Below are 72089 nucleotides of genomic sequence, written 5' to 3' on the forward strand. Positions count from 1 at the left end.
CGTCTACAATCTGTTGGAAAATGAGATGAAGCAGTGGTGAATCCTAGGCCGCTGTTCCACTCGATTGGCACGATTTACAAGTAGAATGACTGCTTTTGGTTAGTAGTGACCCCTGGTGGCTAATAGTTATAAGCTGCAAATGGTAAAGTGAGCTGATTATATATATATATATTTATATAAATATATAGATTGATGAATAGAAAGATAGCTAGATAGACAGATCGATAGATATTTATTTCAATGAAATAATTTCTTCATAAAACTAATTGTTTTTGGCTAGGAATTTCTGTATTGTAATAATTTAGGAAAAAAGATTACTTGTCCTAACCAAAAGCAGCAATTCTGCCTATTACAATACTGAGAATTGATCGAGGGCATGCCTTAACCCCAGGGAGGTGAGCACTGTTTAACTGAAGCCAATAAGTCCTCGTTAGTATAGTGGTCAGTATCCCCGCCTGTCACGCGGGAGACCGGGGTTCAATTCCCCGACGGGGAGGAGATTCCTTTTATTCACACAATTAAATAAAATGATGTACTTTCTAACATTGTAAAATATATCTGTCATTATCCTTGCCTATTCCGATTGAGAAAAAAGGTTGATGTCACTGATGGCCAAAATGCTTACTGATGTGTTAACTGAAATTCAGAATATGCTCTGAATATTTCAGCATGCACAGGCGTACCATCAAAATCAATTTACGTCTACAATCTGTTAGAAAATGAGATGAAGCAGTGGTGAATCCTAGGCCGCTGTTCCACTCGATTGGCACGATTTACAAGTAGAATGACTGCTTTTGGTTAGTAGTGACCCCTGGTGGCTAATAGTTATAAGCTGCAAATGGTAAAGTGAGCTCATTATATATATATATATATATATATATAAATATATATATTGATGAATAGAAAGATAGCTAGATAGACAGATCGATAGATATTTATTTCAATGAAATAATTTCTTCATAAAACTAATTGTTTTTGGCTAGGAATTTCTGTATTGTAATAATTTAGGAAAAAAGATTACTTGTCCTAACCAAAAGCAGCAATTCTGCCTATTACAATACTGAGAATTGATCGAGGGCATGCCTTAACCCCAGGGAGGTGAGCACTGTTTAACTGAAGCCAATAAGTCCTCGTTAGTATAGTGGTCAGTATCCCCGCCTGTCACGCGGGAGACCAGGGTTCAATTCCCCGACGGGGAGGCGATTCCTTTTATTCACACAATTAAATAAAATGATGTACTTTCTAACATTGTAAAATATATCTGTCATTATCCTTGCCTATTCCGATTGAGAAAAAAGGTTGAATTCACTGATGGCCAAAATGCTTACTGATGTGTTAACTGAAATTCAGAATATGCTCTGAATATTTCAGCATGCACAGGCGTACCATCAAAACCAATTTACGTCTACAATCTGTTAGAAAATGAGATGAAGCAGTGGTGAATCCTAGGCCGCTGTTCCACTCGATTGGCACGATTTACAAGTAGAATGACTGCTTTTGGTTAGTAGTGACCCCTGGTGGCTAATAGTTATAAGCTGCAAATGGTAAAGTGAGCTCATTATATATATATATATATATATATATAAATATATATATTGATGAATAGAAAGATAGCTAGATAGACAGATCGATAGATATTTATTTCAATGAAATAATTTCTTCATAAAACTAATTGTTTTTGGCTAGGAATTTCTGTATTGTAATAATTTAGGAAAAAAGATTACTTGTCCTAACCAAAAGCAGCAATTCTGCCTATTACAATACTGAGAATTGATCGAGGGCATGCCTTAACCCCAGGGAGGTGAGCACTGTTTAACTGAAGCCAATAAGTCCTCGTTAGTATAGTGGTCAGTATCCCCGCCTGTCACGCGGGAGACCGGGGTTCAATTCCCCGACGGGGAGGCGATTCCTTTTATTCACACAATTAAATAAAATGATGTACTTTCTAACATTGTAAAATATATCTGTCATTATCCTTGCCTATTCCGATTGAGAAAAAAGGTTGAATTCACTGATGGCCAAAATGCTTACTGATGTGTTAACTGAAATTCAGAATATGCTCTGAATATTTCAGCATGCACAGGCGTACCATCAAAACCAATTTATGTCTACAATCTGTTGGAAAATGAGATGAAGCAGTGGTGAATCCTAGGCCGCTGTTCCACTCGATTGGCACGATTTACAAGTAGAATGACTGCTTTTGGTTAGTAGTGACCCCTGGTGGCTAATAGTTATAAGCTGCAAATGGTAAAGTGAGCTGATTATATATATATATATTTATATAAATATATAGATTGATGAATAGAAAGATAGCTAGATAGACAGATCGATAGATATTTATTTCAATGAAATAATTTCTTCATAAAACTAATTGTTTTTGGCTAGGAATTTCTGTATTGTAATAATTTAGGAAAAAAGATTACTTGTCCTAACCAAAAGCAGCAATTCTGCCTATTACAATACTGAGAATTGATCGAGGGCATGCCTTAACCCCAGGGAGGTGAGCACTGTTTAACTGAAGCCAATAAGTCCTCGTTAGTATAGTGGTCAGTATCCCCGCCTGTCACGCGGGAGACCGGGGTTCAATTCCCCGACGGGGAGGAGATTCCTTTTATTCACACAATTAAATAAAATGATGTACTTTCTAACATTGTAAAATATATCTGTCATTATCCTTGCCTATTCCGATTGAGAAAAAAGGTTGATGTCACTGATGGCCAAAATGCTTACTGATGTGTTAACTGAAATTCAGAATATGCTCTGAATATTTCAGCATGCACAGGCGTACCATCAAAATCAATTTACGTCTACAATCTGTTAGAAAATGAGATGAAGCAGTGGTGAATCCTAGGCCGCTGTTCCACTCGATTGGCACGATTTACAAGTAGAATGACTGCTTTTGGTTAGTAGTGACCCCTGGTGGCTAATAGTTATAAGCTGCAAATGGTAAAGTGAGCTCATTATATATATATATATATATATATATATATATATAAATATATATATTGATGAATAGAAAGATAGCTAGATAGACAGATCGATAGATATTTATTTCAATGAAATAATTTCTTCATAAAACTAATTGTTTTTGGCTAGGAATTTCTGTATTGTAATAATTTAGGAAAAAAGATTACTTGTCCTAACCAAAAGCAGCAATTCTGCCTATTACAATACTGAGAATTGATCGAGGGCATGCCTTAACCCCAGGGAGGTGAGCACTGTTTAACTGAAGCCAATAAGTCCTCGTTAGTATAGTGGTCAGTATCCCCGCCTGTCACGCGGGAGACCAGGGTTCAATTCCCCGACGGGGAGGCGATTCCTTTTATTCACACAATTAAATAAAATGATGTACTTTCTAACATTGTAAAATATATCTGTCATTATCCTTGCCTATTCCGATTGAGAAAAAAGGTTGAATTCACTGATGGCCAAAATGCTTACTGATGTGTTAACTGAAATTCAGAATATGCTCTGAATATTTCAGCATGCACAGGCGTACCATCAAAACCAATTTACGTCTACAATCTGTTAGAAAATGAGATGAAGTAGTGGTGAATCCTAGGCCGCTGTTCCACTCGATTGGCACGATTTACAAGTAGAATGACTGCTTTTGGTTAGTAGTGACCCCTGGTGGCTAATAGTTATAAGCTGCAAATGGTAAAGTGAGCTCATTATATATATATATATATATATATATATAAATATATATTTTGATGAATAGAAAGATAGCTAGATAGACAGATCGATAGATATTTATTTCAATGAAATAATTTCTTCATAAAACTAATTGTTTTTGGCTAGGAATTTCTGTATTGTAATAATTTAGGAAAAAAGATTACTTGTCCTAACCAAAAGCAGCAATTCTGCCTATTACAATACTGAGAATTGATCGAGGGCATGCCTTAACCCCAGGGAGATGAGCACTGTTTAACTGAAGCCAATAAGTCCTCGTTAGTATAGTGGTCAGTATCCCCGCCTGTCACGCGGGAGACCGGGGTTCAATTCCCCGACGGGGAGGAGATTCCTTTTATTCACACAATTAAATAAAATGATGTACGTTCTAACATTGTAAAATATATCTATCATTATCCTTGCCTATTCCGATTGAGAAAAAAGGTTGAATTCACTGATGGCCAAAATGCTTACTGATGTGTTAACTGAAATTCAGAATATGCTCTGAATATTTCAGCATGCACAGGCGTACCATCAAAACCAATTTACGTCTACAATCTGTTGGAAAATGAGATGAAGCAGTGGTGAATCCTAGGCCGCTGTTCCACTCGATTGGCACGATTTACAAGTAGAATGACTGCTTTTGGTTAGTAGTGACCCCTGGTGGCTAATAGTTATAAGCTGCAAATGGTAAAGTGAGCTGATTATATATATATATATATATATATAAATATATATATTGATGAATAGAAAGATAGCTAGATAGACAGATCGATAGATATTTATTTCAATGAAATAATTTCTTCATAAAACTAATTGTTTTTGGCTAGGAATTTCTGTATTGTAATAATTTAGGAAAAAAGATTACTTGTCCTAACCAAAAGCAGCAATTCTGCCTATTACAATACTGAGAATTGATCGAGGGCATGCCTTAACCCCAGGGAGATGAGCACTGTTTAACTGAAGCCAATAAGTCCTCGTTAGTATAGTGGTCAGTATCCCCGCCTGTCACGCGGGAGACCGGGGTTCAATTCCCCGACGGGGAGGAGATTCCTTTTATTCACACAATTAAATAAAATGATGTACTTTCTAACATTGTAAAATATATCTGTCATTATCCTTGCCTATTCCGATTGAGAAAAAAGGTTGATGTCACTGATGGCCAAAATGCTTACTGATGTGTTAACTGAAATTCAGAATATGCTCTGAATATTTCAGCATGCACAGGCGTACCATCAAAACCAATTTACGTCTACAATCTGTTGGAAAATGAGATGAAGCAGTGGTGAATCCTAGGCCGCTGTTCCACTCGATTGGCACGATTTACAAGTAGAATGACTGCTTTTGGTTAGTAGTGACCCCTGGTGGCTAATAGTTATAAGCTGCAAATGGTAAAGTGAGCTGATTATATATATATATATTTATATAAATATATAGATTGATGAATAGAAAGATAGCTAGATAGACAGATCGATAGATATTTATTTCAATGAAATAATTTCTTCATAAAACTAATTGTTTTTGGCTAGGAATTTCTGTATTGTAATAATTTAGGAAAAAAGATTACTTGTCCTAACCAAAAGCAGCAATTCTGCCTATTACAATACTGAGAATTGATCGAGGGCATGCCTTAACCCCAGGGAGGTGAGCACTGTTTAACTGAAGCCAATAAGTCCTCGTTAGTATAGTGGTCAGTATCCCCGCCTGTCACGCGGGAGACCGGGGTTCAATTCCCCGACGGGGAGGAGATTCCTTTTATTCACACAATTAAATAAAATGATGTACTTTCTAACATTGTAAAATATATCTGTCATTATCCTTGCCTATTCCGATTGAGAAAAAAGGTTGATGTCACTGATGGCCAAAATGCTTACTGATGTGTTAACTGAAATTCAGAATATGCTCTGAATATTTCAGCATGCACAGGCGTACCATCAAAATCAATTTACGTCTACAATCTGTTAGAAAATGAGATGAAGCAGTGGTGAATCCTAGGCCGCTGTTCCACTCGATTGGCACGATTTACAAGTAGAATGACTGCTTTTGGTTAGTAGTGACCCCTGGTGGCTAATAGTTATAAGCTGCAAATGGTAAAGTGAGCTCATTATATATATATATATATATATATATAAATATATATATTGATGAATAGAAAGATAGCTAGATAGACAGATCGATAGATATTTATTTCAATGAAATAATTTCTTCATAAAACTAATTGTTTTTGGCTAGGAATTTCTGTATTGTAATAATTTAGGAAAAAAGATTACTTGTCCTAACCAAAAGCAGCAATTCTGCCTATTACAATACTGAGAATTGATCGAGGGCATGCCTTAACCCCAGGGAGGTGAGCACTGTTTAACTGAAGCCAATAAGTCCTCGTTAGTATAGTGGTCAGTATCCCCGCCTGTCACGCGGGAGACCAGGGTTCAATTCCCCGACGGGGAGGCGATTCCTTTTATTCACACAATTAAATAAAATGATGTACTTTCTAACATTGTAAAATATATCTGTCATTATCCTTGCCTATTCCGATTGAGAAAAAAGGTTGAATTCACTGATGGCCAAAATGCTTACTGATGTGTTAACTGAAATTCAGAATATGCTCTGAATATTTCAGCATGCACAGGCGTACCATCAAAACCAATTTACGTCTACAATCTGTTAGAAAATGAGATGAAGCAGTGGTGAATCCTAGGCCGCTGTTCCACTCGATTGGCACGATTTACAAGTAGAATGACTGCTTTTGGTTAGTAGTGACCCCTGGTGGCTAATAGTTATAAGCTGCAAATGGTAAAGTGAGCTCATTATATATATATATATATATATATATAAATATATATATTGATGAATAGAAAGATAGCTAGATAGACAGATCGATAGATATTTATTTCAATGAAATAATTTCTTCATAAAACTAATTGTTTTTGGCTAGGAATTTCTGTATTGTAATAATTTAGGAAAAAAGATTACTTGTCCTAACCAAAAGCAGCAATTCTGCCTATTACAATACTGAGAATTGATCGAGGGCATGCCTTAACCCCAGGGAGGTGAGCACTGTTTAACTGAAGCCAATAAGTCCTCGTTAGTATAGTGGTCAGTATCCCCGCCTGTCACGCGGGAGACCAGGGTTCAATTCCCCGACGGGGAGGAGATTCCTTTTATTCACACAATTAAATAAAATGATGTACTTTCTAACATTGTAAAATATATCTGTCATTATCCTTGCCTATTCCGATTGAGAAAAAAGGTTGATGTCACTGATGGCCAAAATGCTTACTGATGTGTTAACTGAAATTCAGAATATGCTCTGAATATTTCAGCATGCACAGGCGTACCATCAAAACCAATTTACGTCTACAATCTGTTGGAAAATGAGATGAAGCAGTGGTGAATCCTAGGCCGCTGTTCCACTCGATTGGCACGATTTACAAGTAGAATGACTGCTTTTGGTTAGTAGTGACCCCTGGTGGCTAATAGTTATAAGCTGCAAATGGTAAAGTGAGCTGATTATATATATATATATATATATAAATATATATATTGATGAATAGAAAGATAGCTAGATAGACAGATCGATAGATATTTATTTCAATGAAATAATTTCTTCATAAAACTAATTGTTTTTGGCTAGGAATTTCTGTATTGTAATAATTTAGGAAAAAAGATTACTTGTCCTAACCAAAAGCAGCAATTCTGCCTATTACAATACTGAGAATTGATCGAGGGCATGCCTTAACCCCAGGGAGATGAGCACTGTTTAACTGAAGCCAATAAGTCCTCGTTAGTATAGTGGTCAGTATCCCCGCCTGTCACGCGGGAGACCGGGGTTCAATTCCCCGACGGGGAGGAGATTCCTTTTATTCACACAATTAAATAAAATGATGTACGTTCTAACATTGTAAAATATATCTATCATTATCCTTGCCTATTCCGATTGAGAAAAAAGGTTGAATTCACTGATGGCCAAAATGCTTACTGATGTGTTAACTGAAATTCAGAATATGCTCTGAATATTTCAGCATGCACAGGCGTACCATCAAAACCAATTTACGTCTACAATCTGTTGGAAAATGAGATGAAGCAGTGGTGAATCCTAGGCCGCTGTTCCACTCGATTGGCACGATTTACAAGTAGAATGACTGCTTTTGGTTAGTAGTGACCCCTGGTGGCTAATAGTTATAAGCTGCAAATGGTAAAGTGAGCTGATTATATATATATATATATATATAAATATATATATTGATGAATAGAAAGATAGCTAGATAGACAGATCGATAGATATTTATTTCAATGAAATAATTTCTTCATAAAACTAATTGTTTTTGGCTAGGAATTTCTGTATTGTAATAATTTAGGAAAAAAGATTACTTGTCCTAACCAAAAGCAGCAATTCTGCCTATTACAATACTGAGAATTGATCGAGGGCATGCCTTAACCCCAGGGAGATGAGCACTGTTTAACTGAAGCCAATAAGTCCTCGTTAGTATAGTGGTCAGTATCCCCGCCTGTCACGCGGGAGACCGGGGTTCAATTCCCCGACGGGGAGGAGATTCCTTTTATTCACACAATTAAATAAAATGATGTACTTTCTAACATTGTAAAATATATCTGTCATTATCCTTGCCTATTCCGATTGAGAAAAAAGGTTGATGTCACTGATGGCCAAAATGCTTACTGATGTGTTAACTGAAATTCAGAATATGCTCTGAATATTTCAGCATGCACAGGCGTACCATCAAAACCAATTTACGTCTACAATCTGTTGGAAAATGAGATGAAGCAGTGGTGAATCCTAGGCCGCTGTTCCACTCGATTGGCACGATTTACAAGTAGAATGACTGCTTTTGGTTAGTAGTGACCCCTGGTGGCTAATAGTTATAAGCTGCAAATGGTAAAGTGAGCTGATTATATATATATATATTTATATAAATATATAGATTGATGAATAGAAAGATAGCTAGATAGACAGATCGATAGATATTTATTTCAATGAAATAATTTCTTCATAAAACTAATTGTTTTTGGCTAGGAATTTCTGTATTGTAATAATTTAGGAAAAAAGATTACTTGTCCTAACCAAAAGCAGCAATTCTGCCTATTACAATACTGAGAATTGATCGAGGGCATGCCTTAACCCCAGGGAGGTGAGCACTGTTTAACTGAAGCCAATAAGTCCTCGTTAGTATAGTGGTCAGTATCCCCGCCTGTCACGCGGGAGACCGGGGTTCAATTCCCCGACGGGGAGGAGATTCCTTTTATTCACACAATTAAATAAAATGATGTACTTTCTAACATTGTAAAATATATCTGTCATTATCCTTGCCTATTCCGATTGAGAAAAAAGGTTGATGTCACTGATGGCCAAAATGCTTACTGATGTGTTAACTGAAATTCAGAATATGCTCTGAATATTTCAGCATGCACAGGCGTACCATCAAAATCAATTTACGTCTACAATCTGTTAGAAAATGAGATGAAGCAGTGGTGAATCCTAGGCCGCTGTTCCACTCGATTGGCACGATTTACAAGTAGAATGACTGCTTTTGGTTAGTAGTGACCCCTGGTGGCTAATAGTTATAAGCTGCAAATGGTAAAGTGAGCTCATTATATATATATATATATATATATATATATAAATATATATATTGATGAATAGAAAGATAGCTAGATAGACAGATCGATAGATATTTATTTCAATGAAATAATTTCTTCATAAAACTAATTGTTTTTGGCTAGGAATTTCTGTATTGTAATAATTTAGGAAAAAAGATTACTTGTCCTAACCAAAAGCAGCAATTCTGCCTATTACAATACTGATAATTGATCGAGGGCATGCCTTAACCCCAGGGAGGTGAGCACTGTTTAACTGAAGCCAATAAGTCCTCGTTAGTATAGTGGTCAGTATCCCCGCCTGTCACGCGGGAGACCAGGGTTCAATTCCCCGACGGGGAGGCGATTCCTTTTATTCACACAATTAAATAAAATGATGTACTTTCTAACATTGTAAAATATATCTGTCATTATCCTTGCCTATTCCGATTGAGAAAAAAGGTTGAATTCACTGATGGCCAAAATGCTTACTGATGTGTTAACTGAAATTCAGAATATGCTCTGAATATTTCAGCATGCACAGGCGTACCATCAAAACCAATTTACGTCTACAATCTGTTAGAAAATGAGATGAAGCAGTGGTGAATCCTAGGCCGCTGTTCCACTCGATTGGCACGATTTACAAGTAGAATGACTGCTTTTGGTTAGTAGTGACCCCTGGTGGCTAATAGTTATAAGCTGCAAATGGTAAAGTGAGCTCATTATATATATATATATATATATATATATAAATATATATATTGATGAATAGAAAGATAGCTAGATAGACAGATCGATAGATATTTATTTCAATGAAATAATTTCTTCATAAAACTAATTGTTTTTGGCTAGGAATTTCTGTATTGTAATAATTTAGGAAAAAAGATTACTTGTCCTAACCAAAAGCAGCAATTCTGCCTATTACAATACTGAGAATTGATCGAGGGCATGCCTTAACCCCAGGGAGGTGAGCACTGTTTAACTGAAGCCAATAAGTCCTCGTTAGTATAGTGGTCAGTATCCCCGCCTGTCACGCGGGAGACCAGGGTTCAATTCCCCGACGGGGAGGCGATTCCTTTTATTCACACAATTAAATAAAATGATGTACTTTCTAACATTGTAAAATATATCTGTCATTATCCTTGCCTATTCCGATTGAGAAAAAAGGTTGAATTCACTGATGGCCAAAATGCTTACTGATGTGTTAACTGAAATTCAGAATATGCTCTGAATATTTCAGCATGCACAGGCGTACCATCAAAACCAATTTACGTCTACAATCTGTTAGAAAATGAGATGAAGCAGTGGTGAATCCTAGGCCGCTGTTCCACTCGATTGGCACGATTTACAAGTAGAATGACTGCTTTTGGTTAGTAGTGACCCCTGGTGGCTAATAGTTATAAGCTGCAAATGGTAAAGTGAGCTCATTATATATATATATATATATATATATAAATATATATATTGATGAATAGAAAGATAGCTAGATAGACAGATCGATAGATATTTATTTCAATGAAATAATTTCTTCATAAAACTAATTGTTTTTGGCTAGGAATTTCTGTATTGTAATAATTTAGGAAAAAAGATTACTTGTCCTAACCAAAAGCAGCAATTCTGCCTATTACAATACTGAGAATTGATCGAGGGCATGCCTTAACCCCAGGGAGGTGAGCACTGTTTAACTGAAGCCAATAAGTCCTCGTTAGTATAGTGGTCAGTATCCCCGCCTGTCAAGCGGGAGACCAGGGTTCAATTCCCCGACGGGGAGGCGATTCCTTTTATTCACACAATTAAATAAAATGATGTACTTTCTAACATTGTAAAATATATCTGTCATTATCCTTGCCTATTCCGATTGAGAAAAAAGGTTGAATTCACTGATGGCCAAAATGCTTACTGATGTGTTAACTGAAATTCAGAATATGCTCTGAATATTTCAGCATGCACAGGCGTACCATCAAAACCAATTTACGTCTACAATCTGTTGGAAAATGAGATGAAGCAGTGGTGAATCCTAGGCCGCTGTTCCACTCGATTGGCACGATTTACAAGTAGAATGACTGCTTTTGGTTAGTAGTGACCCCTGGTGGCTAATAGTTATAAGCTGCAAATGGTAAAGTGAGCTGATTATATATATATATATATATATAAATATATATATTGATGAATAGAAAGATAGCTAGATAGACAGATCGATAGATATTTATTTCAATGAAATAATTTCTTCATAAAACTAATTGTTTTTGGCTAGGAATTTCTGTATTGTAATAATTTAGGAAAAAAGATTACTTGTCCTAACCAAAAGCAGCAATTCTGCCTATTACAATACTGAGAATTGATCGAGGGCATGCCTTAACCCCAGGGAGGTGAGCACTGTTTAACTGAAGCCAATAAGTCCTCGTTAGTATAGTGGTCAGTATCCCCGCCTGTCACGCGGGAGACCGGGGTTCAATTCCCCGACGGGGAGGAGATTCCTTTTATTCACACAATTAAATAAAATGATGTCCTTTCTAACATTGTAAAATATATCTGTCATTATCCTTGCCTATTCCGATTGAGAAAAAAGGTTGAATTCACTGATGGCCAAAATGCTTACTGATGTGTTAACTGAAATTCAGAATATGCTCTGAATATTTCAGCATGGACAGGCGTACCATCAAAACCAATTTACGTCTACAATCTGTTAGAAAATGAGATGAAGCAGTGGTGAATCCTAGGCCGCTGTTCCACTCGATTGGCACGATTTACAAGTAGAATGACTGCTTTTGGTTAGTAGTGACCCCAGGTGGCTAATAGTTATAAGCTGCAAATGGTAAAGTGAGCTCATTATATATATATATATATATATATATATAAATATATATATTGATGAATAGAAAGATAGCTAGATAGACAGATCGATAGATATTTATTTCAATGAAATAATTTCTTCATAAAACTAATTGTTTTTGGCTAGGAATTTCTGTATTGTAATAATTTAGGAAAAAAGATTACTTGTCCTAACCAAAAGCAGCAATTCTGCCTATTACAATACTGAGAATTGATCGAGGGCATGCCTTAACCCCAGGGAGATGAGCACTGTTTAACTGAAGCCAATAAGTCCTCGTTAGTATAGTGGTCAGTATCCCCGCCTGTCACGCGGGAGACCGGGGTTCAATTCCCCGACGGGGAGGAGATTCCTTTTATTCACACAATTAAATAAAATGATGTACTTTCTAACATTGTAAAATATATCTGTCATTATCCTTGCCTATTCCGATTGAGAAAAAAGGTTGATGTCACTGATGGCCAAAATGCTTACTGATGTGTTAACTGAAATTCAGAATATGCTCTGAATATTTCAGCATGCACAGGCGTACCATCAAAACCAATTTACGTCTACAATCTGTTGGAAAATGAGATGAAGCAGTGGTGAATCCTAGGCCGCTGTTCCACTCGATTGGCACGATTTACAAGTAGAATGACTGCTTTTGGTTAGTAGTGACCCCTGGTGGCTAATAGTTATAAGCTGCAAATGGTAAAGTGAGCTGATTATATATATATATATATATATATATAAATATATATATTGATGAATAGAAAGATAGCTAGATAGACAGATCGATAGATATTTATTTCAATGAAATAATTTCTTCATAAAACTAATTGTTTTTGGCTAGGAATTTCTGTATTGTAATAATTTAGGAAAAAAGATTACTTGTCCTAACCAAAAGCAGCAATTCTGCCTATTACAATACTGAGAATTGATCGAGGGCATGCCTTAACCCCAGGGAGATGAGCACTGTTTAACTGAAGCCAATACGTCCTCGTTAGTATAGTGGTCAGTATCCCCGCCTGTCACGCGGGAGACCGGGGTTCAATTCCCCGACGGGGAGGAGATTCCTTTTATTCACACAATTAAATAAAATGATGTACGTTCTAACATTGTAAAATATATCTGTCATTATCCTTGCCTATTCCGATTGAGAAAAAAGGTTGAATTCACTGATGGCCAAAATGCTTACTGATGTGTTAACTGAAATTCAGAATATGCTCTGAATATTTCAGCATGCACAGGCGTACCATCAAAACCAATTTACGTCTACAATCTGTTGGAAAATGAGATGAAGCAGTGGTGAATCCTAGGCCGCTGTTCCACTCGATTGGCACGATTTACAAGTAGAATGACTGCTTTTGGTTAGTAGTGACCCCTGGTGGCTAATAGTTATAAGCTGCAAATGGTAAAGTGAGCTGATTATATATATATATATTTATATAAATATATAGATTGATGAATAGAAAGATAGCTAGATAGACAGATCGATAGATATTTATTTCAATGAAATAATTTCTTCATAAAACTAATTGTTTTTGGCTAGGAATTTCTGTATTGTAATAATTTAGGAAAAAAGATTACTTGTCCTAACCAAAAGCAGCAATTCTGCCTATTACAATACTGAGAATTGATCGAGGGCATGCCTTAACCCCAGGGAGATGAGCACTGTTTAACTGAAGCCAATAAGTCCTCGTTAGTATAGTGGTCAGTATCCCCGCCTGTCACGCTGGAGACCGGGGTTCAATTCACCGACGGGGAGGAGATTCCTTTTATTCACACAATTAAATAAAATGATGTACTTTCTAACATTGTAAAATATATCTGTCATTATCCTTGCCTATTCCGATTGAGAAAAAAGGTTGATGTCACTGATGGCCAAAATGCTTACTGATGTGTTAACTGAAATTCAGAATATGCTCTGAATATTTCAGCATGCACAGGCGTACCATCAAAACCAATTTACGTCTACAATCTGTTGGAAAATGAGATGAAGCAGTGGTGAATCCTAGGCCGCTGTTCCACTCGATTGGCACGATTTACAAGTAGAATGACTGCTTTTGGTTAGTAGTGACCCCTGGTGGCTAATAGTTATAAGCTGCAAATGGTAAAGTGAGCTGATTATATATATATATATATATATATAAATATATATATTGATGAATAGAAAGATAGCTAGATAGACAGATCGATAGATATTTATTTCAATGAAATAATTTCTTCATAAAACTAATTGTTTTTGGCTAGGAATTTCTGTATTGTAATAATTTAGGAAAAAAGATTACTTGTCCTAACCAAAAGCAGCAATTCTGCCTATTACAATACTGAGAATTGATCGAGGGCATGCCTTAACCCCAGGGAGATGAGCACTGTTTAACTGAAGCCAATAAGTCCTCGTTAGTATAGTGGTCAGTATCCCCGCCTGTCACGCGGGAGACCGGGGTTCAATTCCCCGACGGGGAGGAGATTCCTTTTATTCACACAATTAAATAAAATGATGTACGTTCTAACATTGTAAAATATATCTATCATTATCCTTGCCTATTCCGATTGAGAAAAAAGGTTGAATTCACTGATGGCCAAAATGCTTACTGATGTGTTAACTGAAATTCAGAATATGCTCTGAATATTTCAGCATGCACAGGCGTACCATCAAAACCAATTTACGTCTACAATCTGTTGGAAAATGAGATGAAGCAGTGGTGAATCCTAGGCCGCTGTTCCACTCGATTGGCACGATTTACAAGTAGAATGACTGCTTTTGGTTAGTAGTGACCCCTGGTGGCTAATAGTTATAAGCTGCAAATGGTAAAGTGAGCTGATTATATATATATATATATATATAAATATATATATTGATGAATAGAAAGATAGCTAGATAGACAGATCGATAGATATTTATTTCAATGAAATAATTTCTTCATAAAACTAATTGTTTTTGGCTAGGAATTTCTGTATTGTAATAATTTAGGAAAAAAGATTACTTGTCCTAACCAAAAGCAGCAATTCTGCCTATTACAATACTGAGAATTGATCGAGGGCATGCCTTAACCCCAGGGAGATGAGCACTGTTTAACTGAAGCCAATAAGTCCTCGTTAGTATAGTGGTCAGTATCCCCGCCTGTCACGCGGGAGACCGGGGTTCAATTCCCCGACGGGGAGGAGATTCCTTTTATTCACACAATTAAATAAAATGATGTACTTTCTAACATTGTAAAATATATCTGTCATTATCCTTGCCTATTCCGATTGAGAAAAAAGGTTGATGTCACTGATGGCCAAAATGCTTACTGATGTGTTAACTGAAATTCAGAATATGCTCTGAATATTTCAGCATGCACAGGCGTACCATCAAAACCAATTTACGTCTACAATCTGTTGGAAAATGAGATGAAGCAGTGGTGAATCCTAGGCCGCTGTTCCACTCGATTGGCACGATTTACAAGTAGAATGACTGCTTTTGGTTAGTAGTGACCCCTGGTGGCTAATAGTTATAAGCTGCAAATGGTAAAGTGAGCTGATTATATATATATATATTTATATAAATATATAGATTGATGAATAGAAAGATAGCTAGATAGACAGATCGATAGATATTTATTTCAATGAAATAATTTCTTCATAAAACTAATTGTTTTTGGCTAGGAATTTCTGTATTGTAATAATTTAGGAAAAAAGATTACTTGTCCTAACCAAAAGCAGCAATTCTGCCTATTACAATACTGAGAATTGATCGAGGGCATGCCTTAACCCCAGGGAGGTGAGCACTGTTTAACTGAAGCCAATAAGTCCTCGTTAGTATAGTGGTCAGTATCCCCGCCTGTCACGCGGGAGACCGGGGTTCAATTCCCCGACGGGGAGGAGATTCCTTTTATTCACACAATTAAATAAAATGATGTACTTTCTAACATTGTAAAATATATCTGTCATTATCCTTGCCTATTCCGATTGAGAAAAAAGGTTGATGTCACTGATGGCCAAAATGCTTACTGATGTGTTAACTGAAATTCAGAATATGCTCTGAATATTTCAGCATGCACAGGCGTACCATCAAAATCAATTTACGTCTACAATCTGTTGGAAAATGAGATGAAGCAGTGGTGAATCCTAGGCCGCTGTTCCACTCGATTGGCACGATTTACAAGTAGAATGACTGCTTTTGGTTAGTAGTGACCCCTGGTGGCTAATAGTTATAAGCTGCAAATGGTAAAGTGAGCTCATTATATATATATATATATATATATATAAATATATATATTGATGAATAGAAAGATAGCTAGATAGACAGATCGATAGATATTTATTTCAATGAAATAATTTCTTCATAAAACTAATTGTTTTTGGCTAGGAATTTCTGTATTGTAATAATTTAGGAAAAAAGATTACTTGTCCTAACCAAAAGCAGCAATTCTGCCTATTACAATACTGAGAATTGATCGAGGGCATGCCTTAACCCCAGGGAGGTGAGCACTGTTTAACTGAAGCCAATAAGTCCTCGTTAGTATAGTGGTCAGTATCCCCGCCTGTCACGCGGGAGACCAGGGTTCAATTCCCCGACGGGGAGGCGATTCCTTTTATTCACACAATTAAATAAAATGATGTACTTTCTAACATTGTAAAATATATCTGTCATTATCCTTGCCTATTCCGATTGAGAAAAAAGGTTGAATTCACTGATGGCCAAAATGCTTACTGATGTGTTAACTGAAATTCAGAATATGCTCTGAATATTTCAGCATGCACAGGCGTACCATCAAAACCAATTTACGTCTACAATCTGTTAGAAAATGAGATGAAGCAGTGGTGAATCCTAGGCCGCTGTTCCACTCGATTGGCACGATTTACAAGTAGAATGACTGCTTTTGGTTAGTAGTGACCCCTGGTGGCTAATAGTTATAAGCTGCAAATGGTAAAGTGAGCTCATTATATATATATATATATATATATATAAATATATATATTGATGAATAGAAAGATAGCTAGATAGACAGATCGATAGATATTTATTTCAATGAAATAATTTCTTCATAAAACTAATTGTTTTTGGCTAGGAATTTCTGTATTGTAATAATTTAGGAAAAAAGATTACTTGTCCTAACCAAAAGCAGCAATTCTGCCTATTACAATACTGAGAATTGATCGAGGGCATGCCTTAACCCCAGGGAGGTGAGCACTGTTTAACTGAAGCCAATAAGTCCTCGTTAGTATAGTGGTCAGTATCCCCGCCTGTCACGCGGGAGACCAGGGTTCAATTCCCCGACGGGGAGGCGATTCCTTTTATTCACACAATTAAATAAAATGATGTACTTTCTAACATTGTAAAATATATCTGTCATTATCCTTGCCTATTCCGATTGAGAAAAAAGGTTGAATTCACTGATGGCCAAAATGCTTACTGATGTGTTAACTGAAATTCAGAATATGCTCTGAATATTTCAGCATGCACAGGCGTACCATCAAAACCAATTTACGTCTACAATCTGTTAGAAAATGAGATGAAGCAGTGGTGAATCCTAGGCCGCTGTTCCACTCGATTGGCACGATTTACAAGTAGAATGACTGCTTTTGGTTAGTAGTGACCCCTGGTGGCTAATAGTTATAAGCTGCAAATGGTAAAGTGAGCTCATTATATATATATATATATATATATATATAAATATATATATTGATGAATAGAAAGATAGCTAGATAGACAGATCGATAGATATTTATTTCAATGAAATAATTTCTTCATAAAACTAATTGTTTTTGGCTAGGAATTTCTGTATTGTAATAATTTAGGAAAAAAGATTACTTGTCCTAACCAAAAGCAGCAATTCTGCCTATTACAATACTGAGAATTGATCGAGGGCATGCCTTAACCCCAGGGAGGTGAGCACTGTTTAACTGAAGCCAATAAGTCCTCGTTAGTATAGTGGTCAGTATCCCCGCCTGTCACGCGGGAGACCGGGGTTCAATTCCCCGACGGGGAGGAGATTCCTTTTATTCACACAATTAAATAAAATGATGTCCTTTCTAACATTGTAAAATATATCTGTCATTATCCTTGCCTATTCCGATTGAGAAAAAAGGTTGAATTCACTGATGGCCAAAATGCTTACTGATGTGTTAACTGAAATTCAGAATATGCTCTGAATATTTCAGCATGGACAGGCGTACCATCAAAACCAATTTACGTCTACAATCTGTTAGAAAATGAGATGAAGCAGTGGTGAATCCTAGGCCGCTGTTCCACTCGATTGGCACGATTTACAAGTAGAATGACTGCTTTTGGTTAGTAGTGACCCCAGGTGGCTAATAGTTATAAGCTGCAAATGGTAAAGTGAGCTCATTATATATATAAATATATATATATATATAAATATATATATTGATGAATAGAAAGATAGCTAGATAGACAGATCGATAGATATTTATTTCAATGAAATAATTTCTTCATAAAACTAATTGTTTTTGGCTAGGAATTTCTGTATTGTAATAATTTAGGAAAAAAGATTACTTGTCCTAACCAAAAGCAGCAATTCTGCCTATTACAATACTGAGAATTGATCGAGGGCATGCCTTAACCCCAGGGAGATGAGCACTGTTTAACTGAAGCCAATAATTCCTCGTTAGTATAGTGGTCAGTATCCCCGCCTGTCACGCGGGAGACCGGGGTTCAATTCCCCGACGGGGAGGAGATTCCTTTTATTCACACAATTAAATAAAATGATGTACTTTCTAACATTGTAAAATATATCTGTCATTATCCTTGCCTATTCCGATTGAGAAAAAAGGTTGATGTCACTGATGGCCAAAATGCTTACTGATGTGTTAACTGAAATTCAGAATATGCTCTGAATATTTCAGCATGCACAGGCGTACCATCAAAACCAATTTACGTCTACAATCTGTTGGAAAATGAGATGAAGCAGTGGTGAATCCTAGGCCGCTGTTCCACTCGATTGGCACGATTTACAAGTAGAATGACTGCTTTTGGTTAGTAGTGACCCCTGGTGGCTAATAGTTATAAGCTGCAAATGGTAAAGTGAGCTGATTATATATATATATATATATATATAAATATATATATTGATGAATAGAAAGATAGCTAGATAGACAGATCGATAGATATTTATTTCAATGAAATAATTTCTTCATAAAACTAATTGTTTTTGGCTAGGAATTTCTGTATTGTAATAATTTAGGAAAAAAGATTACTTGTCCTAACCAAAAGCAGCAATTCTGCCTATTACAATACTGAGAATTGATCGAGGGCATGCCTTAACCCCAGGGAGATGAGCACTGTTTAACTGAAGCCAATAAGTCCTCGTTAGTATAGTGGTCAGTATCCCCGCCTGTCACGCGGGAGACCGGGGTTCAATTCCCCGACGGGGAGGAGATTCCTTTTATTCACACAATTAAATAAAATGATGTACGTTCTAACATTGTAAAATATATCTGTCATTATCCTTGCCTATTCCGATTGAGAAAAAAGGTTGAATTCACTGATGGCCAAAATGCTTACTGATGTGTTAACTGAAATTCAGAATATGCTCTGAATATTTCAGCATGCACAGGCGTACCATCAAAACCAATTTACGTCTACAATCTGTTGGAAAATGAGATGAAGCAGTGGTGAATCCTAGGCCGCTGTTCCACTCGATTGGCACGATTTACAAGTAGAATGACTGCTTTTGGTTAGTAGTGACCCCTGGTGGCTAATAGTTATAAGCTGCAAATGGTAAAGTGAGCTGATTATATATATATATATTTATATAAATATATAGATTGATGAATAGAAAGATAGCTAGATAGACAGATCGATAGATATTTATTTCAATGAAATAATTTCTTCATAAAACTAATTGTTTTTGGCTAGGAATTTCTGTATTGTAATAATTTAGGAAAAAAGATTACTTGTCCTAACCAAAAGCAGCAATTCTGCCTATTACAATACTGAGAATTGATCGAGGGCATGCCTTAACCCCAGGGAGATGAGCACTGTTTAACTGAAGCCAATAAGTCCTCGTTAGTATAGTGGTCAGTATCCCCGCCTGTCACGCGGGAGACCGGGGTTCAATTCACCGACGGGGAGGCGATTCCTTTTATTCACACAATTAAATAAAATGATGTACTTTCTAACATTGTAAAATATATCTGTCATTATCCTTGCCTATTCCGATTGAGAAAAAAGGTTGATGTCACTGATGGCCAAAATGCTTACTGATGTGTTAACTGAAATTCAGAATATGCTCTGAATATTTCAGCATGCACAGGCGTACCATCAAAACCAATTTACGTCTACAATCTGTTAGAAAATGAGATGAAGCAGTGGTGAATCCTAGGCCGCTGTTCCACTCGATTGGCACGATTTACAAGTAGAATGACTGCTTTTGGTTAGTAGTGACCCCTGGTGGCTAATAGTTATAAGCTGCAAATGGTAAAGTGAGCTCATTATATATATATATATATATATATATATAAATATATATATTGATGAATAGAAAGATAGCTAGATAGACAGATCGATAGATATTTATTTCAATGAAATAATTTCTTCATAAAACTAATTGTTTTTGGCTAGGAATTTCTGTATTGTAATAATTTAGGAAAAAAGATTACTTGTCCTAACCAAAAGCAGCAATTCTGCCTATTACAATACTGAGAATTGATCGAGGGCATGCCTTAACCCCAGGGAGGTGAGCACTGTTTAACTGAAGCCAATAAGTCCTCGTTAGTATAGTGGTCAGTATCCCCGCCTGTCACGCGGGAGACCGGGGTTCAATTCCCCGACGGGGAGGAGATTCCTTTTATTCACACAATTAAATAAAATGATGTCCTTTCTAACATTGTAAAATATATCTGTCATTATCCTTGCCTATTCCGATTGAGAAAAAAGGTTGAATTCACTGATGGCCAAAATGCTTACTGATGTGTTAACTGAAATTCAGAATATGCTCTGAATATTTCAGCATGGACAGGCGTACCATCAAAACCAATTTACGTCTACAATCTGTTAGAAAATGAGATGAAGCAGTGGTGAATCCTAGGCCGCTGTTCCACTCGATTGGCACGATTTACAAGTAGAATGACTGCTTTTGGTTAGTAGTGACCCCAGGTGGCTAATAGTTATAAGCTGCAAATGGTAAAGTGAGCTCATTATATATATAAATATATATATATATATAAATATATATATTGATGAATAGAAAGATAGCTAGATAGACAGATCGATAGATATTTATTTCAATGAAATAATTTCTTCATAAAACTAATTGTTTTTGGCTAGGAATTTCTGTATTGTAATAATTTAGGAAAAAAGATTACTTGTCCTAACCAAAAGCAGCAATTCTGCCTATTACAATACTGAGAATTGATCGAGGGCATGCCTTAACCCCAGGGAGATGAGCACTGTTTAACTGAAGCCAATAATTCCTCGTTAGTATAGTGGTCAGTATCCCCGCCTGTCACGCGGGAGACCGGGGTTCAATTCCCCGACGGGGAGGAGATTCCTTTTATTCACACAATTAAATAAAATGATGTACTTTCTAACATTGTAAAATATATCTGTCATTATCCTTGCCTATTCCGATTGAGAAAAAAGGTTGATGTCACTGATGGCCAAAATGCTTACTGATGTGTTAACTGAAATTCAGAATATGCTCTGAATATTTCAGCATGCACAGGCGTACCATCAAAACCAATTTACGTCTACAATCTGTTGGAAAATGAGATGAAGCAGTGGTGAATCCTAGGCCGCTGTTCCACTCGATTGGCACGATTTACAAGTAGAATGACTGCTTTTGGTTAGTAGTGACCCCTGGTGGCTAATAGTTATAAGCTGCAAATGGTAAAGTGAGCTGATTATATATATATATATATATATATAAATATATATATTGATGAATAGAAAGATAGCTAGATAGACAGATCGATAGATATTTATTTCAATGAAATAATTTCTTCATAAAACTAATTGTTTTTGGCTAGGAATTTCTGTATTGTAATAATTTAGGAAAAAAGATTACTTGTCCTAACCAAAAGCAGCAATTCTGCCTATTACAATACTGAGAATTGATCGAGGGCATGCCTTAACCCCAGGGAGATGAGCACTGTTTAACTGAAGCCAATAAGTCCTCGTTAGTATAGTGGTCAGTATCCCCGCCTGTCACGCGGGAGACCGGGGTTCAATTCCCCGACGGGGAGGAGATTCCTTTTATTCACACAATTAAATAAAATGATGTACGTTCTAACATTGTAAAATATATCTGTCATTATCCTTGCCTATTCCGATTGAGAAAAAAGGTTGAATTCACTGATGGCCAAAATGCTTACTGATGTGTTAACTGAAATTCAGAATATGCTCTGAATATTTCAGCATGCACAGGCGTACCATCAAAACCAATTTACGTCTACAATCTGTTGGAAAATGAGATGAAGCAGTGGTGAATCCTAGGCCGCTGTTCCACTCGATTGGCACGATTTACAAGTAGAATGACTGCTTTTGGTTAGTAGTGACCCCTGGTGGCTAATAGTTATAAGCTGCAAATGGTAAAGTGAGCTGATTATATATATATATATTTATATAAATATATAGATTGATGAATAGAAAGATAGCTAGATAGACAGATCGATAGATATTTATTTCAATGAAATAATTTCTTCATAAAACTAATTGTTTTTGGCTAGGAATTTCTGTATTGTAATAATTTAGGAAAAAAGATTACTTGTCCTAACCAAAAGCAGCAATTCTGCCTATTACAATACTGAGAATTGATCGAGGGCATGCCTTAACCCCAGGGAGATGAGCACTGTTTAACTGAAGCCAATAAGTCCTCGTTAGTATAGTGGTCAGTATCCCCGCCTGTCACGCGGGAGACCGGGGTTCAATTCACCGACGGGGAGGAGATTCCTTTTATTCACACAATTAAATAAAATGATGTACTTTCTAACATTGTAAAATATATCTGTCATTATCCTTGCCTATTCCGATTGAGAAAAAAGGTTGATGTCACTGATGGCCAAAATGCTTACTGATGTGTTAACTGAAATTCAGAATATGCTCTGAATATTTCAGCATGCACAGGCGTACCATCAAAACCAATTTACGTCTACAATCTGTTGGAAAATGAGATGAAGCAGTGGTGAATCCTAGGCCGCTGTTCCACTCGATTGGCACGATTTACAAGTAGAATGACTGCTTTTGGTTAGTAGTGACCCCTGGTGGCTAATAGTTATAAGCTGCAAATGGTAAAGTGAGCTGATTATATATATATATATATATATAAATATATATATTGATGAATAGAAAGATAGCTAGATAGACAGATCGATAGATATTTATTTCAATGAAATAATTTCTTCATAAAACTAATTGTTTTTGGCTAGGAATTTCTGTATTGTAATAATTTAGGAAAAAAGATTACTTGTCCTAACCAAAAGCAGCAATTCTGCCTATTACAATACTGAGAATTGATCGAGGGCATGCCTTAACCCCAGGGAGGTGAGCACTGTTTAACTGAAGCCAATAAGTCCTCGTTAGTATAGTGGTCAGTATCCCCGCCTGTCACGCGGGAGACCAGGGTTCAATTCCCCGACGGGGAGGCGATTCCTTTTATTCACACAATTAAATAAAATGATGTACTTTCTAACATTGTAAAATATATCTGTCATTATCCTTGCCTATTCCGATTGAGAAAAAAGGTTGAATTCACTGATGGCCAAAATGCTTACTGATGTGTTAACTGAAATTCAGAATATGCTCTGAATATTTCAGCATGCACAGGCGTACCATCAAAACCAATTTACGTCTACAATCTGTTAGAAAATGAGATGAAGCAGTGGTGAATCCTAGGCCGCTGTTCCACTCGATTGGCACGATTTACAAGTAGAATGACTGCTTTTGGTTAGTAGTGACCCCTGGTGGCTAATAGTTATAAGCTGCAAATGGTAAAGTGAGCTCATTATATATATATATATATATATATATAAATATATATATTGATGAATAGAAAGATAGCTAGATAGACAGATCGATAGATATTTATTTCAATGAAATAATTTCTTCATAAAACTAATTGTTTTTGGCTAGGAATTTCTGTATTGTAATAATTTAGGAAAAAAGATTACTTGTCCTAACCAAAAGCAGCAATTCTGCCTATTACAATACTGAGAATTGATCGAGGGCATGCCTTAACCCCAGGGAGGTGAGCACTGTTTAACTGAAGCCAATAAGTCCTCGTTAGTATAGTGGTCAGTATCCCCGCCTGTCACGCGGGAGACCAGGGTTCAATTCCCCGACGGGGAGGCGATTCCTTTTATTCACACAATTAAATAAAATGATGTACTTTCTAACATTGTAAAATATATCTGTCATTATCCTTGCCTATTCCGATTGAGAAAAAAGGTTGAATTCACTGATGGCCAAAATGCTTACTGATGTGTTAACTGAAATTCAGAATATGCTCTGAATATTTCAGCATGCACAGGCGTACCATCAAAACCAATTTACGTCTACAATCTGTTAGAAAATGAGATGAAGCAGTGGTGAATCCTAGGCCGCTGTTCCACTCGATTGGCACGATTTACAAGTAGAATGACTGCTTTTGGTTAGTAGTGACCCCTGGTGGCTAATAGTTATAAGCTGCAAATGGTAAAGTGAGCTCATTATATATATATATATATATATATATAAATATATATATTGATGAATAGAAAGATAGCTAGATAGACAGATCGATAGATATTTATTTCAATGAAATAATTTCTTCATAAAACTAATTGTTTTTGGCTAGGAATTTCTGTATTGTAATAATTTAGGAAAAAAGATTACTTGTCCTAACCAAAAGCAGCAATTCTGCCTATTACAATACTGAGAATTGATCGAGGGCATGCCTTAACCCCAGGGAGGTGAGCACTGTTTAACTGAATCCAATAAGTCCTCGTTAGTATAGTGGTCAGTATCCCCGCCTGTCACGCGGGAGACCAGGGTTCAATTCCCCGACGGGGAGGCGATTCCTTTTATTCACACAATTAAATAAAATGATGTACTTTCTAACATTGTAAAATATATCTGTCATTATCCTTGCCTATTCCGATTGAGAAAAAAGGTTGAATTCACTGATGGCCAAAATGCTTACTGATGTGTTAACTGAAATTCAGAATATGCTCTGAATATTTCAGCATGCACAGGCGTACCATCAAAACCAATTTACGTCTACAATCTGTTAGAAAATGAGATGAAGCAGTGGTGAATCCTAGGCCGCTGTTCCACTCGATTGGCACGATTTACAAGTAGAATGACTGCTTTTGGTTAGTAGTGACCCCTGGTGGCTAATAGTTATAAGCTGCAAATGGTAAAGTGAGCTCATTATATATATATATATATATATATATAAATATATATATTGATGAATAGAAAGATAGCTAGATAGACAGATCGATAGATATTTATTTCAATGAAATAATTTCTTCATAAAACTAATTGTTTTTGGCTAGGAATTTCTGTATTGTAATAATTTAGGAAAAAAGATTACTTGTCCTAACCAAAAGCAGCAATTCTGCCTATTACAATACTGAGAATTGATCGAGGGCATGCCTTAACCCCAGGGAGGTGAGCACTGTTTAACTGAAGCCAATAAGTCCTCGTTAGTATAGTGGTCAGTATCCCCGCCTGTCAAGCGGGAGACCAGGGTTCAATTCCCCGACGGGGAGGCGATTCCTTTTATTCACACAATTAAATAAAATGATGTACTTTCTAACATTGTAAAATATATCTGTCATTATCCTTGCCTATTCCGATTGAGAAAAAAGGTTGAATTCACTGATGGCCAAAATGCTTACTGATGTGTTAACTGAAATTCAGAATATGCTCTGAATATTTCAGCATGCACAGGCGTACCATCAAAACCAATTTACGTCTACAATCTGTTGGAAAATGAGATGAAGCAGTGGTGAATCCTAGGCCGCTGTTCCACTCGATTGGCACGATTTACAAGTAGAATGACTGCTTTTGGTTAGTAGTGACCCCTGGTGGCTAATAGTTATAAGCTGCAAATGGTAAAGTGAGCTGATTATATATATATATATATATATAAATATATATATTGATGAATAGAAAGATAGCTAGATAGACAGATCGATAGATATTTATTTCAATGAAATAATTTCTTCATAAAACTAATTGTTTTTGGCTAGGAATTTCTGTATTGTAATAATTTAGGAAAAAAGATTACTTGTCCTAACCAAAAGCAGCAATTCTGCCTATTACAATACTGAGAATTGATCGAGGGCATGCCTTAACCCCAGGGAGGTGAGCACTGTTTAACTGAAGCCAATAAGTCCTCGTTAGTATAGTGGTCAGTATCCCCGCCTGTCACGCGGGAGACCGGGGTTCAATTCCCCGACGGGGAGGAGATTCCTTTTATTCACACAATTAAATAAAATGATGTCCTTTCTAACATTGTAAAATATATCTGTCATTATCCTTGCCTATTCCGATTGAGAAAAAAGGTTGAATTCACTGATGGCCAAAATGCTTACTGATGTGTTAACTGAAATTCAGAATATGCTCTGAATATTTCAGCATGGACAGGCGTACCATCAAAACCAATTTACGTCTACAATCTGTTAGAAAATGAGATGAAGCAGTGGTGAATCCTAGGCCGCTGTTCCACTCGATTGGCACGATTTACAAGTAGAATGACTGCTTTTGGTTAGTAGTGACCCCAGGTGGCTAATAGTTATAAGCTGCAAATGGTAAAGTGAGCTCATTATATATATATATATATATATATATATATAAATATATATATTGATGAATAGAAAGATAGCTAGATAGACAGATCGATAGATATTTATTTCAATGAAATAATTTCTTCATAAAACTAATTGTTTTTGGCTAGGAATTTCTGTATTGTAATAATTTAGGAAAAAAGATTACTTGTCCTAACCAAAAGCAGCAATTCTGCCTATTACAATACTGAGAATTGATCGAGGGCATGCCTTAACCCCAGGGAGGTGAGCACTGTTTAACTGAAGCCAATAAGTCCTCGTTAGTATAGTGGTCAGTATCCCCGCCTGTCACGCGGGAGACCAGGGTTCAATTCCCCGACGGGGAGGCGATTCCTTTTATTCACACAATTAAATAAAATGATGTACTTTCTAACATTGTAAAATATATCTGTCATTATCCTTGCCTATTCCGATTGAGAAAAAAGGTTGAATTCACTGATGGCCAAAATGCTTACTGATGTGTTAACTGAAATTCAGAATATGCTCTGAATATTTCAGCATGCACAGGCGTACCATCAAAACCAATTTACGTCTACAATCTGTTGGAAAATGAGATGAAGCAGTGGTGAATCCTAGGCCGCTGTTCCACTCGATTGGCACGATTTACAAGTAGAATGACTGCTTTTGGTTAGTAGTGACCCCTGGTGGCTAATAGTTATAAGCTGCAAATGGTAAAGTGAGCTGATTATATATATATATATATATATAAATATATATATTGATGAATAGAAAGATAGCTAGATAGACAGATCGATAGATATTTATTTCAATGAAATAATTTCTTCATAAAACTAATTGTTTTTGGCTAGGAATTTCTGTATTGTAATAATTTAGGAAAAAAGATTACTTGTCCTAACCAAAAGCAGCAATTCTGCCTATTACAATACTGAGAATTGATCGAGGGCATGCCTTAACCCCAGGGAGGTGAGCACTGTTTAACTGAAGCCAATAAGTCCTCGTTAGTATAGTGGTCAGTATCCCCGCCTGTCACGCGGGAGACCAGGGTTCAATTCCCCGACGGGGAGGCGATTCCTTTTATTCACACAATTAAATAAAATGATGTACTTTCTAACATTGTAAAATATATCTGTCATTATCCTTGCCTATTCCGATTGAGAAAAAAGGTTGAATTCACTGATGGCCAAAATGCTTACTGATGTGTTAACTGAAATTCAGAATATGCTCTGAATATTTCAGCATGCACAGGCGTACCATCAAAACCAATTTACGTCTACAATCTGTTAGAAAATGAGATGAAGCAGTGGTGAATCCTAGGCCGCTGTTCCACTCGATTGGCACGATTTACAAGTAGAATGACTGCTTTTGGTTAGTAGTGACCCCTGGTGGCTAATAGTTATAAGCTGCAAATGGTAAAGTGAGCTCATTATATATATATATATATATATATATATAAATATATATATTGATGAATAGAAAGATAGCTAGATAGACAGATCGATAGATATTTATTTCAATGAAATAATTTCTTCATAAAACTAATTGTTTTTGGCTAGGAATTTCTGTATTGTAATAATTTAGGAAAAAAGATTACTTGTCCTAACCAAAAGCAGCAATTCTGCCTATTACAATACTGAGAATTGATCGAGGGCATGCCTTAACCCCAGGGAGGTGAGCACTGTTTAACTGAATCCAATAAGTCCTCGTTAGTATAGTGGTCAGTATCCCCGCCTGTCACGCGGGAGACCAGGGTTCAATTCCCCGACGGGGAGGCGATTCCTTTTATTCACACAATTAAATAAAATGATGTACTTTCTAACATTGTAAAATATATCTGTCATTATCCTTGCCTATTCCGATTGAGAAAAAAGGTTGAATTCACTGATGGCCAAAATGCTTACTGATGTGTTAACTGAAATTCAGAATATGCTCTGAATATTTCAGCATGCACAGGCGTACCATCAAAACCAATTTACGTCTACAATCTGTTAGAAAATGAGATGAAGCAGTGGTGAATCCTAGGCCGCTGTTCCACTCGATTGGCACGATTTACAAGTAGAATGACTGCTTTTGGTTAGTAGTGACCCCTGGTGGCTAATAGTTATAAGCTGCAAATGGTAAAGTGAGCTCATTATATATATATATATATATATATATAAATATATATATTGATGAATAGAAAGATAGCTAGATAGACAGATCGATAGATATTTATTTCAATGAAATAATTTCTTCATAAAACTAATTGTTTTTGGCTAGGAATTTCTGTATTGTAATAATTTAGGAAAAAAGATTACTTGTCCTAACCAAAAGCAGCAATTCTGCCTATTACAATACTGAGAATTGATCGAGGGCATGCCTTAACCCCAGGGAGGTGAGCACTGTTTAACTGAAGCCAATAAGTCCTCGTTAGTATAGTGGTCAGTATCCCCGCCTGTCAAGCGGGAGACCAGGGTTCAATTCCCCGACGGGGAGGCGATTCCTTTTATTCACACAATTAAATAAAATGATGTACTTTCTAACATTGTAAAATATATCTGTCATTATCCTTGCCTATTCCGATTGAGAAAAAAGGTTGAATTCACTGATGGCCAAAATGCTTACTGATGTGTTAACTGAAATTCAGAATATGCTCTGAATATTTCAGCATGCACAGGCGTACCATCAAAACCAATTTACGTCTACAATCTGTTGGAAAATGAGATGAAGCAGTGGTGAATCCTAGGCCGCTGTTCCACTCGATTGGCACGATTTACAAGTAGAATGACTGCTTTTGGTTAGTAGTGACCCCTGGTGGCTAATAGTTATAAGCTGCAAATGGTAAAGTGAGCTGATTATATATATATATATATATATAAATATATATATTGATGAATAGAAAGATAGCTAGATAGACAGATCGATAGATATTTATTTCAATGAAATAATTTCTTCATAAAACTAATTGTTTTTGGCTAGGAATTTCTGTATTGTAATAATTTAGGAAAAAAGATTACTTGTCCTAACCAAAAGCAGCAATTCTGCCTATTACAATACTGAGAATTGATCGAGGGCATGCCTTAACCCCAGGGAGGTGAGCACTGTTTAACTGAAGCCAATAAGTCCTCGTTAGTATAGTGGTCAGTATCCCCGCCTGTCACGCGGGAGACCGGGGTTCAATTCCCCGACGGGGAGGAGATTCCTTTTATTCACACAATTAAATAAAATGATGTCCTTTCTAACATTGTAAAATATATCTGTCATTATCCTTGCCTATTCCGATTGAGAAAAAAGGTTGAATTCACTGATGGCCAAAATGCTTACTGATGTGTTAACTGAAATTCAGAATATGCTCTGAATATTTCAGCATGCACAGGCGTACCATCAAAACCAATTTACGTCTACAATCTGTTAGAAAATGAGATGAAGCAGTGGTGAATCCTAGGCCGCTGTTCCACTCGATTGGCACGATTTACAAGTAGAATGACTGCTTTTGGTTAGTAGTGACCCCTGGTGGCTAATAGTTATAAGCTGCAAATGGTAAAGTGAGCTCATTATATATATATATATATATATATATAAATATATATATTGATGAATAGAAAGATAGCTAGATAGACAGATCGATAGATATTTATTTCAATGAAATAATTTCTTCATAAAACTAATTGTTTTTGGCTAGGAATTTCTGTATTGTAATAATTTAGGAAAAAAGATTACTTGTCCTAACCAAAAGCAGCAATTCTGCCTATTACAATACTGAGAATTGATCGAGGGCATGCCTTAACCCCAGGGAGGTGAGCACTGTTTAACTGAAGCCAATAAGTCCTCGTTAGTATAGTGGTCAGTATCCCCGCCTGTCAAGCGGGAGACCAGGGTTCAATTCCCCGACGGGGAGGCGATTCCTTTTATTCACACAATTAAATAAAATGATGTACTTTCTAACATTGTAAAATATATCTGTCATTATCCTTGCCTATTCCGATTGAGAAAAAAGGTTGAATTCACTGATGGCCAAAATGCTTACTGATGTGTTAACTGAAATTCAGAATATGCTCTGAATATTTCAGCATGCACAGGCGTACCATCAAAACCAATTTACGTCTACAATCTGTTGGAAAATGAGATGAAGCAGTGGTGAATCCTAGGCCGCTGTTCCACTCGATTGGCACGATTTACAAGTAGAATGACTGCTTTTGGTTAGTAGTGACCCCTGGTGGCTAATAGTTATAAGCTGCAAATGGTAAAGTGAGCTGATTATATATATATATATATATATATAAATATATATATTGATGAATAGAAAGATAGCTAGATAGACAGATCGATAGATATTTATTTCAATGAAATAATTTCTTCATAAAACTAATTGTTTTTGGCTAGGAATTTCTGTATTGTAATAATTTAGGAAAAAAGATTACTTGTCCTAACCAAAAGCAGCAATTCTGCCTATTACAATACTGAGAATTGATCGAGGGCATGCCTTAACCCCAGGGAGGTGAGCACTGTTTAACTGAAGCCAATAAGTCCTCGTTAGTATAGTGGTCAGTATCCCCGCCTGTCACGCGGGAGACCGGGGTTCAATTCCCCGACGGGGAGGAGATTCCTTTTATTCACACAATTAAATAAAATGATGTCCTTTCTAACATTGTAAAATATATCTGTCATTATCCTTGCCTATTCCGATTGAGAAAAAAGGTTGAATTCACTGATGGCCAAAATGCTTACTGATGTGTTAACTGAAATTCAGAATATGCTCTGAATATTTCAGCATGGACAGGCGTACCATCAAAACCAATTTACGTCTACAATCTGTTAGAAAATGAGATGAAGCAGTGGTGAATCCTAGGCCGCTGTTCCACTCGATTGGCACGATTTACAAGTAGAATGACTGCTTTTGGTTAGTAGTGACCCCAGGTGGCTAATAGTTATAAGCTGCAAATGGTAAAGTGAGCTCATTATATATATATATATATATATATATATATAAATATATATATTGATGAATAGAAAGATAGCTAGATAGACAGATCGATAGATATTTATTTCAATGAAATAATTTCTTCATAAAACTAATTGTTTTTGGCTAGGAATTTCTGTATTGTAATAATTTAGGAAAAAAGATTACTTGTCCTAACCAAAAGCAGCAATTCTGCCTATTACAATACTGAGAATTGATCGAGGGCATGCCTTAACCCCAGGGAGGTGAGCACTGTTTAACTGAAGCCAATAAGTCCTCGTTAGTATAGTGGTCAGTATCCCCGCCTGTCACGCGGGAGACCAGGGTTCAATTCCCCGACGGGGAGGCGATTCCTTTTATTCACACAATTAAATAAAATGATGTACTTTCTAACATTGTAAAATATATCTGTCATTATCCTTGCCTATTCCGATTGAGAAAAAAGGTTGAATTCACTGATGGCCAAAATGCTTACTGATGTGTTAACTGAAATTCAGAATATGCTCTGAATATTTCAGCATGCACAGGCGTACCATCAAAACCAATTTACGTCTACAATCTGTTGGAAAATGAGATGAAGCAGTGGTGAATCCTAGGCCGCTGTTCCACTCGATTGGCACGATTTACAAGTAGAATGACTGCTTTTGGTTAGTAGTGACCCCTGGTGGCTAATAGTTATAAGCTGCAAATGGTAAAGTGAGCTGATTATATATATATATATATATATAAATATATATATTGATGAATAGAAAGATAGCTAGATAGACAGATCGATAGATATTTATTTCAATGAAATAATTTCTTCATAAAACTAATTGTTTTTGGCTAGGAATTTCTGTATTGTAATAATTTAGGAAAAAAGATTACTTGTCCTAACCAAAAGCAGCAATTCTGCCTATTACAATACTGAGAATTGATCGAGGGCATGCCTTAACCCCAGGGAGGTGAGCACTGTTTAACTGAAGCCAATAAGTCCTCGTTAGTATAGTGGTCAGTATCCCCGCCTGTCACGCGGGAGACCAGGGTTCAATTCCCCGACGGGGAGGCGATTCCTTTTATTCACACAATTAAATAAAATGATGTACTTTCTAACATTGTAAAATATATCTGTCATTATCCTTGCCTATTCCGATTGAGAAAAAAGGTTGAATTCACTGATGGCCAAAATGCTTACTGATGTGTTAACTGAAATTCAGAATATGCTCTGAATATTTCAGCATGCACAGGCGTACCATCAAAACCAATTTACGTCTACAATCTGTTAGAAAATGAGATGAAGCAGTGGTGAATCCTAGGCCGCTGTTCCACTCGATTGGCACGATTTACAAGTAGAATGACTGCTTTTGGTTAGTAGTGACCCCTGGTGGCTAATAGTTATAAGCTGCAAATGGTAAAGTGAGCTCATTATATATATATATATATATATATATATAAATATATATATTGATGAATAGAAAGATAGCTAGATAGACAGATCGATAGATATTTATTTCAATGAAATAATTTCTTCATAAAACTAATTGTTTTTGGCTAGGAATTTCTGTATTGTAATAATTTAGGAAAAAAGATTACTTGTCCTAACCAAAAGCAGCAATTCTGCCTATTACAATACTGAGAATTGATCGAGGGCATGCCTTAACCCCAGGGAGGTGAGCACTGTTTAACTGAATCCAATAAGTCCTCGTTAGTATAGTGGTCAGTATCCCCGCCTGTCACGCGGGAGACCAGGGTTCAATTCCCCGACGGGGAGGCGATTCCTTTTATTCACACAATTAAATAAAATGATGTACTTTCTAACATTGTAAAATATATCTGTCATTATCCTTGCCTATTCCGATTGAGAAAAAAGGTTGAATTCACTGATGGCCAAAATGCTTACTGATGTGTTAACTGAAATTCAGAATATGCTCTGAATATTTCAGCATGCACAGGCGTACCATCAAAACCAATTTACGTCTACAATCTGTTAGAAAATGAGATGAAGCAGTGGTGAATCCTAGGCCGCTGTTCCACTCGATTGGCACGATTTACAAGTAGAATGACTGCTTTTGGTTAGTAGTGACCCCTGGTGGCTAATAGTTATAAGCTGCAAATGGTAAAGTGAGCTCATTATATATATATATATATATATATATAAATATATATATTGATGAATAGAAAGATAGCTAGATAGACAGATCGATAGATATTTATTTCAATGAAATAATTTCTTCATAAAACTAATTGTTTTTGGCTAGGAATTTCTGTATTGTAATAATTTAGGAAAAAAGATTACTTGTCCTAACCAAAAGCAGCAATTCTGCCTATTACAATACTGAGAATTGATCGAGGGCATGCCTTAACCCCAGGGAGGTGAGCACTGTTTAACTGAAGCCAATAAGTCCTCGTTAGTATAGTGGTCAGTATCCCCGCCTGTCAAGCGGGAGACCAGGGTTCAATTCCCCGACGGGGAGGCGATTCCTTTTATTCACACAATTAAATAAAATGATGTACTTTCTAACATTGTAAAATATATCTGTCATTATCCTTGCCTATTCCGATTGAGAAAAAAGGTTGAATTCACTGATGGCCAAAATGCTTACTGATGTGTTAACTGAAATTCAGAATATGCTCTGAATATTTCAGCATGCACAGGCGTACCATCAAAACCAATTTACGTCTACAATCTGTTGGAAAATGAGATGAAGCAGTGGTGAATCCTAGGCCGCTGTTCCACTCGATTGGCACGATTTACAAGTAGAATGACTGCTTTTGGTTAGTAGTGACCCCTGGTGGCTAATAGTTATAAGCTGCAAATGGTAAAGTGAGCTGATTATATATATATATATATATATAAATATATATATTGATGAATAGAAAGATAGCTAGATAGACAGATCGATAGATATTTATTTCAATGAAATAATTTCTTCATAAAACTAATTGTTTTTGGCTAGGAATTTCTGTATTGTAATAATTTAGGAAAAAAGATTACTTGTCCTAACCAAAAGCAGCAATTCTGCCTATTACAATACTGAGAATTGATCGAGGGCATGCCTTAACCCCAGGGAGGTGAGCACTGTTTAACTGAAGCCAATAAGTCCTCGTTAGTATAGTGGTCAGTATCCCCGCCTGTCACGCGGGAGACCGGGGTTCAATTCCCCGACGGGGAGGAGATTCCTTTTATTCACACAATTAAATAAAATGATGTCCTTTCTAACATTGTAAAATATATCTGTCATTATCCTTGCCTATTCCGATTGAGAAAAAAGGTTGAATTCACTGATGGCCAAAATGCTTACTGATGTGTTAACTGAAATTCAGAATATGCTCTGAATATTTCAGCATGCACAGGCGTACCATCAAAACCAATTTACGTCTACAATCTGTTAGAAAATGAGATGAAGCAGTGGTGAATCCTAGGCCGCTGTTCCACTCGATTGGCACGATTTACAAGTAGAATGACTGCTTTTGGTTAGTAGTGACCCCTGGTGGCTAATAGTTATAAGCTGCAAATGGTAAAGTGAGCTCATTATATATATATATATATATATATATAAATATATATATTGATGAATAGAAAGATAGCTAGATAGACAGATCGATAGATATTTATTTCAATGAAATAATTTCTTCATAAAACTAATTGTTTTTGGCTAGGAATTTCTGTATTGTAATAATTTAGGAAAAAAGATTACTTGTCCTAACCAAAAGCAGCAATTCTGCCTATTACAATACTGAGAATTGATCGAGGGCATGCCTTAACCCCAGGGAGGTGAGCACTGTTTAACTGAATCCAATAAGTCCTCGTTAGTATAGTGGTCAGTATCCCCGCCTGTCACGCGGGAGACCAGGGTTCAATTCCCCGACGGGGAGGCGATTCCTTTTATTCACACAATTAAATAAAATGATGTACTTTCTAACATTGTAAAATATATCTGTCATTATCCTTGCCTATTCCGATTGAGAAAAAAGGTTGAATTCACTGATGGCCAAAATGCTTACTGATGTGTTAACTGAAATTCAGAATATGCTCTGAATATTTCAGCATGCACAGGCGTACCATCAAAACCAATTTACGTCTACAATCTGTTAGAAAATGAGATGAAGCAGTGGTGAATCCTAGGCCGCTGTTCCACTCGATTGGCACGATTTACAAGTAGAATGACTGCTTTTGGTTAGTAGTGACCCCTGGTGGCTAATAGTTATAAGCTGCAAATGGTAAAGTGAGCTCATTATATATATATATATATATATATATAAATATATATATTGATGAATAGAAAGATAGCTAGATAGACAGATCGATAGATATTTATTTCAATGAAATAATTTCTTCATAAAACTAATTGTTTTTGGCTAGGAATTTCTGTATTGTAATAATTTAGGAAAAAAGATTACTTGTCCTAACCAAAAGCAGCAATTCTGCCTATTACAATACTGAGAATTGATCGAGGGCATGCCTTAACCCCAGGGAGATGAGCACTGTTTAACTGAAGCCAATAAGTCCTCGTTAGTATAGTGGTCAGTATCCCCGCCTGTCACGCGGGAGACCGGGGTTCAATTCACCGACGGGGAGGAGATTCCTTTTATTCACACAATTAAATAAAATGATGTACTTTCTAACATTGTAAAATATATCTGTCATTATCCTTGCCTATTCCGATTGAGAAAAAAGGTTGATGTCACTGATGGCCAAAATGCTTACTGATGTGTTAACTGAAATTCAGAATATGCTCTGAATATTTCAGCATGCACAGGCGTACCATCAAAACCAATTTACGTCTACAATCTGTTAGAAAATGAGATGAAGCAGTGGTGAATCCTAGGCCGCTGTTCCACTCGATTGGCACGATTTACAAGTAGAATGACTGCTTTTGGTTAGTAGTGACCCCTGGTGGCTAATAGTTATAAGCTGCAAATGGTAAAGTGAGCTCATTATATATATATATATATATATATATAAATATATATATTGATGAATAGAAAGATAGCTAGATAGACAGATCGATAGATATTTATTTCAATGAAATAATTTCTTCATAAAACTAATTGTTTTTGGCTAGGAATTTCTGTATTGTAATAATTTAGGAAAAAAGATTACTTGTCCTAACCAAAAGCAGCAATTCTGCCTATTACAATACTGAGAATTGATCGAGGGCATGCCTTAACCCCAGGGAGGTGAGCACTGTTTAACTGAAGCCAATAAGTCCTCGTTAGTATAGTGGTCAGTATCCCCGCCTGTCACGCGGGAGACCAGGGTTCAATTCCCCGACGGGGAGGCGATTCCTTTTATTCACACAATTAAATAAAATGATGTACTTTCTAACATTGTAAAATATATCTGTCATTATCCTTGCCTATTCCGATTGAGAAAAAAGGTTGAATTCACTGATGGCCAAAATGCTTACTGATGTGTTAACTGAAATTCAGAATATGCTCTGAATATTTCAGCATGCACAGGCGTACCATCAAAACCAATTTACGTCTACAATCTGTTAGAAAATGAGATGAAGCAGTGGTGAATCCTAGGCCGCTGTTCCACTCGATTGGCACGATTTACAAGTAGAATGACTGCTTTTGGTTAGTAGTGACCCCTGGTGGCTAATAGTTATAAGCTGCAAATGGTAAAGTGAGCTCATTATATATATATATATATATATATATAAATATATATATTGATGAATAGAAAGATAGCTAGATAGACAGATCGATAGATATTTATTTCAATGAAATAATTTCTTCATAAAACTAATTGTTTTTGGCTAGGAATTTCTGTATTGTAATAATTTAGGAAAAAAGATTACTTGTCCTAACCAAAAGCAGCAATTCTGCCTATTACAATACTGAGAATTGATCGAGGGCATGCCTTAACCCCAGGGAGGTGAGCACTGTTTAACTGAATCCAATAAGTCCTCGTTAGTATAGTGGTCAGTATCCCCGCCTGTCACGCGGGAGACCAGGGTTCAATTCCCCGACGGGGAGGCGATTCCTTTTATTCACACAATTAAATAAAATGATGTACTTTCTAAAATTGTAAAATATATCTGTCATTATCCTTGCCTATTCCGATTGAGAAAAAAGGTTGAATTCACTGATGGCCAAAATGCTTACTGATGTGTTAACTGAAATTCAGAATATGCTCTGAATATTTCAGCATGCACAGGCGTACCATCAAAACCAATTTACGTCTACAATCTGTTAGAAAATGAGATGAAGCAGTGGTGAATCCTAGGCCGCTGTTCCACTCGATTGGCACGATTTACAAGTAGAATGACTGCTTTTGGTTAGTAGTGACCCCTGGTGGCTAATAGTTATAAGCTGCAAATGGTAAAGTGAGCTCATTATATATATATATATATATATAAATATATATATTGATGAATAGAAAGATAGCTAGATAGACAGATCGATAGATATTTATTTCAATGAAATAATTTCTTCATAAAACTAATTGTTTTTGGCTAGGAATTTCTGTATTGTAATAATTTAGGAAAAAAGATTACTTGTCCTAACCAAAAGCAGCAATTCTGCCTATTACAATACTGAGAATTGATCGAGGGCATGCCTTAACCCCAGGGAGGTGAGCACTGTTTAACTGAAGCCAATAAGTCCTCGTTAGTATAGTGGTCAGTATCCCCGCCTGTCAAGCGGGAGACCAGGGTTCAATTCCCCGACGGGGAGGCGATTCCTTTTATTCACACAATTAAATAAAATGATGTACTTTCTAACATTGTAAAATATATCTGTCATTATCCTTGCCTATTCCGATTGAGAAAAAAGGTTGAATTCACTGATGGCCAAAATGCTTACTGATGTGTTAACTGAAATTCAGAATATGCTCTGAATATTTCAGCATGCACAGGCGTACCATCAAAACCAATTTACGTCTACAATCTGTTGGAAAATGAGATGAAGCAGTGGTGAATCCTAGGCCGCTGTTCCACTCGATTGGCACGATTTACAAGTAGAATGACTGCTTTTGGTTAGTAGTGACCCCTGGTGGCTAATAGTTATAAGCTGCAAATGGTAAAGTGAGCTGATTATATATATATATATATATATATAAATATATATATTGATGAATAGAAAGATAGCTAGATAGACAGATCGATAGATATTTATTTCAATGAAATAATTTCTTCATAAAACTAATTGTTTTTGGCTAGGAATTTCTGTATTGTAATAATTTAGGAAAAAAGATTACTTGTCCTAACCAAAAGCAGCAATTCTGCCTATTACAATACTGAGAATTGATCGAGGGCATGCCTTAACCCCAGGGAGGTGAGCACTGTTTAACTGAAGCCAATAAGTCCTCGTTAGTATAGTGGTCAGTATCCCCGCCTGTCACGCGGGAGACCGGGGTTCAATTCCCCGACGGGGAGGAGATTCCTTTTATTCACACAATTAAATAAAATGATGTCCTTTCTAACATTGTAAAATATATCTGTCATTATCCTTGCCTATTCCGATTGAGAAAAAAGGTTGAATTCACTGATGGCCAAAATGCTTACTGATGTGTTAACTGAAATTCAGAATATGCTCTGAATATTTCAGCATGGACAGGCGTACCATCAAAACCAATTTACGTCTACAATCTGTTAGAAAATGAGATGAAGCAGTGGTGAATCCTAGGCCGCTGTTCCACTCGATTGGCACGATTTACAAGTAGAATGACTGCTTTTGGTTAGTAGTGACCCCAGGTGGCTAATAGTTATAAGCTGCAAATGGTAAAGTGAGCTCATTATATATATATATATATATATATATAAATATATATATTGATGAATAGAAAGATAGCTAGATAGACAGATCGATAGATATTTATTTCAATGAAATAATTTCTTCATAAAACTAATTGTTTTTGGCTAGGAATTTCTGTATTGTAATAATTTAGGAAAAAAGATTACTTGTCCTAACCAAAAGCAGCAATTCTGCCTATTACAATACTGAGAATTGATCGAGGGCATGCCTTAACCCCAGGGAGGTGAGCACTGTTTAACTGAATCCAATAAGTCCTCGTTAGTATAGTGGTCAGTATCCCCGCCTGTCACGCGGGAGACCAGGGTTCAATTCCCCGACGGGGAGGCGATTCCTTTTATTCACACAATTAAATAAAATGATGTACTTTCTAACATTGTAAAATATATCTGTCATTATCCTTGCCTATTCCGATTGAGAAAAAAGGTTGAATTCACTGATGGCCAAAATGCTTACTGATGTGTTAACTGAAATTCAGAATATGCTCTGAATATTTCAGCATGCACAGGCGTACCATCAAAACCAATTTACGTCTACAATCTGTTAGAAAATGAGATGAAGCAGTGGTGAATCCTAGGCCGCTGTTCCACTCGATTGGCACGATTTACAAGTAGAATGACTGCTTTTGGTTAGTAGTGACCCCTGGTGGCTAATAGTTATAAGCTGCAAATGGTAAAGTGAGCTCATTATATATATATATATATATATAAATATATATATTGATGAATAGAAAGATAGCTAGATAGACAGATCGATAGATATTTATTTCAATGAAATAATTTCTTCATAAAACTAATTGTTTTTGGCTAGGAATTTCTGTATTGTAATAATTTAGGAAAAAAGATTACTTGTCCTAACCAAAAGCAGCAATTCTGCCTATTACAATACTGAGAATTGATCGAGGGCATGCCTTAACCCCAGGGAGGTGAGCACTGTTTAACTGAAGCCAATAAGTCCTCGTTAGTATAGTGGTCAGTATCCCCGCCTGTCAAGCGGGAGACCAGGGTTCAATTCCCCGACGGGGAGGCGATTCCTTTTATTCACACAATTAAATAAAATGATGTACTTTCTAACATTGTAAAATATATCTGTCATTATCCTTGCCTATTCCGATTGAGAAAAAAGGTTGAATTCACTGATGGCCAAAATGCTTACTGATGTGTTAACTGAAATTCAGAATATGCTCTGAATATTTCAGCATGCACAGGCGTACCATCAAAACCAATTTACGTCTACAATCTGTTGGAAAATGAGATGAAGCAGTGGTGAATCCTAGGCCGCTGTTCCACTCGATTGGCACGATTTACAAGTAGAATGACTGCTTTTGGTTAGTAGTGACCCCTGGTGGCTAATAGTTATAAGCTGCAAATGGTAAAGTGAGCTGATTATATATATATATATATATATATAAATATATATATTGATGAATAGAAAGATAGCTAGATAGACAGATCGATAGATATTTATTTCAATGAAATAATTTCTTCATAAAACTAATTGTTTTTGGCTAGGAATTTCTGTATTGTAATAATTTAGGAAAAAAGATTACTTGTCCTAACCAAAAGCAGCAATTCTGCCTATTACAATACTGAGAATTGATCGAGGGCATGCCTTAACCCCAGGGAGGTGAGCACTGTTTAACTGAAGCCAATAAGTCCTCGTTAGTATAGTGGTCAGTATCCCCGCCTGTCACGCGGGAGACCGGGGTTCAATTCCCCGACGGGGAGGAGATTCCTTTTATTCACACAATTAAATAAAATGATGTCCTTTCTAACATTGTAAAATATATCTGTCATTATCCTTGCCTATTCCGATTGAGAAAAAAGGTTGAATTCACTGATGGCCAAAATGCTTACTGATGTGTTAACTGAAATTCAGAATATGCTCTGAATATTTCAGCATGGACAGGCGTACCATCAAAACCAATTTACGTCTACAATCTGTTAGAAAATGAGATGAAGCAGTGGTGAATCCTAGGCCGCTGTTCCACTCGATTGGCACGATTTACAAGTAGAATGACTGCTTTTGGTTAGTAGTGACCCCAGGTGGCTAATAGTTATAAGCTGCAAATGGTAAAGTGAGCTCATTATATATATATATATATATATATATATATATATAAATATATATATTGATGAATAGAAAGATAGCTAGATAGACAGATCGATAGATATTTATTTCAATGAAATAATTTCTTCATAAAACTAATTGTTTTTGGCTAGGAATTTCTGTATTGTAATAATTTAGGAAAAAAGATTACTTGTCCTAACCAAAAGCAGCAATTCTGCCTATTACAATACTGAGAATTGATCGAGGGCATGCCTTAACCCCAGGGAGGTGAGCACTGTTTAACTGAAGCCAATAAGTCCTCGTTAGTATAGTGGTCAGTATCCCCGCCTGTCACGCGGGAGACCAGGGTTCAATTCCCCGACGGGGAGGCGATTCCTTTTATTCACACAATTAAATAAAATGATGTACTTTCTAACATTGTAAAATATATCTGTCATTATCCTTGCCTATTCCGATTGAGAAAAAAGGTTGAATTCACTGATGGCCAAAATGCTTACTGATGTGTTAACTGAAATTCAGAATATGCTCTGAATATTTCAGCATGCACAGGCGTACCATCAAAACCAATTTACGTCTACAATCTGTTGGAAAATGAGATGAAGCAGTGGTGAATCCTAGGCCGCTGTTCCACTCGATTGGCACGATTTACAAGTAGAATGACTGCTTTTGGTTAGTAGTGACCCCTGGTGGCTAATAGTTATAAGCTGCAAATGGTAAAGTGAGCTGATTATATATATATATATATATATAAATATATATATTGATGAATAGAAAGATAGCTAGATAGACAGATCGATAGATATTTATTTCAATGAAATAATTTCTTCATAAAACTAATTGTTTTTGGCTAGGAATTTCTGTATTGTAATAATTTAGGAAAAAAGATTACTTGTCCTAACCAAAAGCAGCAATTCTGCCTATTACAATACTGAGAATTGATCGAGGGCATGCCTTAACCCCAGGGAGGTGAGCACTGTTTAACTGAAGCCAATAAGTCCTCGTTAGTATAGTGGTCAGTATCCCCGCCTGTCACGCGGGAGACCAGGGTTCAATTCCCCGACGGGGAGGCGATTCCTTTTATTCACACAATTAAATAAAATGATGTACTTTCTAACATTGTAAAATATATCTGTCATTATCCTTGCCTATTCCGATTGAGAAAAAAGGTTGAATTCACTGATGGCCAAAATGCTTACTGATGTGTTAACTGAAATTCAGAATATGCTCTGAATATTTCAGCATGCACAGGCGTACCATCAAAACCAATTTACGTCTACAATCTGTTAGAAAATGAGATGAAGCAGTGGTGAATCCTAGGCCGCTGTTCCACTCGATTGGCACGATTTACAAGTAGAATGACTGCTTTTGGTTAGTAGTGACCCCTGGTGGCTAATAGTTATAAGCTGCAAATGGTAAAGTGAGCTCATTATATATATATATATATATATATATAAATATATATATTGATGAATAGAAAGATAGCTAGATAGACAGATCGATAGATATTTATTTCAATGAAATAATTTCTTCATAAAACTAATTGTTTTTGGCTAGGAATTTCTGTATTGTAATAATTTAGGAAAAAAGATTACTTGTCCTAACCAAAAGCAGCAATTCTGCCTATTACAATACTGAGAATTGATCGAGGGCATGCCTTAACCCCAGGGAGGTGAGCACTGTTTAACTGAATCCAATAAGTCCTCGTTAGTATAGTGGTCAGTATCCCCGCCTGTCACGCGGGAGACCAGGGTTCAATTCCCCGACGGGGAGGCGATTCCTTTTATTCACACAATTAAATAAAATGATGTACTTTCTAACATTGTAAAATATATCTGTCATTATCCTTGCCTATTCCGATTGAGAAAAAAGGTTGAATTCACTGATGGCCAAAATGCTTACTGATGTGTTAACTGAAATTCAGAATATGCTCTGAATATTTCAGCATGCACAGGCGTACCATCAAAACCAATTTACGTCTACAATCTGTTAGAAAATGAGATGAAGCAGTGGTGAATCCTAGGCCGCTGTTCCACTCGATTGGCACGATTTACAAGTAGAATGACTGCTTTTGGTTAGTAGTGACCCCTGGTGGCTAATAGTTATAAGCTGCAAATGGTAAAGTGAGCTCATTATATATATATATATATATATATATAAATATATATATTGATGAATAGAAAGATAGCTAGATAGACAGATCGATAGATATTTATTTCAATGAAATAATTTCTTCATAAAACTAATTGTTTTTGGCTAGGAATTTCTGTATTGTAATAATTTAGGAAAAAAGATTACTTGTCCTAACCAAAAGCAGCAATTCTGCCTATTACAATACTGAGAATTGATCGAGGGCATGCCTTAACCCCAGGGAGGTGAGCACTGTTTAACTGAAGCCAATAAGTCCTCGTTAGTATAGTGGTCAGTATCCCCGCCTGTCAAGCGGGAGACCAGGGTTCAATTCCCCGACGGGGAGGCGATTCCTTTTATTCACACAATTAAATAAAATGATGTACTTTCTAACATTGTAAAATATATCTGTCATTATCCTTGCCTATTCCGATTGAGAAAAAAGGTTGAATTCACTGATGGCCAAAATGCTTACTGATGTGTTAACTGAAATTCAGAATATGCTCTGAATATTTCAGCATGCACAGGCGTACCATCAAAACCAATTTACGTCTACAATCTGTTGGAAAATGAGATGAAGCAGTGGTGAATCCTAGGCCGCTGTTCCACTCGATTGGCACGATTTACAAGTAGAATGACTGCTTTTGGTTAGTAGTGACCCCTGGTGGCTAATAGTTATAAGCTGCAAATGGTAAAGTGAGCTGATTATATATATATATATATATATAAATATATATATTGATGAATAGAAAGATAGCTAGATAGACAGATCGATAGATATTTATTTCAATGAAATAATTCCTTCATAAAACTAATTGTTTTTGGCTAGGAATTTCTGTATTGTAATAATTTAGGAAAAAAGATTACTTGTCCTAACCAAAAGCAGCAATTCTGCCTATTACAATACTGAGAATTGATCGAGGGCATGCCTTAACCCCAGGGAGGTGAGCACTGTTTAACTGAAGCCAATAAGTCCTCGTTAGTATAGTGGTCAGTATCCCCGCCTGTCACGCGGGAGACCGGGGTTCAATTCCCCGACGGGGAGGAGATTCCTTTTATTCACACAATTAAATAAAATGATGTCCTTTCTAACATTGTAAAATATATCTGTCATTATCCTTGCCTATTCCGATTGAGAAAAAAGGTTGAATTCACTGATGGCCAAAATGCTTACTGATGTGTTAACTGAAATTCAGAATATGCTCTGAATATTTCAGCATGCACAGGCGTACCATCAAAACCAATTTACGTCTACAATCTGTTAGAAAATGAGATGAAGCAGTGGTGAATCCTAGGCCGCTGTTCCACTCGATTGGCACGATTTACAAGTAGAATGACTGCTTTTGGTTAGTAGTGACCCCTGGTGGCTAATAGTTATAAGCTGCAAATGGTAAAGTGAGCTCATTATATATATATATATATATATATATAAATATATATATTGATGAATAGAAAGATAGCTAGATAGACAGATCGATAGATATTTATTTCAATGAAATAATTTCTTCATAAAACTAATTGTTTTTGGCTAGGAATTTCTGTATTGTAATAATTTAGGAAAAAAGATTACTTGTCCTAACCAAAAGCAGCAATTCTGCCTATTACAATACTGAGAATTGATCGAGGGCATGCCTTAACCCCAGGGAGGTGAGCACTGTTTAACTGAATCCAATAAGTCCTCGTTAGTATAGTGGTCAGTATCCCCGCCTGTCACGCGGGAGACCAGGGTTCAATTCCCCGACGGGGAGGCGATTCCTTTTATTCACACAATTAAATAAAATGATGTACTTTCTAACATTGTAAAATATATCTGTCATTATCCTTGCCTATTCCGATTGAGAAAAAAGGTTGAATTCACTGATGGCCAAAATGCTTACTGATGTGTTAACTGAAATTCAGAATATGCTCTGAATATTTCAGCATGCACAGGCGTACCATCAAAACCAATTTACGTCTACAATCTGTTAGAAAATGAGATGAAGCAGTGGTGAATCCTAGGCCGCTGTTCCACTCGATTGGCACGATTTACAAGTAGAATGACTGCTTTTGGTTAGTAGTGACCCCTGGTGGCTAATAGTTATAAGCTGCAAATGGTAAAGTGAGCTCATTATATATATATATATATATATATATAAATATATATATTGATGAATAGAAAGATAGCTAGATAGACAGATCGATAGATATTTATTTCAATGAAATAATTTCTTCATAAAACTAATTGTTTTTGGCTAGGAATTTCTGTATTGTAATAATTTAGGAAAAAAGATTACTTGTCCTAACCAAAAGCAGCAATTCTGCCTATTACAATACTGAGAATTGATCGAGGGCATGCCTTAACCCCAGGGAGGTGAGCACTGTTTAACTGAAGCCAATAAGTCCTCGTTAGTATAGTGGTCAGTATCCCCGCCTGTCACGCGGGAGACCGGGGTTCAATTCCCCGACGGGGAGGAGATTCCTTTTATTCACACAATTAAATAAAATGATGTCCTTTCTAACATTGTAAAATATATCTGTCATTATCCTTGCCTATTCCGATTGAGAAAAAAGGTTGAATTCACTGATGGCCAAAATGCTTACTGATGTGTTAACTGAAATTCAGAATATGCTCTGAATATTTCAGCATGGACAGGCGTACCATCAAAACCAATTTACGTCTACAATCTGTTAGAAAATGAGATGAAGCAGTGGTGAATCCTAGGCCGCTGTTCCACTCGATTGGCACGATTTACAAGTAGAATGACTGCTTTTGGTTAGTAGTGACCCCAGGTGGCTAATAGTTATAAGCTGCAAATGGTAAAGTGAGCTCATTATATATATATATATATATATATATATATATAAATATATATATTGATGAATAGAAAGATAGCTAGATAGACAGATCGATAGATATTTATTTCAATGAAATAATTTCTTCATAAAACTAATTGTTTTTGGCTAGGAATTTCTGTATTGTAATAATTTAGGAAAAAAGATTACTTGTCCTAACCAAAAGCAGCAATTCTGCCTATTACAATACTGAGAATTGATCGAGGGCATGCCTTAACCCCAGGGAGGTGAGCACTGTTTAACTGAAGCCAATAAGTCCTCGTTAGTATAGTGGTCAGTATCCCCGCCTGTCACGCGGGAGACCAGGGTTCAATTCCCCGACGGGGAGGCGATTCCTTTTATTCACACAATTAAATAAAATGATGTACTTTCTAACATTGTAAAATATATCTGTCATTATCCTTGCCTATTCCGATTGAGAAAAAAGGTTGAATTCACTGATGGCCAAAATGCTTACTGATGTGTTAACTGAAATTCAGAATATGCTCTGAATATTTCAGCATGCACAGGCGTACCATCAAAACCAATTTACGTCTACAATCTGTTGGAAAATGAGATGAAGCAGTGGTGAATCCTAGGCCGCTGTTCCACTCGATTGGCACGATTTACAAGTAGAATGACTGCTTTTGGTTAGTAGTGACCCCTGGTGGCTAATAGTTATAAGCTGCAAATGGTAAAGTGAGCTGATTATATATATATATATATATATATATATAAATATATATATTGATGAATAGAAAGATAGCTAGATAGACAGATCGATAGATATTTATTTCAATAAAATAATTTCTTCATAAAACTAATTGTTTTTGGCTAGGAATTTCTGTATTGTAATAATTTAGGAAAAAAGATTACTTGTCCTAACCAAAAGCAGCAATTCTGCCTATTACAATACTGAGAATTGATCGAGGGCATGCCTTAACCCCAGGGAGGTGAGCACTGTTTAACTGAATCCAATAAGTCCTCGTTAGTATAGTGGTCAGTATCCCCGCCTGTCACGCGGGAGACCAGGGTTCAATTCCCCGACGGGGAGGCGATTCCTTTTATTCACACAATTAAATAAAATGATGTACTTTCTAACATTGTAAAATATATCTGTCATTATCCTTGCCTATTCCGATTGAGAAAAAAGGTTGAATTCACTGATGGCCAAAATGCTTACTGATGTGTTAACTGAAATTCAGAATATGCTCTGAATATTTCAGCATGCACAGGCGTACCATCAAAACCAATTTACGTCTACAATCTGTTAGAAAATGAGATGAAGCAGTGGTGAATCCTAGGCCGCTGTTCCACTCGATTGGCACGATTTACAAGTAGAATGACTGCTTTTGGTTAGTAGTGACCCCTGGTGGCTAATAGTTATAAGCTGCAAATGGTAAAGTGAGCTCATTATATATATATATATATATATATATAAATATATATATTGATGAATAGAAAGATAGCTAGATAGACAGATCGATAGATATTTATTTCAATGAAATAATTTCTTCATAAAACTAATTGTTTTTGGCTAGGAATTTCTGTATTGTAATAATTTAGGAAAAAAGATTACTTGTCCTAACCAAAAGCAGCAATTCTGCCTATTACAATACTGAGAATTGATCGAGGGCATGCCTTAACCCCAGGGAGGTGAGCACTGTTTAACTGAAGCCAATAAGTCCTCGTTAGTATAGTGGTCAGTATCCCCGCCTGTCAAGCGGGAGACCAGGGTTCAATTCCCCGACGGGGAGGCGATTCCTTTTATTCACACAATTAAATAAAATGATGTACTTTCTAACATTGTAAAATATATCTGTCATTATCCTTGCCTATTCCGATTGAGAAAAAAGGTTGAATTCACTGATGGCCAAAATGCTTACTGATGTGTTAACTGAAATTCAGAATATGCTCTGAATATTTCAGCATGCACAGGCGTACCATCAAAACCAATTTACGTCTACAATCTGTTGGAAAATGAGATGAAGCAGTGGTGAATCCTAGGCCGCTGTTCCACTCGATTGGCACGATTTACAAGTAGAATGACTGCTTTTGGTTAGTAGTGACCCCTGGTGGCTAATAGTTATAAGCTGCAAATGGTAAAGTGAGCTGATTATATATATATATATATATATAAATATATATATTGATGAATAGAAAGATAGCTAGATAGACAGATCGATAGATATTTATTTCAATGAAATAATTTCTTCATAAAACTAATTGTTTTTGGCTAGGAATTTCTGTATTGTAATAATTTAGGAAAAAAGATTACTTGTCCTAACCAAAAGCAGCAATTCTGCCTATTACAATACTGAGAATTGATCGAGGGCATGCCTTAACCCCAGGGAGGTGAGCACTGTTTAACTGAAGCCAATAAGTCCTCGTTAGTATAGTGGTCAGTATCCCCGCCTGTCACGCGGGAGACCGGGGTTCAATTCCCCGACGGGGAGGAGATTCCTTTTATTCACACAATTAAATAAAATGATGTCCTTTCTAACATTGTAAAATATATCTGTCATTATCCTTGCCTATTCCGATTGAGAAAAAAGGTTGAATTCACTGATGGCCAAAATGCTTACTGATGTGTTAACTGAAATTCAGAATATGCTCTGAATATTTCAGCATGGACAGGCGTACCATCAAAACCAATTTACGTCTACAATCTGTTAGAAAATGAGATGAAGCAGTGGTGAATCCTAGGCCGCTGTTCCACTCGATTGGCACGATTTACAAGTAGAATGACTGCTTTTGGTTAGTAGTGACCCCAGGTGGCTAATAGTTATAAGCTGCAAATGGTAAAGTGAGCTCATTATATATATATATATATATATATATATATATAAATATATATATTGATGAATAGAAAGATAGCTAGATAGACAGATCGATAGATATTTATTTCAATGAAATAATTTCTTCATAAAACTAATTGTTTTTGGCTAGGAATTTCTGTATTGTAATAATTTAGGAAAAAAGATTACTTGTCCTAACCAAAAGCAGCAATTCTGCCTATTACAATACTGAGAATTGATCGAGGGCATGCCTTAACCCCAGGGAGGTGAGCACTGTTTAACTGAAGCCAATAAGTCCTCGTTAGTATAGTGGTCAGTATCCCCGCCTGTCACGCGGGAGACCAGGGTTCAATTCCCCGACGGGGAGGCGATTCCTTTTATTCACACAATTAAATAAAATGATGTACTTTCTAACATTGTAAAATATATCTGTCATTATCCTTGCCTATTCCGATTGAGAAAAAAGGTTGAATTCACTGATGGCCAAAATGCTTACTGATGTGTTAACTGAAATTCAGAATATGCTCTGAATATTTCAGCATGCACAGGCGTACCATCAAAACCAATTTACGTCTACAATCTGTTGGAAAATGAGATGAAGCAGTGGTGAATCCTAGGCCGCTGTTCCACTCGATTGGCACGATTTACAAGTAGAATGACTGCTTTTGGTTAGTAGTGACCCCTGGTGGCTAATAGTTATAAGCTGCAAATGGTAAAGTGAGCTGATTATATATATATATATATATATATATATATAAATATATATATTGATGAATAGAAAGATAGCTAGATAGACAGATCGATAGATATTTATTTCAATGAAATAATTTCTTCATAAAACTAATTGTTTTTGGCTAGGAATTTCTGTATTGTAATAATTTAGGAAAAAAGATTACTTGTCCTAACCAAAAGCAGCAATTCTGCCTATTACAATACTGAGAATTGATCGAGGGCATGCCTTAACCCCAGGGAGGTGAGCACTGTTTAACTGAAGCCAATAAGTCCTCGTTAGTATAGTGGTCAGTATCCCCGCCTGTCACGCGGGAGACCGGGGTTCAATTCCCCGACGGGGAGGAGATTCCTTTTATTCACACAATTAAATAAAATGATGTACTTTCTAACATTGTAAAATATATCTGTCATTATCCTTGCCTATTCCGATTGAGAAAAAAGGTTGAATTCACTGATGGCCAAAATGCTTACTGATGTGTTAACTGAAATTCAGAATATGCTCTGAATATTTCAGCATGCACAGGCGTACCATCAAAACCAATTTACGTCTACAATCTGTTAGAAAATGAGATGAAGCAGTGGTGAATCCTAGGCCGCTGTTCCACTCGATTGGCACGATTTACAAGTAGAATGACTGCTTTTGGTTAGTAGTGACCCCTGGTGGCTAATAGTTATAAGCTGCAAATGGTAAAGTGAGCTCATTATATATATATATATATATATATATATATATAAATATATATATTGATGAATAGAAAGATAGCTAGATAGACAGATCGATAGATATTTATTTCAATGAAATAATTTCTTCATAAAACTAATTGTTTTTGGCTAGGAATTTCTGTATTGTAATAATTTAGGAAAAAAGATTACTTGTCCTAACCAAAAGCAGCAATTCTGCCTATTACAATACTGAGAATTGATCGAGGGCATGCCTTAACCCCAGGGAGGTGAGCACTGTTTAACTGAAGCCAATAAGTCCTCGTTAGTATAGTGGTCAGTATCCCCGCCTGTCACGCGGGAGACCGGGGTTCAATTCCCCGACGGGGAGGCGATTCCTTTTATTCACACAATTAAATAAAATGATGTACTTTCTAACATTGTAAAATATATCTGTCATTATCCTTGCCTATTCCGATTGAGAAAAAAGGTTGAATTCACTGATGGCCAAAATGCTTACTGATGTGTTAACTGAAATTCAGAATATGCTCTGAATATTTCAGCATGCACAGGCGTACCATCAAAACCAATTTACGTCTACAATCTGTTGGAAAATGAGATGAAGCAGTGGTGAATCCTAGGCCGCTGTTCCACTCGATTGGCACGATTTACAAGTAGAATGACTGCTTTTGGTTAGTAGTGACCCCTGGTGGCTAATAGTTATAAGCTGCAAATGGTAAAGTGAGCTGATTATATATATATATATATATATATATAAATATATATATTGATGAATAGAAAGATAGCTAGATAGACAGATCGATAGATATTTATTTCAATGAAATAATGTCTTCATAAAACTAATTGTTTTTGGCTAGGAATTTCTGTATTGTAATAATTTAGGAAAAAAGATTACTTGTCCTAACCAAAAGCAGCAATTCTGCCTATTACAATACTGAGAATTGATCGAGGGCATGCCTTAACCCCAGGGAGATGAGCACTGTTTAACTGAAGCCAATAAGTCCTCGTTAGTATAGTGGTCAGTATCCCCGCCTGTCACGCAGGAGACCGGGGTTCAATTCCCCGACGGGGAGGAGATTCCTTTTATTCACACAATTAAATAAAATGATGTACTTTCTAACATTGTAAAATATATCTGTCATTATCCTTGCCTATTCCGATTGAGAAAAAAGGTTGAATTCACTGATGGCCAAAATGCTTACTGATGTGTTAACTGAAATTCAGAATATGCTCTGAATATTTCAGCATGCACAGGCGTACCATCAAAACCAATTTACGTCTACAATCTGTTGGAAAATGAGATGAAGCAGTGGTGAATCCTAGGCCGCTGTTCCACTCGATTGGCACGATTTACAAGTAGAATGACTGCTTTTGGTTAGTAGTGACCCCTGGTGGCTAATAGTTATAAGCTGCAAATATATATATAAATATATATATTGATGAATAGAAAGATAGCTAGATAGACAGATCGATAGATATTTATTTCAATGAAATAATTTCTTCATAAAACTAATTGTTTTTGGCTAGGAATTTCTGTATTGTAATAATTTAGGAAAAAATATTACTTGTCCTAACCAAAAGCAGCAATTCTGCCTATTACAATACTGAGAATTGATCGAGGGCATGCCTTAACCCCAGGGAGATGAGCACTGTTTAACTGAAGCCAATAAGTCCTCGTTAGTATAGTGGTCAGTATCCCCGCCTGTCACGCGGGAGACCAGGGTTCAATTCCCCGACGGGGAGGCGATTCCTTTTATTCACACAATTAAATAAAATGATGTCCTTTCTAACATTGTAAAATATATCTGTCATTATCCTTGCCTATTCCGATTGAGAAAAAAGGTTGAATTCACTGATGGCCAAAATGCTTACTGATGTGTTAACTGAAATTCAGAATATGCTCTGAATATTTCAGCATGCACAGGCGTACCATCAAAACCAATTTACGTCTACAATCTGTTAGAAAATGAGATGAAGCAGTGGTGAATCCTAGGCCGCTGTTCCACTCGATTGGCACGATTTACAAGTAGAATGACTGCTTTTGGTTAGTAGTGACCCCTGGTGGCTAATAGTTATAAGCTGCAAATGGTAAAGTGAGCTCATTATATATATATATATATATATATATATATAAATATATATATTGATGAATAGAAAGATAGCTAGATAGACAGATCGATAGATATTTATTTCAATGAAATAATTTCTTCATAAAACTAATTGTTTTTGGCTAGGAATTTCTGTATTGTAATAATTTAGGAAAAAAGATTACTTGTCCTAACCAAAAGCAGCAATTCTGCCTATTACAATACTGAGAATTGATCGAGGGCATGCCTTAACCCCAGGGAGATGAGCACTGTTTAACTGAAGCCAATAAGTCCTCGTTAGTATAGTGGTCAGTATCCCCGCCTGTCACGCGGGAGACCGGGGTTCAATTCCCCGACGGGGAGGAGATTCCTTTTATTCACACAATTAAATAAAATGATGTACTTTCTAACATTGTAAAATATATCTGTCATTATCCTTGCCTATTCCGATTGAGAAAAAAGGTTGATGTCACTGATGGCCAAAATGCTTACTGATGTGTTAACTGAAATTCAGAATATGCTCTGAATATTTCAGCATGCACAGGCGTACCATCAAAACCAATTTACGTCTACAATCTGTTGGAAAATGAGATGAAGCAGTGGTGAATCCTAGGCCGCTGTTCCACTCGATTGGCACGATTTACAAGTAGAATGACTGCTTTTGGTTAGTAGTGACCCCTGGTGGCTAATAGTTATAAGCTGCAAATGGTAAAGTGAGCTGATTATATATATATATATATATATAAATATATATATTGATGAATAGAAAGATAGCTAGATAGACAGATCGATAGATATTTATTTCAATGAAATAATTTCTTCATAAAACTAATTGTTTTTGGCTAGGAATTTCCGTATTGTAATAATTTAGGAAAAAAGATTACTTGTCCTAACCAAAAGCAGCAATTCTGCCTATTACAATACTGAGAATTGATCGAGGGCATGCCTTAACCCCAGGGAGGTGAGCACTGTTTAACTGAAGCCAATAAGTCCTCGTTAGTATAGTGGTCAGTATCCCCGCCTGTCACGCGGGAGACCGGGGTTCAATTCCCCGACGGGGAGGAGATTCCTTTTATTCACACAATTAAATAAAATGATGTACGTTCTAACAATGTAAAATATATCTGTCATTATCCTTGCCTATTCCGATTGAGAAAAAAGGTTGAATTCACTGATGGCCAAAATGCTTACTGATGTGTTAACTGAAATTCAGAATATGCTCTGAATATTTCAGCATGCACAGGCGTACCATCAAAACCAATTTACGTCTACAATCTGTTGGAAAATGAGATGAAGCAGTGGTGAATCCTAGGCCGCTGTTCCACTCGATTGGCACGATTTACAAGTAGAATGACTGCTTTTGGTTAGTAGTGACCCCTGGTGGCTAATAGTTATAAGCTGCAAATGGTAAAGTGAGCTGATTATATATATATATATATATATAAATATATATATTGATGAATAGAAAGATAGCTAGATAGACAGATCGATAGATATTTATTTCAATGAAATAATTTCTTCATAAAACTAATTGTTTTTGGCTAGGAATTTCTGTATTGTAATAATTTAGGAAAAAAGATTACTTGTCCTAACCAAAAGCAGCAATTCTGCCTATTACAATACTGAGAATTGATCGAGGGCATGCCTTAACCCCAGGGAGATGAGCACTGTTTAACTGAAGCCAATAAGTCCTCGTTAGTATAGTGGTCAGTATCCCCGCCTGTCACGCGGGAGACCGGGGTTCAATTCCCCGACGGGGAGGAGATTCCTTTTATTCACACAATTAAATAAAATGATGTACTTTCTAACATTGTAAAATATATCTGTCATTATCCTTGCCTATTCCGATTGAGAAAAAAGGTTGATGTCACTGATGGCCAAAATGCTTACTGATGTGTTAACTGAAATTCAGAATATGCTCTGAATATTTCAGCATGCACAGGCGTACCATCAAAACCAATTTACGTCTACAATCTGTTGGAAAATGAGATGAAGCAGTGGTGAATCCTAGGCCGCTGTTCCACTCGATTGGCACGATTTACAAGTAGAATGACTGCTTTTGGTTAGTAGTGACCCCTGGTGGCTAATAGTTATAAGCTGCAAATGGTAAAGTGAGCTGATTATATATATATATATATATATAAATATATATATTGATGAATAGAAAGATAGCTAGATAGACAGATCGATAGATATTTATTTCAATGAAATAATTTCTTCATAAAACTAATTGTTTTTGGCTAGGAATTTCTGTATTGTAATAATTTAGGAAAAAAGATTACTTGTCCTAACCAAAAGCAGCAATTCTGCCTATTACAATACTGAGAATTGATCGAGGGCATGCCTTAACCCCAGGGAGGTGAGCACTGTTTAACTGAAGCCAATAAGTCCTCGTTAGTATAGTGGTCAGTATCCCCGCCTGTCACGCGGGAGACCAGGGTTCAATTCCCCGACGGGGAGGCGATTCCTTTTATTCACACAATTAAATAAAATGATGTACTTTCTAACATTGTAAAATATATCTGTCATTATCCTTGCCTATTCCGATTGAGAAAAAAGGTTGAATTCACTGATGGCCAAAATGCTTACTGATGTGTTAACTGAAATTCAGAATATGCTCTGAATATTTCAGCATGCACAGGCGTACCATCAAAACCAATTTACGTCTACAATCTGTTAGAAAATGAGATGAAGCAGTGGTGAATCCTAGGCCGCTGTTCCACTCGATTGGCACGATTTACAAGTAGAATGACTGCTTTTGGTTAGTAGTGACCCCTGGTGGCTAATAGTTATAAGCTGCAAATGGTAAAGTGAGCTCATTATATATATATATATATATATATATATAAATATATATATTGATGAATAGAAAGATAGCTAGATAGACAGATCGATAGATATTTATTTCAATGAAATAATTTCTTCATAAAACTAATTGTTTTTGGCTAGGAATTTCTGTATTGTAATAATTTAGGAAAAAAGATTACTTGTCCTAACCAAAAGCAGCAATTCTGCCTATTACAATACTGAGAATTGATCGAGGGCATGCCTTAACCCCAGGGAGGTGAGCACTGTTTAACTGAAGCCAATAAGTCCTCGTTAGTATAGTGGTCAGTATCCCCGCCTGTCACGCGGGAGACCAGGGTTCAATTCCCCGACGGGGAGGCGATTCCTTTTATTCACACAATTAAATAAAATGATGTACTTTCTAACATTGTAAAATATATCTGTCATTATCCTTGCCTATTCCGATTGAGAAAAAAGGTTGAATTCACTGATGGCCAAAATGCTTACTGATGTGTTAACTGAAATTCAGAATATGCTCTGAATATTTCAGCATGCACAGGCGTACCATCAAAACCAATTTACGTCTACAATCTGTTAGAAAATGAGATGAAGCAGTGGTGAATCCTAGGCCGCTGTTCCACTCGATTGGCACGATTTACAAGTAGAATGACTGCTTTTGGTTAGTAGTGACCCCTGGTGGCTAATAGTTATAAGCTGCAAATGGTAAAGTGAGCTCATTATATATATATATATATATATATATATATATATTGATGAATAGAAAGATAGCTAGATAGACAGATCGATAGATATTTATTTCAATGAAATAATTTCTTCATAAAACTAATTGTTTTTGGCTAGGAATTTCTGTATTGTAATAATTTAGGAAAAAAGATTACTTGTCCTAACCAAAAGCAGCAATTCTGCCTATTACAATACTGAGAATTGATCGAGGGCATGCCTTAACCCCAGGGAGGTGAGCACTGTTTAACTGAAGCCAATAAGTCCTCGTTAGTATAGTGGTCAGTATCCCCGCCTGTCACGCGGGAGACCAGGGTTCAATTCCCCGACGGGGAGGCGATTCCTTTTATTCACACAATTAAATAAAATGATGTACTTTCTAACATTGTAAAATATATCTGTCATTATCCTTGCCTATTCCGATTGAGAAAAAAAGGTTGAATTCACTGATGGCCAAAATGCTTACTGATGTGTTAACTGAAATTCAGAATATGCTCTGAATATTTCAGCATGCACAGGCGTACCATCAAAACCAATTTACGTCTACAATCTGTTAGAAAATGAGATGAAGCAGTGGTGAATCCTAGGCCGCTGTTCCACTCGATTGGCACGATTTACAAGTAGAATGACTGCTTTTGGTTAGTAGTGACCCCTGGTGGCTAATAGTTATAAGCTGCAAATGGTAAAGTGAGCTCATTATATATATATATATATATATATATAAATATATATATTGATGAATAGAAAGATAGCTAGATAGACAGATCGATAGATATTTATTTCAATGAAATAATTTCTTCATAAAACTAATTGTTTTTGGCTAGGAATTTCTGTATTGTAATAATTTAGGAAAAAAGATTACTTGTCCTAACCAAAAGCAGCAATTCTGCCTATTACAATACTGAGAATTGATCGAGGGCATGCCTTAACCCCAGGGAGGTGAGCACTGTTTAACTGAAGCCAATAAGTCCTCGTTAGTATAGTGGTCAGTATCCCCGCCTGTCACGCGGGAGACCGGGGTTCAATTCCCCGACGGGGAGGAGATTCCTTTTATTCACACAATTAAATAAAATGATGTCCTTTCTAACATTGTAAAATATATCTGTCATTATCCTTGCCTATTCCGATTGAGAAAAAAGGTTGAATTCACTGATGGCCAAAATGCTTACTGATGTGTTAACTGAAATTCAGAATATGCTCTGAATATTTCAGCATGGACAGGCGTACCATCAAAACCAATTTACGTCTACAATCTGTTAGAAAATGAGATGAAGCAGTGGTGAATCCTAGGCCGCTGTTCCACTCGATTGGCACGATTTACAAGTAGAATGACTGCTTTTGGTTAGTAGTGACCCCAGGTGGCTAATAGTTATAAGCTGCAAATGGTAAAGTGAGCTCATTATATATATATATATATATATATATATATATATAAATATATATATTGATGAATAGAAAGATAGCTAGATAGACAGATCGATAGATATTTATTTCAATGAAATAATTTCTTCATAAAACTAATTGTTTTTGGCTAGGAATTTCTGTATTGTAATAATTTAGGAAAAAAGATTACTTGTCCTAACCAAAAGCAGCAATTCTGCCTATTACAATACTGAGAATTGATCGAGGGCATGCCTTAACCCCAGGGAGGTGAGCACTGTTTAACTGAAGCCAATAAGTCCTCGTTAGTATAGTGGTCAGTATCCCCGCCTGTCACGCGGGAGACCGGGGTTCAATTCCCCGACGGGGAGGCGATTCCTTTTATTCACACAATTAAATAAAATGATGTACTTTCTAACATTGTAAAATATATCTGTCATTATCCTTGCCTATTCCGATTGAGAAAAAAGGTTGAATTCACTGATGGCCAAAATGCTTACTGATGTGTTAACTGAAATTCAGAATATGCTCTGAATATTTCAGCATGCACAGGCGTACCATCAAAACCAATTTACGTCTACAATCTGTTGGAAAATGAGATGAAGCAGTGGTGAATCCTAGGCCGCTGTTCCACTCGATTGGCACGATTTACAAGTAGAATGACTGCTTTTGGTTAGTAGTGACCCCTGGTGGCTAATAGTTATAAGCTGCAAATGGTAAAGTGAGCTGATTATATATATATATATATATATAAATATATATATTGATGAATAGAAAGATAGCTAGATAGACAGATCGATAGATATTTATTTCAATGAAATAATTTCTTCATAAAACTAATTGTTTTTGGCTAGGAATTTCTGTATTGTAATAATTTAGGAAAAAAGATTACTTGTCCTAACCAAAAGCAGCAATTCTGCCTATTACAATACTGAGAATTGATCGAGGGCATGCCTTAACCCCAGGGAGGTGAGCACTGTTTAACTGAAGCCAATAAGTCCTCGTTAGTATAGTGGTCAGTATCCCCGCCTGTCACGCGGGAGACCGGGGTTCAATTCCCCGACGGGGAGGCGATTCCTTTTATTCACACAATTAAATAAAATGATGTACTTTCTAACATTGTAAAATATATCTGTCATTATCCTTGCCTATTCCGATTGAGAAAAAAGGTTGAATTCACTGATGGCCAAAATGCTTACTGATGTGTTAACTGAAATTCAGAATATGCTCTGAATATTTCAGCATGCACAGGCGTACCATCAAAACCAATTTACGTCTACAATCTGTTGGAAAATGAGATGAAGCAGTGGTGAATCCTAGGCCGCTGTTCCACTCGATTGGCACGATTTACAAGTAGAATGACTGCTTTTGGTTAGTAGTGACCCCTGGTGGCTAATAGTTATAAGCTGCAAATGGTAAAGTGAGCTGATTATATATATATATATATATATATAAATATATATATTGATGAATAGAAAGATAGCTAGATAGACAGATCGATAGATATTTATTTCAATGAAATAATGTCTTCATAAAACTAATTGTTTTTGGCTAGGAATTTCTGTATTGTAATAATTTAGGAAAAAAGATTACTTGTCCTAACCAAAAGCAGCAATTCTGCCTATTACAATACTGAGAATTGATCGAGGGCATGCCTTAACCCCAGGGAGATGAGCACTGTTTAACTGAAGCCAATAAGTCCTCGTTAGTATAGTGGTCAGTATCCCCGCCTGTCACGCAGGAGACCGGGGTTCAATTCCCCGACGGGGAGGGGATTCCTTTTATTCACACAATTAAATAAAATGATGTACTTTCTAACATTGTAAAATATATCTGTCATTATCCTTGCCTATTCCGATTGAGAAAAAAGGTTGAATTCACTGATGGCCAAAATGCTTACTGATGTGTTAACTGAAATTCAGAATATGCTCTGAATATTTCAGCATGCACAGGCGTACCATCAAAACCAATTTACGTCTACAATCTGTTGGAAAATGAGATGAAGCAGTGGTGAATCCTAGGCCGCTGTTCCACTCGATTGGCACGATTTACAAGTAGAATGACTGCTTTTGGTTAGTAGTGACCCCTGGTGGCTAATAGTTATAAGCTGCAAATATATATATAAATATATATATTGATGAATAGAAAGATAGCTAGATAGACAGATCGATAGATATTTATTTCAATGAAATAATGTCTTCATAAAACTAATTGTTTTTGGCTAGGAATTTCTGTATTGTAATAATTTAGGAAAAAAGATTACTTGTCCTAACCAAAAGCAGCAATTCTGCCTATTACAATACTGAGAATTGATCGAGGGCATGCCTTAACCCCAGGGAGATGAGCACTGTTTAACTGAAGCCAATAAGTCCTCGTTAGTATAGTGGTCAGTATCCCCGCCTGTCACGCAGGAGACCGGGGTTCAATTCCCCGACGGGGAGGAGATTCCTTTTATTCACACAATTAAATAAAATGATGTACTTTCTAACATTGTAAAATATATCTGTCATTATCCTTGCCTATTCCGATTGAGAAAAAAGGTTGAATTCACTGATGGCCAAAATGCTTACTGATGTGTTAACTGAAATTCAGAATATGCTCTGAATATTTCAGCATGCACAGGCGTACCATCAAAACCAATTTACGTCTACAATCTGTTGGAAAATGAGATGAAGCAGTGGTGAATCCTAGGCCGCTGTTCCACTCGATTGGCACGATTTACAAGTAGAATGACTGCTTTTGGTTAGTAGTGACCCCTGGTGGCTAATAGTTATAAGCTGCAAATATATATATAAATATATATATTGATGAATAGAAAGATAGCTAGATAGACAGATCGATAGATATTTATTTCAATGAAATAATTTCTTCATAAAACTAATTGTTTTTGGCTAGGAATTTCTGTATTGTAATAATTTAGGAAAAAATATTACTTGTCCTAACCAAAAGCAGCAATTCTGCCTATTACAATACTGAGAATTGATCGAGGGCATGCCTTAACCCCAGGGAGATGAGCACTGTTTAACTGAAGCCAATAAGTCCTCGTTAGTATAGTGGTCAGTATCCCCGCCTGTCACGCGGGAGACCAGGGTTCAATTCCCCGACGGGGAGGCGATTCCTTTTATTCACACAATTAAATAAAATGATGTCCTTTCTAACATTGTAAAATATATCTGTAATTATCCTTGCCTATTCCGATTGAGAAAAAAGGTTGAATTCACTGATGGCCAAAATGCTTACTGATGTGTTAACTGAAATTCAGAATATGCTCTGAATATTTCAGCATGCACAGGCGTACCATCAAAACCAATTTACGTCTACAATCTGTTAGAAAATGAGATGAAGCAGTGGTGAATCCTAGGCCGCTGTTCCACTCGATTGGCACGATTTACAAGTAGAATGACTGCTTTTGGTTAGTAGTGACCCCTGGTGGCTAATAGTTATAAGCTGCAAATGGTAAAGTGAGCTCATTATATATATATATATATATATATATATATAAATATATATATTGATGAATAGAAAGATAGCTAGATAGACAGATCGATAGATATTTATTTCAATGAAATAATTTCTTCATAAAACTAATTGTTTTTGGCTAGGAATTTCTGTATTGTAATAATTTAGGAAAAAAGATTACTTGTCCTAACCAAAAGCAGCAATTCTGCCTATTACAATACTGAGAATTGATCGAGGGCATGCCTTAACCCCAGGGAGATGAGCACTGTTTAACTGAAGCCAATAAGTCCTCGTTAGTATAGTGGTCAGTATCCCCGCCTGTCACGCGGGAGACCGGGGTTCAATTCCCCGACGGGGAGGAGATTCCTTTTATTCACACAATTAAATAAAATGATGTACTTTCTAACATTGTAAAATATATCTGTCATTATCCTTGCCTATTCCGATTGAGAAAAAAGGTTGATGTCACTGATGGCCAAAATGCTTACTGATGTGTTAACTGAAATTCAGAATATGCTCTGAATATTTCAGCATGCACAGGCGTACCATCAAAACCAATTTACGTCTACAATCTGTTGGAAAATGAGATGAAGCAGTGGTGAATCCTAGGCCGCTGTTCCACTCGATTGGCACGATTTACAAGTAGAATGACTGCTTTTGGTTAGTAGTGACCCCTGGTGGCTAATAGTTATAAGCTGCAAATGGTAAAGTGAGCTGATTATATATATATATATATATATATATAAATATATATATTGATGAATAGAAAGATAGCTAGATAGACAGATCGATAGATATTTATTTCAATGAAATAATTTCTTCATAAAACTAATTGTTTTTGGCTAGGAATTTCTGTATTGTAATAATTTAGGAAAAAAGATTACTTGTCCTAACCAAAAGCAGCAATTCTGCCTATTACAATACTGAGAATTGATCGAGGGCATGCCTTAACCCCAGGGAGGTGAGCACTGTTTAACTGAAGCCAATAAGTCCTCGTTAGTATAGTGGTCAGTATCCCCGCCTGTCACGCGGGAGACCGGGGTTCAATTCCCCGACGGGGAGGAGATTCCTTTTATTCACACAATTAAATAAAATGATGTACGTTCTAACATTGTAAAATATATCTGTCATTATCCTTGCCTATTCCGATTGAGAAAAAAGGTTGAATTCACTGATGGCCAAAATGCTTACTGATGTGTTAACTGAAATTCAGAATATGCTCTGAATATTTCAGCATGCACAGGCGTACCATCAAAACCAATTTACGTCTACAATCTGTTGGAAAATGAGATGAAGCAGTGGTGAATCCTAGGCCGCTGTTCCACTCGATTGGCACGATTTACAAGTAGAATGACTGCTTTTGGTTAGTAGTGACCCCTGGTGGCTAATAGTTATAAGCTGCAAATGGTAAAGTGAGCTGATTATATATATATATATATATATATAAATATATATATATTGATGAATAGAAAGATAGCTAGATAGACAGATCGATAGATATTTATTTCAATGAAATAATTTCTTCATAAAACTAATTGTTTTTGGCTAGGAATTTCTGTATTGTAATAATTTAGGAAAAAAGATTACTTGTCCTAACCAAAAGCAGCAATTCTGCCTATTACAATACTGAGAATTGATCGAGGGCATGCCTTAACCCCAGGGAGATGAGCACTGTTTAACTGAAGCCAATAAGTCCTCGTTAGTATAGTGGTCAGTATCCCCGCCTGTCACGCGGGAGACCGGGGTTCAATTCCCCGACGGGGAGGAGATTCCTTTTATTCACACAATTAAATAAAATGATGTACTTTCTAACATTGTAAAATATATCTGTCATTATCCTTGCCTATTCCGATTGAGAAAAAAGGTTGATGTCACTGATGGCCAAAATGCTTACTGATGTGTTAACTGAAATTCAGAATATGCTCTGAATATTTCAGCATGCACAGGCGTACCATCAAAACCAATTTACGTCTACAATCTGTTGGAAAATGAGATGAAGCAGTGGTGAATCCTAGGCCGCTGTTCCACTCGATTGGCACGATTTACAAGTAGAATGACTGCTTTTGATTAGTAGTGACCCCTGGTGGCTAATAGTTATAAGCTGCAAATGGTAAAGTGAGCTGATTATATATATATATATATATATAAATATATATATTGATGAATAGAAAGATAGCTAGATAGACAGATCGATAGATATTTATTTCAATGAAATAATTTCTTCATAAAACTAATTGTTTTTGGCTAGGAATTTCTGTATTGTAATAATTTAGGAAAAAAGATTACTTGTCCTAACCAAAAGCAGCAATTCTGCCTATTACAATACTGAGAATTGATCGAGGGCATGCCTTAACCCCAGGGAGATGAGCACTGTTTAACTGAAGCCAATAAGTCCTCGTTAGTATAGTGGTCAGTATCCCCGCCTGTCACGCGGGAGACCGGGGTTCAATTCCCCGACGGGGAGGAGATTCCTTTTATTCACACAATTAAATAAAATGATGTACGTTCTAACATTGTAAAATATATCTGTCATTATCCTTGCCTATTCCGATTGAGAAAAAAGGTTGAATTCACTGATGGCCAAAATGCTTACTGATGTGTTAACTGAAATTCAGAATATGCTCTGAATATTTCAGCATGCACAGGCGTACCATCAAAACCAATTTACGTCTACAATCTGTTGGAAAATGAGATGAAGCAGTGGTGAATCCTAGGCCGCTGTTCCACTCGATTGGCACGATTTACAAGTAGAATGACTGCTTTTGGTTAGTAGTGACCCCTGGTGGCTAATAGTTATAAGCTGCAAATGGTAAAGTGAGCTGATTATATATATATATATTTATATAAATATATAGATTGATGAATAGAAAGATAGCTAGATAGACAGATCGATAGATATTTATTTCAATGAAATAATTTCTTCATAAAACTAATTGTTTTTGGCTAGGAATTTCTGTATTGTAATAATTTAGGAAAAAAGATTACTTGTCCTAACCAAAAGCAGCAATTCTGCCTATTACAATACTGAGAATTGATCGAGGGCATGCCTTAACCCCAGGGAGATGAGCACTGTTTAACTGAAGCCAATAAGTCCTCGTTAGTATAGTGGTCAGTATCCCCGCCTGTCACGCGGGAGACCAGGGTTCAATTCCCCGACGGGGAGGCGATTCCTTTTATTCACACAATTAAATAAAATGATGTACTTTCTAACATTGTAAAATATATCTGTCATTATCCTTGCCTATTCCGATTGAGAAAAAAGGTTGAATTCACTGATGGCCAAAATGCTTACTGATGTGTTAACTGAAATTCAGAATATGCTCTGAATATTTCAGCATGCACAGGCGTACCATCAAAACCAATTTACGTCTACAATCTGTTAGAAAATGAGATGAAGCAGTGGTGAATCCTAGGCCGCTGTTCCACTCGATTGGCACGATTTACAAGTAGAATGACTGCTTTTGGTTAGTAGTGACCCCTGGTGGCTAATAGTTATAAGCTGCAAATGGTAAAGTGAGCTCATTATATATATATATATATATATATATAAATATATATATTGATGAATAGAAAGATAGCTAGATAGACAGATCGATAGATATTTATTTCAATGAAATAATTTCTTCATAAAACTAATTGTTTTTGGCTAGGAATTTCTGTATTGTAATAATTTAGGAAAAAAGATTACTTGTCCTAACCAAAAGCAGCAATTCTGCCTATTACAATACTGAGAATTGATCGAGGGCATGCCTTAACCCCAGGGAGGTGAGCACTGTTTAACTGAAGCCAATAAGTCCTCGTTAGTATAGTGGTCAGTATCCCCGCCTGTCACGCGGGAGACCAGGGTTCAATTCCCCGACGGGGAGGCGATTCCTTTTATTCACACAATTAAATAAAATGATGTACTTTCTAACATTGTAAAATATATCTGTCATTATCCTTGCCTATTCCGATTGAGAAAAAAGGTTGAATTCACTGATGGCCAAAATGCTTACTGATGTGTTAACTGAAATTCAGAATATGCTCTGAATATTTCAGCATGCACAGGCGTACCATCAAAACCAATTTACGTCTACAATCTGTTAGAAAATGAGATGAAGCAGTGGTGAATCCTAGGCCGCTGTTCCACTCGATTGGCACGATTTACAAGTAGAATGACTGCTTTTGGTTAGTAGTGACCCCTGGTGGCTAATAGTTATAAGCTGCAAATGGTAAAGTGAGCTCATTATATATATATATATATATATATATAAATATATATATTGATGAATAGAAAGATAGCTAGATAGACAGATCGATAGATATTTATTTCAATGAAATAATTTCTTCATAAAACTAATTGTTTTTGGCTAGGAATTTCTGTATTGTAATAATTTAGGAAAAAAGATTACTTGTCCTAACCAAAAGCAGCAATTCTGCCTATTACAATACTGAGAATTGATCGAGGGCATGCCTTAACCCCAGGGAGGTGAGCACTGTTTAACTGAAGCCAATAAGTCCTCGTTAGTATAGTGGTCAGTATCCCCGCCTGTCACGCGGGAGACCAGGGTTCAATTCCCCGACGGGGAGGCGATTCCTTTTATTCACACAATTAAATAAAATGATGTACTTTCTAACATTGTAAAATATATCTGTCATTATCCTTGCCTATTCCGATTGAGAAAAAAGGTTGAATTCACTGATGGCCAAAATGCTTACTGATGTGTTAACTGAAATTCAGAATATGCTCTGAATATTTCAGCATGCACAGGCGTACCATCAAAACCAATTTACGTCTACAATCTGTTAGAAAATGAGATGAAGCAGTGGTGAATCCTAGGCCGCTGTTCCACTCGATTGGCACGATTTACAAGTAGAATGACTGCTTTTGGTTAGTAGTGACCCCTGGTGGCTAATAGTTATAAGCTGCAAATGGTAAAGTGAGCTCATTATATATATATATATATATATATATAAATATATATATTGATGAATAGAAAGATAGCTAGATAGACAGATCGATAGATATTTATTTCAATGAAATAATTTCTTCATAAAACTAATTGTTTTTGGCTAGGAATTTCTGTATTGTAATAATTTAGGAAAAAAGATTACTTGTCCTAACCAAAAGCAGCAATTCTGCCTATTACAATACTGAGAATTGATCGAGGGCATGCCTTAACCCCAGGGAGGTGAGCACTGTTTAACTGAAGCCAATAAGTCCTCGTTAGTATAGTGGTCAGTATCCCCGCCTGTCACGCGGGAGACCGGGGTTCAATTCCCCGACGGGGAGGAGATTCCTTTTATTCACACAATTAAATAAAATGATGTCCTTTCTAACATTGTAAAATATATCTGTCATTATCCTTGCCTATTCCGATTGAGAAAAAAGGTTGAATTCACTGATGGCCAAAATGCTTACTGATGTGTTAACTGAAATTCAGAATATGCTCTGAATATTTCAGCATGGACAGGCGTACCATCAAAACCAATTTACGTCTACAATCTGTTAGAAAATGAGATGAAGCAGTGGTGAATCCTAGGCCGCTGTTCCACTCGATTGGCACGATTTACAAGTAGAATGACTGCTTTTGGTTAGTAGTGACTGTAGGAGAGTAGGGTCTGCTATCCTATGGTCACCCCAAATTTTTGCTTTTTGCTTCACTGGTTTCTGACTTAATGTGGCTGTGGGCCTGCTAATCAGACCCACAGCCTGCTGTTCTCTCTCTAAATTGATGCCAATGCACTCTAGGTGCATTACGAATTGGAACTGGTTCACCTTATGAGCCCCTGTAATAGTGCACCCTAGGTGCCCAGGGCATAGGTGTATCCAAGGCCTACCAGGGGCTGCAGCACGTATTGTGCCACCCCTGGCCTGGCCTCCATCTTTGACACAACTGGCTGAACACTCAGCTGGGGTAAGTCGGTGTAACCACCTCTTACTTAGGTACAGTATGCCTGTGCCTAACCCTAAACTGGACACATATGTTCCTATCAGCCACTCCTATGGAAGGCCTCATCAATCCTGGAGGCAGAGTGCTTGGAAATATGTGAGATGGTGCTCTAGCATGAGCTGAGCCTGTCTGCAGCTGTCGGGAACCACTCCCTAAGCTGTTCCGGGATATTGCCATACCATATACTCTTAAGTGCATTATAATCCTCGCGGTTAAATGCTATCTTTGGTTTGGCTTTATCAAAACATGTCGAGTAAGGTGTCATACGAATTGGAATACTATCCCCTCGCCAGTTCTGGCGACGGGGATAGCATTCCACCCTTCTAGAGGGACACGACATGTGTGTAGCCTTAACCCCGGTTAAAGTTAAACAGAGCCTCAGCTCCACAAAATGGACGCTGCCACCACAGACACAAGTCTGGCCTCCTGCTGCTGACCGAAACTCGGCAGATGGTGGCCTGGACAAAGGGTTTCCTGCCTTGGGAGGTGCGAGCACCACCCCAGACAGGATTTTGTGTATTAGGTAGGACAGGGCTGAAAAGAATCAGACATGCCCGGGGCACACAAGGTGTCCCCGTGCATAGGCCAGCCCAAACCGGTTCTGGGGCCTTCCAGCCCCAGTCCTGGCGCGGAGCTGGACAAAGGAAAGGGGGTGTAACCGCCCCCCTTCCTGGTTCCTCCCAGAGGAGGGACCTAGTAGGTGATCCACCCCCTAGATTGGAATAAGAGGGGGAGCAGTGCCATTGCACAGCAGATCATCCCGAAATCAACTTAAACTAAGAAGAAGACTGGACTTCGACATTCTGCTGCACAGAAGACTGAAGAAGAATCTCCCTTGTGGCCAAGGAGTGACCACCCTGTGAACACAGGTACCAACCAGCAACTCGACGTCTGCTTTGCCGCCGCCTCCCGCCGGAGCCCGAGCCCAGAGCCCGACAAGAACCAGATTCCCAGACCTCTCAGAGCCCGATCCACAGTCCCTGCAAAGAAGGGACCCGTGGAGGCACCGAGTGACGTGGGACCGGACCTCTTGAAAGACACCCGAAAAGCTGACTGCGCAGCTTCTGAGGCATCCTCGACGTTGTGCTTTGGGGATTGAGAACCCCCACCACCGAGCAGCCCTTGCACCGAAGATCAGCCCCCCAGCATCTCCACGATCTGCGTGGGGCCCTTTTGCACTGTGCCACTCGACGCGCCATCCCGGCCACTAGCCACGCGGCCAGCGGCCATCTTGGCGACGAACCCGAAGATTTAAACAGCAGGTCTGGTTGCTCCAGACCTACCCAAGCTCCTGTGAAAAGGAGCACCCGCTCTGACCTTGCTGGTCCGAGTGAACAGCATCTTTCAACTCCTGCGTGGCTTGCATTTGCCAAGGCCTGTTTGCTCCGATCAGGTCGCCGACACCGCCAACAGCGAGAGGCCTACGTGGGACAGCTCGTGACCGACTCCTGGACGTCCTCGACCCCGGGTATCCACGTGGCTGCAGAAAGAAGCTACCCGACAACGCCTGTTTGCACCCGACATCACCTGGTTCCACTCTGGTTCCACGGCAGTCACTGGCTAGTGACTTTGAACACTGTCCCCTCTGCTTTCAGGTCTTCACATCTTCAGATCCACCCTTGGATCCACCGGAACTCTTCTCATCGAGCCGCCTGCAGCATCTCCTGCTCCAAGCACCATCGACCAGCGTGACGAAACCCGACACATCTTCGACCCTGTGCACCCGCTTCCTGTGGGTGAGGTAACTCAGCTCCGCCGGTGCTCCTGCACTGGTACACATCCCAAGGGCCTGTGTTTTAAGTTTCAGCTCCGTAGGTCACTCGGAAGGTTCCTAACTTTCTAACTTTGTGCTTTTTACGCACCATAGACTTTGTATTGAGAAGTGCGTGCACTTTGAACACTGCACCCGAGTCCCGTGGGCCTTTCCCGACTTAGTTAACTCCAGTCTCGAATAGCTCCAGCGATTCCCAAGGCCCTAGGCCTCTTCACTTTCCTCCTGGTATCTCTTATACCACTTATTTAGTATATGGTTTAGGTGGCCCCTAGGGCTCATCCATATTGTGCAACTTTTGTGTATTTTAAACTGTCTTGTGATTTTACGCTTGTGCTTCTGTGCTCATAAAGAGTCCAGGGGATTTTATAGTTAATAAATCAATATATATTTTCAATATATATCTGTGTGGTGTCCCTTTCATTTGGTATTCAAGGGGGTTGTGTATGGTATAACAGCTGGCTTCACATGCCTTTCAGAGTTTAGCCTAAGACTGCTTTGTCCACGTTACCACTAGGATAACTGGTCTACAAGGTTGAATTACAACCATCATCATAAGGGTTGCTTGGCATGGTACAAAGTGATCACTAGAACTAGTGAGCATTATATACCAGGCCAACTTCTCACATTGGTGAGCAGCGGATTGGGATCTGAGCTTGCTGTTGTTTTACCATTGCAATCTTTGAGATTATCATTTGAAAGATCATACAGGTACCTGCTAGGTACATATAAAACAAGACTAGTATACTTAAGTTCTACTGAACTTAGTTGTTGTAGAGCAAAGGGAGTAGCACACCCTAGCTACAACTACTAGATAGGTTTAGTAGGTAAACACCAGTGTAGGTAGATTGCAACACATCCACCCACACTAGAGCAATGTCTGGAACAGAGGGGTCCAGTGGACTTACTCCTGTTGAGAGTGACCCTCCAAGGGCACCATCCCAGTTTGCTATTTTTCCTTTTAAGGAATTAAGACAGCTTTGTGTCTTAAGGGGTCTGAAGACAGGGCCTACCCCTACTACAGACCACCTAAGAGAGCTCTTGGATCAGTCTGAGGCTCTAAAGACCTCTAAAGCAAACCCCACAGGGAATGCTGAAGGAGGCCATCCTTCAGAGGATGACACTGTAGACACCCCTACCCCTATCATCCTAGTAGATGAGGAAGCCTCCACCACTGGAGCTCCTCAGGTAGATGAAGAGGAAGAAGAAGAAGAGGAGGAGGAGGTGGAAAGCAGTGAGTCAGATGATGACAGAGATAGTCAGGTGCTGGTCAGTAGACTGAACCAGGCTAACTTAAGTCAACTTGGGAATGAATCAGGTAACAACCCATTCAGACCCCCAGGTGGACTTAACCAGGGCCATAGGAGGAGAAGGCATCACTCAGGTGAATCCAACACCTCCCATGTCTCTAGAGGCTCTCATGGTCACTCCAGAAAGGAGATGACTAGCCCTCAGAGAAGGGAACATGAGGCCAAGATGAGAGAGGCTGAGCTTAGGATCCAGAGGCAAGAGTTAGAGGTTGCCCTGGCTAAGGAGAAACTTGCTAGAGCAAGACAGCCTAGAGAGAGTGGGGTAATAGAACCCACTGGTGGCAGCAATATCCACAAGGATAAAGACAGGTCTTTTGATAATAGAAACCTGAGTAAGATTGTGCCCCCCTACAAAGCTGGGGATGACATCCATAAATGGATCACTGCAATGGAGAGAGCCTGCAGAGTACAGCAGATCCCTCAGGAGCAGTGGGCAGCAATCTTGTGGCTCTCCTTTGAAGGTAGAGGCCGAGACAGACTCCTCACAGTTAGTGATGGGGATTCTAGAAACTACCTGGTCCTGAAGAGTGCTCTGATTGATGGGTTAGGCTTAACCACTGAACAGTACAGGTTAATGTTCAGAGATACCCAGAAGACACAGACTCAGGACTGGTCTGAATTTGTTGAGTGTGCCACTAAGGCTCTGGAGGGATGGTTGCTGGGAAGCAAGGTTACAGACTATGAAGGATTGTACAATTTGCTGATGAGAGAACAAATTTTAAATAATTGTCAGAACCAGCAGTTGCATCAACATTTGGTTGACTCAGATTTGACCTCTCCCCAAGAATTGGGAAAGAGGGCAGATAAATGGGTAAGAACCAGAGTTAAGCAAAAGAACCAGAACCAGAACCAGGGTGGTGACCAGAAGAAAACAGACCAGAAGGGTGGGGAGCAGAAAGCTAAAGACCAGAAGTCTTCAACAGGGCCCCAAACTGAGACAGAGGGTGGGTCCCAAACTTCCAAGAAGAAGAAGAAAGAAGGTCAGAAGAAACCCTGGTGTAAAACTTGTAAGAACACCTCTCACTGGACAAGTGAGTGTAAAAAGGGTGGAGCCCCCAACACTGCAGCCCCTAAGGCACCTGCACCCACTAGTACAGTTAGCAGTGTTGGTCCTCAAGCCAAGGGTTTAGTGGGAATCACTTTGGGAACTGAAGGAGATTCTGACCTAGTCAGAACCCTTACACAGGCTGTTCTGGTTTGTGAAGGGGACATAGATTTGACCCCTGACATAAGTCCCAGTAACCTGGGCAAATACAGACAGACACCTTTGATTAACAACAAAGTGGCTCAAGCTTACAGGGACACATGTGCCAGTGTCACTATGGTGACACCTAACTTTGTGGACCCTGGACAATACATGCCAGGCGATGATTACCTGGTGACCAATGCCAGCAATGTCACTACTACACATAGTGTGGCACTTGTTAACTTTTCCTGGGGAGGGGTAACTGGCCTAAAGAAAGTTGTGGTTAGTGCTGATCTCCCAGTAGAATGTTTGTTGGGCAATGACCTGGAGAACTCTCTATGGTCAGAAGTTGAGTACAGGACTCATGCAGAGATGTTAGGGATATCATCACATGTCCTTGCTGTGACCAGGTCACAGGCCAAAAAGTGCCTCTCTGAACCTCAGGTCTTGGATCCTGGAACAATGGACCAAGTACCTCCCAAGAAGAAGAACAGGAGGGTTAAGGCTGTGCCTTCCCAACTGCCTACAAGTGAGGATCAGGCTTCACAGGAAACTGATCTAGAGACCCCTGAAGGAACTGTCCCTGAAGAACTTGAACCTGATCAGGTTGAGTTTCTGGGGACAGGGGGACCTTCTAGGGCAGACTTGGGGCAGGCTCAGTTAACCTGTCCTTCTCTTGAACCCCTCAGACAGCAGGCTGCTGCTGAGGCTGCTGGGAATGCTCA

The sequence above is a fragment of the Lissotriton vulgaris genome, unplaced genomic scaffold (assembly GCF_964263255.1).
Source record: "Lissotriton vulgaris unplaced genomic scaffold, aLisVul1.2 SCAFFOLD_514, whole genome shotgun sequence".
NCBI lineage: Eukaryota > Metazoa > Chordata > Amphibia > Caudata > Salamandridae > Lissotriton > Lissotriton vulgaris.